The 70916-nt window shown below is 47.0% G+C and overlaps 5 protein-coding genes and 2 long non-coding RNA genes across 12 annotated transcripts in view; 2 read left to right on the forward strand and 5 right to left on the reverse strand.

The window, feature by feature from the left end:
- Positions 1–3665, forward strand: part of LOC120730689 (dachshund homolog 2-like) — a 34895-nt gene extending 31230 nt beyond the window's left edge. Inside the window, exon 11 of the mRNA XM_040027151.1 lies at positions 1801–3665. Within this exon, the coding sequence (XP_039883085.1) occupies positions 1801–2069 (269 nt within the window). The 3' untranslated portion in view covers positions 2070–3665. The remainder of the gene's footprint in view (positions 1–1800) is intronic.
- Positions 3666–6942: 3277 nt separating this feature from the next.
- Positions 6943–9505, reverse strand: LOC120730661. Its single transcript, XR_005695167.1, has 2 exons — positions 8847–9505; positions 6943–7400 (listed from the first exon to the last, which is right to left on the reverse strand). It is a non-coding gene; the product is annotated as an uncharacterized LOC120730661 (long non-coding RNA).
- A 4408-nt stretch (positions 9506–13913) lies between these two features.
- Positions 13914–21682, reverse strand: ik (IK cytokine). The gene is made up of 20 exons (XM_040027112.1): positions 21356–21682; positions 20684–20750; positions 20495–20587; positions 20358–20417; positions 19814–19981; positions 18596–18710; positions 18448–18518; positions 17926–17972; positions 17545–17708; positions 17313–17421; positions 17015–17054; positions 16761–16914; positions 16669–16687; positions 16502–16586; positions 15262–15348; positions 15088–15145; positions 14927–15015; positions 14722–14830; positions 14241–14275; positions 13914–14128 (listed from the first exon to the last, which is right to left on the reverse strand). The coding sequence occupies exons 1-20, from the start codon at positions 21363–21365 to the stop codon at positions 14101–14103; spliced, it is 1608 nt and encodes a 535-aa protein (XP_039883046.1). The 5' UTR covers positions 21366–21682; the 3' UTR covers positions 13914–14100.
- Positions 17979–18467, forward strand: LOC120730665. 2 transcript variants are annotated; one of them, XR_005695168.1, is made up of 3 exons: positions 17979–18121; positions 18184–18241; positions 18357–18467. It is a non-coding gene; the product is annotated as an uncharacterized LOC120730665 (long non-coding RNA). The 2 variants fall into 2 exon arrangements; XR_005695169.1 differs by having other exon boundaries at positions 17980–18093; positions 18150–18241.
- Positions 21683–22428: 746 nt separating the features above from the next.
- Positions 22429–24018, reverse strand: ndufa2 (NADH:ubiquinone oxidoreductase subunit A2). The gene is made up of 3 exons (XM_040027113.1): positions 23873–24018; positions 22740–22846; positions 22429–22653 (listed from the first exon to the last, which is right to left on the reverse strand). The coding sequence occupies exons 1-3, from the start codon at positions 23974–23976 to the stop codon at positions 22562–22564; spliced, it is 303 nt and encodes a 100-aa protein (XP_039883047.1). The 5' UTR covers positions 23977–24018; the 3' UTR covers positions 22429–22561.
- A 1955-nt stretch (positions 24019–25973) lies between these two features.
- On the reverse strand, positions 25974–58663 carry LOC120730666 (A disintegrin and metalloproteinase with thrombospondin motifs 2-like). Of its 2 annotated transcripts, XM_040027114.1 has the most exons (25): positions 58462–58663; positions 56477–56925; positions 49352–49532; positions 41621–41712; positions 41453–41536; positions 40630–40713; positions 40208–40361; positions 39905–40010; positions 37331–37474; positions 37090–37222; positions 35218–35331; positions 34601–34746; positions 34436–34525; positions 34271–34353; positions 33363–33496; positions 33105–33228; positions 32463–32543; positions 32210–32379; positions 31959–32118; positions 29044–29176; positions 28755–28965; positions 28546–28675; positions 28381–28455; positions 27349–27532; positions 25974–27098 (listed from the first exon to the last, which is right to left on the reverse strand). In XM_040027114.1, exons 1-25 carry the CDS (start codon positions 58547–58549, stop codon positions 26348–26350), a joined length of 4101 nt encoding a protein of 1366 aa, XP_039883048.1. In that variant the 5' UTR covers positions 58550–58663; the 3' UTR covers positions 25974–26347. The 2 variants fall into 2 exon arrangements, with proteins under 2 accessions (XP_039883048.1, XP_039883050.1); XM_040027116.1 differs by lacking the exon at positions 58462–58663 and having other exon boundaries at positions 56512–56624.
- Positions 58664–69170: 10507 nt separating this feature from the next.
- LOC120730667 overlaps positions 69171–70916 on the reverse strand; it is a 65962-nt gene continuing 64216 nt past the window's right edge. For all 4 annotated transcript variants that reach the window (XM_040027120.1, XM_040027117.1, XM_040027119.1 and 1 more), the window contains 4 exons: positions 70447–70679; positions 70062–70346; positions 69882–69988; positions 69171–69518 (listed from right to left, as the gene is read on the reverse strand). In XM_040027120.1, coding sequence (XP_039883054.1) covers positions 69274–69518; positions 69882–69988; positions 70062–70346; positions 70447–70679 — 870 coding nt within the window. In that variant the 3' untranslated portion in view covers positions 69171–69273. The remainder of the gene's footprint in view (positions 69519–69881; positions 69989–70061; positions 70347–70446; positions 70680–70916) is intronic.

Raw genomic sequence — 70916 nt, forward strand, 5'->3', positions numbered from 1 at the left:
GTAGCTGTATAAACTTCAAATATCTGCTCGGTATATCAAGACGTCCAACGTTTTCGGAGACGTCTGTTACCCACCAGCTCGACAGCGAGCCGGGAGGTCGCGGGTCACTGAAGCCGAGAACGGCACAACTCCCGGCACATCACTTTCAGATCACCGCGGACTTTCACTACTCAGGTTAAACATGATATATAAAACACTTAGACAACCTAAAACGTTATTGTTGGGCTTTTTGTTTTATTTGTTCGTGAGTAAATCGGTTTGGCTGAGATCAGTGTTATTAGATTAGGTTAGATTAGATTAAACTTTATTAATCCCCCGGGTGGTTTTACACAGCTGAATAAACGTCAAACAGAAAACTGATTAAACAGATGGTCGAGTTTACTCCAGTGTCCTGTTACATTTTAGACAGCAAGGAGCAGACGGACGAGTTTATTAAACTCCACCGAGACAGCGCTGACGCAGATCTGAAGGTGAGACCGTCCAGTTTCAGAGCTGTTTACTTCCGGCCTTCTCGGTCTTCAAAGGACCCCGCCCACGTAGACCGCGAAGGCGGATGCAGCCCAAGAATTTGGACACCCCTCTTGACTTCATGTCCTTTTTTTTTTTTTTTGCCTGTCCCGTTTGGCTCTTTTGCATCAGAATTGTTGTCTAAAGGCAAAGAAAGATGCCCAACGGATTTACTTTACCAAATTGACCATCCCAGCCTTGCCATAATGGTCCATTTGATTCACCTTTTATTGTTTATTTTATTTTCACTTGCTGAATACGGGACAGACTTGACTGGAGGAAAGAAAGAGGGAAAGAGAAACAGCTGAGAAGAGGGACGGGGGAGAAGGGCAAAAAACAAAAACCAACAGAATGGGCAGAAAAAAAAAGAAAAAAAATGCATCTATCGATCACCTGGATCACCTGCTGAGAAAGAAAAAAGAAGAGAAGAAGAGAACAAGAGTAATAGAATAAACAACATCACAATGATATATGGGAATATGACAGGAAATACTAAATATTAAACATTATTGTGCAGCACATAAGATCAACAGCACACAGTGTGCTTTGAGGTAGGAGCCAAAAAGGGTGTAGTTTGTGGGTGTGATCACCCGTGTGTACACCTGTGAGCATGGACGCGCTTGTTTTTAAAAGGTTCCTTCATGTAATGATCTGCTAGAGGGTGTGGGGGGGCCACAGCCCCGTCCTCCAGGGCATGAAGCAGGTATGGAGGAGATCAAAACTCCAGACATCCAGAGGCCCCCAGAACACAAGAGACCAAGGAAGACCAACAGAGGGGCAGCCGCGCCACTGTCCCAGAAAGAGCTGAGGAGAGTCCCAGATGAGGGCTCACTCAGCAGCCGCGGAGCAGAAGCCAGGGGGAGTTGCAGTGACGCGCCCGTGAGCTCCGCCGGCAGCCAGCCGTGCCTGAGTGACCGAGCCCCAGGCCGAGAGGCCGGGGGCACCCCACCTCCGAAGTGGCCCGAGCGAGCCCCAGGCTCCAGGCCCCGATAAGCGGCCGCCAAGGAGTGAGCCGGTGTGTACCTGGACGCCCATCCCCAGACACAAAGAACCACCAACGCACCGATGTCTGAGGGAGTCCGCCACTGGCAGGGGAAGTGGTGGTGGGGGGAGATAGGCCTCCAAACCTTGGAGGGCCTGAGATGTCCCCAGAGAGGTGGCGCCTGACACCCAACCTGACATATAGACACAGACATACAGGCACACACAGACACAAACATCCATTCCCACCCTCATGCTCTCATATGCACTTACTCCATGTCTTCATGTCCTTGACTTCCTGTTGGTTTTCAGATGCTGTGACTCCGGAAAGCGAGCTGGAGAACACCCATCGGGAGAACGCTGCAGCTCACGGTAACGAAGCGCGTCACAGACGCCGCGCCAGCTTCCTCCACACAAACGCCATAATAACACAGCTCAGAGACAGGACGACACTCGGTACTGCAGTACATGCAGTGCTGAGTGTGTTAGTGACCACAGGTGTATCAGCAGAGCATCACACTCGTCGCTTCCTCATCTCTGAAATATTTGAATGTTGGAGTTTTTCTCCCTCTGCTGTTTAAACTCAGCTGTTGGTGTTTTAGACTCTGTGACAGAAACAGACGAATGTTTACAAGCTTCAGTGCATTTAGGTCAGTTAGGGTGAAGCCGTGATCAGACCACTGCAGACGCTGATGCTCGTGCCTGCAGCTCTGACCTCACCTGGTCAGTGTAAACAGGAAGTGTCACACCGAAGCTGTCTGACACTTCCTGTTTTTTCTTCTTCTCTGTTTTTTTGCAGAGCACCGAGTGTTCACCAAACCCCCGCTGCTCTTCTGAGACGCTCGCTGTGACAGAGGAGGAGAAAACGACTCCCATCAGCCACCTGTCTGCTAATGGACAGAGCACAGAGGACACCGTGAAAGGGGCGGGGTTTCAGTGTGATGTCAATAGGTGAAATGTGACCTCACAAGGAAGCTCTGCCCCACGGGATCTGCTCCTGTGACTAATGTGAAAGTGGGTGTGAACTGTTACCTGAAGGGGGCGGAGTCACAGCTGGACGTGTTTGATGTTTAGAAAACTGCATTTGACGGTGACACAGGTGCGCTCCTGTCTTAACGAGCTTAACGAGGCGGCCGTCCCACAATGCTCTGATTTACTCGACTGTATTTTGTTTACTGTCGTTTGTTTTTGTTTTTTATTAGTAAAAAAACGAGAACGAATCAGTGACGAGTTGAGTTCAGAGCCAGGAACTCTGCTTTTGTCACTCACTGCAGGAAGCTTCTTCTCTTGGCTCTTGACGGAGGCCGTCGCACTTTCTCCTTCTCCCTCTCTCTTATCTTTCCTGTTTGGCTTCTCGTTTGTTTAGTCTTGCTTATTCTCTAACGCTCAGAGAGTCTCCCAGACTTGTTCTCTGAAAACCTAAAGAAGAATTATGGATTTGATCAACTGGTCCCTTAATGAAACTCCTGGGCTTGAGAGAGACGTTTGCTGCCAGATACTCGATGGTCGGTTGCATCGTGTGTCTGGCAACAATCTATCAGTTCGGAACCACGATAACAGAGTTCAGGCTGATTGGAGCCGGCTCGGTTTATCGAAGAACAAGAAGCGGCTACAGCTGTTCAAAATCCCACAAGGCTGTCCGACATGATAGACGATGGGCAGGGCTGTGAGGAAGACTGTGTTTATTGAACGCAATATGGATACGATCGTGGAGAAGAACAACGGGAATTGAGAGACTTGGTGTCCTGTGACGGACATCAGACCAACTAACACTAACCAAAACAGCTACCATCTCCATCTCATGCGCCAGCTGGATGCTCAAGACAGCAGCTGACGGGAATAACAAAACTCTCCGTTAGATAACAAAACTGTGTTGTGACTCCCCCCCCCCCCATTCAAGTCCACTCACATCAACTGAAGATTGTTGACTTTTGCTTAACCGGGCGAAAGGACACTTTCTCACACACACAAACACACACAAACACACACATATGCATACTGACACAGACCTCCACTCACCCCCCACCCCCCCAAACGCCTTCCAAGCTCATGTCTTTATGTTGGGAGATGTGCTGATTCGTGTGCTGAGGTGTTTTTCTGTTCTCTGTTGCAGCTCAGTCTGGGGGGAGTTCTTTTTCTCCTCGTCTTTCCTCGTGTGGTGCATTTTCCAGTGTTATACCTCTGACCTGTCTTCCCCATGTGATGTTTGTCTAATGTATGTATGGTCGGAGGGTAAGATGGCGCTGGCAAAGGTCGGCAGCCTTAACCCAACAAATTTCCCACGCGTGGGACTAATAAACGTTATCTTATCAATTTTGTTCCTGCTGTGGCTGAAACACAGCCCGGTTCAGCACTGACAGGCTCGTGGGTCCAAATGATGCTCCACAGAGAGCTGATGATGATGAAGGTCAGAGGGAGGATGATGAAGGAACACACTCAAACAGCTCGCTGACCTGTGAACCAGTAACATGGTTAAACTAACTCTTATAGTGACCTTTGACCCTTGATTACCTCAGCTGCTGAACATGACCCGTGTTTCTTGTTTTCCTGTTACACACAAACCACGCTGCTTTTACAAACTCAGCATTTCCTGTTTGTTTCAAAGTAAAGGACCGCCATTTCAATTGAATAAAAGCCTTTAACCCTTTAAAGCCGGTCGGAGCGGGCACGCTCTGTTTTGCGTAACTATTTTTAAATCCCGGTAGCTCTGCAACCACTAAGCTAGCGCAATAATTTTTTTTGCATATGAAACCGGAGGAGTTGTACTTACATCTCATGCCATCAGCTTGTCCTCGGTCACGGTTTCCTTCCACATATAGCTTTGCAAAAACTGCATCAAAGCGCTTGCAGCAACAAAAACATAATATTCCAGAAACACGCTTTGCCGATCCGATCAGCTGTTTGTAACACTTCCTACGTCCATCAGCGCAAACTATCGCATGTCCGCCATGACCTGTCCGAAACCGGAAGTGACGTAATTTTGCGGAAATGTAGTTTTTTACCATCAGGGCCTTATGAGCCTATACTTGTGTTTTTAAAAGTCATGTTTGACTTTATGACTTTCTGTGTCGTTTCTGGGATGCTGAGGACTCATATTGCACTGCTGGAAATAGTTTATTTTGATGCAGATGCTGTTTTTTTGCAAATTTGCATTATGATATTTATATTTGTTTTTCCTGCAGTGTATAAAAATTGGTATATTTGAAAAATAAAACTATGAAGACACTTAAAATAAATTTCCTGTTGTTGTAAACTATTTTGTGCAACTTTTTTGTATTTACAGTTTTGAGGGATAAGCCTCTTAAATTTCTCTAACTAGAAATACATGTTAAAAAAACAAAAACGATTTTCAATTTTTTTGTAGTTTATTGCACTTTGTTGCAATTTATGTAATTACTATGCACTTAATGCAGACATATTATTACAATCTGGGCTATAATGGTTGTATTGATGTATAGCAACTTGAAATGCTCCCAAAAATGGCTCCACGGCATGTAAAAATATAATATAAGCTCTGGCGGACTTGGTTCTATGGTAGGTCTTAAAGGGTTAAACCTTGCAGAGCTTTTATTTTGAAACATCTTTATGTCACCTGTAGTTACCTGTTGACATAAAGATGATACCTGGATGATTACAGATCTTCCTCCACCTGAATCTACCTGTGACCTCTGGAGCCCATCCAGCAAAGAGCCGAGGTCCAACCCGCGTTCTCCTTCATCCCGATGGAAGCACGGCGCTCCTGTCGGGTCAGGGTCAAACTACCATAACGCTTGAACAACTGGCACAGTTGAAACTTCCAACAGTTCCTGAAAGCATCGGCTCTGTGCTTTTCACTGTTATTAGGGTCATTACGGTAACCAGGCAGGAAACACCTCCGAACCTTCAAATACAACAGAAACACCGTAAAAATCACAAATGTGTAATGAAAGGTGTGTTTCCTGTAGAGCCATCACACTCACGCTCTGTTCTCCGTGCCAGCCTCATGCTGCTGCGACACCATCAGTGTTTATGCACGTGTGTGTAAAACAGTGTTATGTGTGCTCAGATGGTTTCGTCTGTACGTGTGGTTTGATGATGACCATCCAGATCTTTGCTAACCGGACCTCTTTAAGTCTGAGTTGAATGTCTCTGCTGTGAAGGTTAGACTGCACTAACGTCCCCGCGGTGAGTGGCTCTGGCACTTCCTGTGGAAACACATCTTTCAATTCAATTTTATTTACACAGCGCCATATCACAACAACGGTCGCCTCAAGGCGCTTCATATTGTAAGGTAGACCCTACAATAATACATACAGAGAAAAACCCAGCAATCACTGGCCAGATTACTCTTAAAAAGTACATTTTTAATGTCAACAAGATTTTTTTGAACTGGATAAATAAAGGATAAAAGTCACTGCCAAAAACTGACTGCAGCTTCTCCTGTAACAGGAATGTTGCTGGTGGCTCAAAGTGACCTGATGTCATCAATGAGGGAAACATTTGACATGTTTCACGTATCATAGACCAACAAGTTATTCATAGCAGGTTAAATACGAGCAATCAGTGTAGGGCAGAAACCGGAAATCCGTTTTTGGCAGACGAATCTAATCTTTTGTTTTTACACAGCACTTTATCAAACTGTTGTCTGCTACAGAGTTACAAGTATTATACTAATAATATAGCATCCACCATCTCCTGCTTGCATATTTCTGAAAACATCTCAGTGGTGTGGCAGCCACGAGTGAGCCCTGCAAACCCTGTGGATGGACGATGCAGTGGACAGTGGGAGGAAGCATCTTAAAGCTCTTTGCAGACCACCCTGTGTGATTCTCCACTCGCTGACCAGAAAAGACAAACCGCAGGTCTCAGTTGCTGCACCCCATCCACGTCTGATCTTCAGCAACACTGCCAGAGACTTCCTGTAATCTATTACAGTTGTAAAAGAAACGGTCCAGGATCAGGTCACTCAGGTTAATCCTGTGTGAACAACTGTAAATGTTGTTTTTCCATCTTTACTGTGTATTTGAAATATTCTTGTTTAATTGTTATTGTTATTTATTTATTGCTATCAAATAAATATCCATGTAATACTGTTCAAAGTTAGCGTTATGTTCATACATAATAATAGATTGGATTTATATAGCACTTTTCAAGGCACCCAAAGCACTTTACAATGCCACTATTCATTCACTCTCACATTCACACACTGGTGGAGGCAGCTACAGTTGTAGCCACAGCTGCCCTGGGGCAGACTGACAGAAGCGAGGCTGCCATATCGCGCCATCGGCCCCTCTGGCCAACACCAGTAGGCAAGTAGGGTAAAGTGTCTTGCCCAGGGACACAACGACCAGGACAGAGAGCCCAGGGATCGAGCCGGCGACCTTCCGGTTACAGATGCGATTCCCAACCCCCTGAGCCACGGTCGCCCATGTTAAAAATGCCTGTAAATCAAATTAAATTCAGTGACAATTACTGTTTGTTTGAATCAATTTATTAATAACATAAAACCTTTAAACTAATGCAACACATATAACAATGTAACAAATATATTCAAATAAATGCATTTCTCAGTACGTAACTCATTTGGGAACTGATCTTTCTAGAAGTGAAACAGTCGGTCCATCCTCTCCCTGCTCTCTCCTCTCCTCAGCCTCTCTTTGCTGCCTCATGTCCTCTCTGATGAGGTCCAGCAGCTCATCATCTCTTCTCCTCTTCCTCCCTGTCGTAGGTGGCTGAGCCGCTTCGTCATCGCTGTCGTTTTGGTCACCCACTGCTGTGCTTGGCCCTGGAGTGTCCTCAGGGAGAGAGGACATTAGAACAGAGGCTTAGTGGAAGGCATCTGTCCTATCACCTCATCCGTGAGGGCAAACCAGGGCCAAGCACAGCAGTGGGCTTCCACTGACCCCCTCTCCTGAGCCTGGATACTTGCAATCCTAAAGGCAGAGGAAATCAAAAATGACAGCAGGCAAATAAAAACACCACAACAACTCTTAGTAGTTGCACATTTATTAACTTGTGTTCTTAAGAATCATCTTCTTGATAACACACAGACGTACTTTGTATTCTTTAAAGTTATCTCATGTCTTCTGGCCTGCAAGGGGGTGACTTTCCCCTGCGGGCCCATCTTCTCCAGAATTGTCCTGATCACACACAACACATAAGAGAAGAGAGGAAACCATGGCAACTATGTTAATCCCTAAACCCAGCAGAACACCAGAGGAACGCCGTGTGGACATCACAGGTTCTGCACACAGCGGTCCGTGAGTCGTTTGGTACCGGGCCACGAGAGTTGAGGCTCCGCTGTGAAATTTATGGTTTTCAGGGTTTGTATCGTTCCCTGGGTCTTTCCCTTGTTGTAGTTGTGTCTTATTTTGAAAGAAATATTTACACGTTACCATAGCGACCGGGGCGCATTAAGGGGCAGAGAGGAGGATGTTACTCTCAATGTTGGTGCATTTTCAGGAGGAAGCTGCTAATGAAGTTACACAATGACACAGTTAATTCAAGTTTATTATTATATTTACAAAATACCCGTTTTTTCTTGGTCGTATCATTTATTTTGTTGTATTTATCCGCAACACCTTAAAGGCCGCTCCCTGTCTGACATTAAAAAGGTTGGGGACCGCTGCTGTGCAGCATGAGGGTTAATAAAACCGCACTCATATGAATAAACTGTACACTGATTCATTCTTGTACCTCCACGCCACAGGGGCCCAATCCTGCACCCAGTGAAGAGGTGATCGTTCTCTCCTCATTTTAATAAAATGACTGTTTGGTCTTTGTTCCCCACAACATGTCACCATAAAGATTAATTTTAAAAAATCAAAATTAGCTGTATGTAAGCAGCAGTACATGACAAACCGTGGGACCTACCATACAAGCTGGTTTAGGCTTATTAAATAAAAAAAACCCAACATGTCTATGTGTAACAGGTGTATTAAAAAATTATTTATATTTCATCCTGCAGTGTTGTTTTGCTTTGTCAGTATCGATTATGTATATGTGCTTATTTATTTATGTTTATTTTCTGAATTTATATTTTGGGAGCTTTTATTTTGTTTGTGTGACCTTTGACTTCCCATGAAGTCACTTCCTGTGTGCTATTTTCCTCAGTTGCCTAGAGGCCCCGCTGAGGAGAGTCATGCAGAGTCCAGTGAAGTGAAGTCGCTGTACTGTTTTTATTTTAAACAGTTCTGGGAGAATAAATCCGCCCAGCTGGCAAAGTGAGGGCTGACTCCTCGGGTCACTCGCACAACGCAGAGAACTCACAGCAATCAGAGTTTAAGGCCAGACCGGCTACACGTGCAGATGCCCGAAGCTTAACAACACGACCGCTATAACAATTTAACTTTTGTACCACCAGATGTTCACATACTTACATTTGAAAGTGTTTTCCTCTCCCGCTCCGACCACCATCGTTATCAGAAAGTCTCCTGTATGGCACGTAATGAATCCTGGTAGGACGCGAAGGACACATCGGACCCATCCTTCAAATTTGGGGAAAAGTAGGACGCATTTGTCGCCACATTTTGAGCGCTCTTTGAATTCGGACAGCCTTCGTCACTTCACTGTGACATCATTGCCTCCAAACACGTCCTCGGGAGGATCCTTCCCCTGAATTCGGACACAGCTAAAGAAATGATCTGACATCGCCGTGTTGGTGTTGATCCTGGAACAACATTTACTATGTTGATCTGGGAACAACACCAACATGACGATATCAGATCGTGCGCTAAAGACATGCTGTGGAAGAGAACCAGCGATCTGGAGACAGATCTTCATCATCACTCTGAGGACAGTCGTCTGTGAGAGTGCTGAGCTTCAGCTGAGCTTCAGGATCAGAGACCTGAGAGAGCATGATGTAAACATACAAGCCACCCTTCCCGATCTTTCTGGGAGAATCCCAAATTTCAGTGCCCCTCCTGAAATTCTCCCGGAGCCACCATTCACCCAAATTTCCCCTGATTGTCCACCCAGACAACAAAAATGAAAAACCATATCCCAGAATTCATAGCGCAGCCCAGCCAATTCCAGTCAGTGTTGCCAACTTAGCGACTTTGTCGCTATATTTAGCGAGTTTTCAGACCCCCTTAGCGACTTTTTTTTCTAAAAAGCGACTAGCGATAAATCTGGCGGCTTTTTCTGGTGTTATTGGAGACTTATTTATGACGACTTTTTGACGTGAAAGGGCGTGTCGCTCTTACTCTCAACAAGCAGCGGTGCTGCCTTGAGCACCTCACCCGTGCTAAAGCGCTCACAGGCGGAGGATAGACCTCCCCCAGCTGCTATCAGGGCAGGAGACGTTCACACCTGTGCGTCCGAACTGCAAATGAATCGCACATGAGCGAAGCCGCTGCTCCCGCACTGACTGTAACGCAGTCAGTTCTTCTTTTACTCTTATGCTGTTTTGTGGATCACAAGGTTTAAAACTACTTATAAACACACACACACACACAGTAACTCCACCAGAGCGCCTATTTCGGGTCACTTTTGCCGGTCCAGGCCCGGATAAAGGAGCAGGGTTGGAATTGTGACATTAAAAAAAACAATAATTGCTAAAAGAAATTTAATTTGTAGTTCTAAATAAACTCTAAATGCATTTAGGACGTTTTTTACTCACTTTATGTCTCTTCCACGATGTTATTTCTCTCTCCAACAATGTAGGTTACAATTACATTAGCATGACCGATTATGCAAATTAGGTGATGACGTCATTTAGCGACTTCTAGCGACTTTTAGGACAACCAATAGCGATTCTCCTTACTGAGGAGTTGGCAACACTGATTCCAGTTCCCAACAATGGCTACTACTACTGCAGCTACTTAGCTTTAATATTACTCTTATTACTCCTTCTGGGTCGCAAAATAAACTTTTAACATATTTTCAGGCGAGAATGTAACTGTGTGAACTTCAAATACCTGAGCCGGTGAGAACTGCGGACTCCCGGCACATCGTTTTCAAACCCCCGCGATCTTTGGATACTCAGGTTAAACATGATATATAATGTAATTGTTGGGCTTTTTTCAGTGTTTTGTTTGTTCGTGAGTAAATCGTTTGGCTGAGATTAAAGTTATTAGATTAGATTAAACTTTATTAATGTGGTTTTCACACAGCTGAATAAACGTCAAACAGAAAACTGATTAAACAGAAGTGATTTGGTCGAGAGTTTACGCGTCCGGTTATATTTAGATAGCAGGGAGCAGACGGCAGAGTTTCACTCCACCGAGAGAGTGGTGACGTAACTCTGAGGGCTAGACCGTCACAGTCGCTCACTTCCAGCCTACCCGGCTTTCGGAGGACCCGGCCCACTTAGACCACAAAGGTGGGTGCAGCCCGTCTGGACAGCCCCGGCTGGGGGACAGTAATCACGGTCACATTTAACTTACTTTAAATAGATAATTTTAAACAAATAAACACTGTAAAATTGTGTGTGTGTGTGTGTGTGATGGTGGCATGAATTGTGTCATGACATTAACCTGCTGTGATTTGACCCATTTCCACTCGCTAACAGACACACACCTTGTTCCCATAGCGAAATAAATAGTGAATAGTGAAATAAATGAGGACAGTGGGTCAGCTCACTGACACACACACACACACACACACACACACACACACACACACACACACACACACACACACACACACACACACCTGCACATAGAGGGCCTGCACTGTATGAATCACTGTGACTCAGAGCCTGAGCTGCAAACGTGTTTCCTGTGTGGGTCGATTGAGACTCGTCTGTTTACAGTAAACCTCCTGAAGCAGTTAAAGGAACACGCTCGTCCTGATTGGCCGATCAGACGGCAGCTCAGAGGGCGAGGGCTTAATGAGCAGCTGATTGATCGTTAAATTAAAGCTGAATCAAAGTTTGAGATAAACTTGAAATAAAGTCTGAAGTTCTCAGAATAAATCAGGTCATAAAAAAGTTCAATTAAACACAAAGTTCCTCTTTGATGTCCACACAACCATTTCCTGTCAGATCTGCGGGTGGGCGGAGCTGCTAGGCCTCATTAGCACATTAGCACCTGGAGAAGCACGCACATCCATATTCATGAGTCCAGGCGTCCATCACACTCTCTGGGTAATTAGCTGCTCTCGTTAGCCTCTCTGATGCTAATCTGGGGACGAACTCGTCCAAACAAACAACAACAAAGAGTTTGATCTCTTAACGAGTGCTGTGCATAACGAGCTTAACGAGTCCTGTAAAGATGAGGAACGCCTAATGAGATCAACAAAGAAACAAGCTGCTATCACACACACAGCTCAGAGCAGGTCTGACGACTAGTGGTGGGCGGATCGATCCAAATATCGATAGTATCGATCCCAAGTCGGGATCGGATCGATACTAGCCTGGTTAGATCGATTCTTTACTTTGCGTTCTGCTTGTTTGCTGTGCTTTCGGCAAAAACGAAACAGCCAGGCTGGACTCGCCGCTCCTGTGTGCAGGAACACTTTGCTCCCCCCTCTTATGTTTCGGTGTTGCGCTGACACGTCACGTGACTTAGACACTTTGGGGGTTATTAAGTTGTTTACATATTAATTATATATTTTGTTTTTGTTGTTGAGAATTTTAATTGTAATTTGTGTGTTATAGTTTATCAACAGTATTTGTTTTAATTTGTTTACTGGTTTGCGGCAGACCCGACGGCATTTTCATGCTTCGCAGCATCATTTATTCTTAAAATAATCACACGGTTGCTGTAACAGTACATTCAACGGCTGCAGCTCTCCCGCTGGCAGCCGCACACATCACCACCACCAAACCTGCAGCGGCATGGCAGAACACGCCCTGCCACATACCCCCATCGCCCGCTTCACCCCACCCCGCGAGCAGGCGAGGGAATCGGCCCGGACCATCGGCGCCCCCATGCGACAGGGAAGTGTCCACTCTGGCGGTCGCCCGCGCCTCCAGCGGAAGCCCGGGAGCTGGCCTGATGGCCACCCATATGGCAAGCAGCGGCGGTGCAGCAGGAGTGGAAGTGAGCCGGGGCTCAGAGGCAGCTGGGCAGACGGCCGGCACGCAGGACCATGCAGCCTGCGTGCCGCCTTCAGGCGTGGCAGGACCCCCACGCACCTCGACCTCCGTCTCCAGCTTTGCAGGGCCCGCTGGCGCGCCAGCCTCTGGCTCACCCCGAGCCGCGCGCTGTCCACCCTTACAGTGATCACCCGGTTGCTGTAACAGTAGCCTGCATTCAACGGCTGCAGCCCTCCTGCTGCCAACTGTACACATCACCACCAAAAACAACAACAGCACAAGCAGCGCACAGGTTTTAAGCCGGCGAGGCATGATTGTAGATGCAGTGAAGGTGAGTCCATCTCATCTGCAGCAGCATCGCAGTACACGGCCACCACAATAATAAAGCATTTTTTATTTAATTATAAATAAATTATTTCTCCTAATTACGTCCTGGGTTTTAAGTAATTAATAATACAAAAGGAAAAATCACAAAAAACACTTAAGGTCATGAAAATTAATTGCGATCTAGCAATTCAATGAGGCATCCACCCTATTTATTGAAAAGTATCGGTATCGGCGATACTGGCCCGTATTTACTTGGTATCGGATCAATACCAAAATATGCAGTATGGCCAGTGTTGGGGAGTAACGGAATACGTTACAGAATACATTTCGGGGCATGTATTCTGTAATGGAATACATTTTAAAAGTAACCTTCCCAACACTGAGTATGGCACACCACTACTGACGACCTCGCTAACCAGTTCCTGTGGATCTGTGATGTGACCTCTGACACTCAGCAGATGTGGGCGTAAACGTCTGCTGCTCGTCCAGACTCGAGCGAGCACTCGCTGTCTAACATCTACCACAGCCAATCAGTGTTTGTGATGTCATCATTCCAGTTTACTTACTTTAAATGAAAATTAGATTAGCTTCTTAGATTAGCACGTCTAGCGTTAGCACATTTTGTGAGTCTGCCAGCTGTGAGCTCAGAGGACAGATGTGATTTCTATCCTCTGATTGGCTAAAAACAGGTGAAGCTAAAACTACAGTGATGAGTAACAATAACCTGACGACACAGCTTTAAGGACTGTAAGCTTTCTGTGTGACGGCCAGCAGGGGGCGACGCCACTGAGCTTCGTCACTGTAAATATTGTTCATCCATAAGAGCTGACTGGTTAACAGGTTGTGACTGATGAGTTGGTAGCCAATGCGAGAGCAGTGTGAAGTTTACTCTGAGCGGCCATCTTGGTCACTCATGTGGGCGTCTATTTTACTTTAGGCCAGATCTCGAATATCGTAATCTTCCCGTTCACAGACATCAGTGATACAAACTCAGGTTGTGAGGTCACGACGTCACACGTGTTAAAAATGATACTAATCAGTCTGTTCCTGGCCCCGCCCACTGCAGCTCCATGGATACAGCTGATCAGCACACATCCTCCTGATTGGCCGTCTTTATAGAGAAACCGCAATCACAGCAGATGTTTGGATATTTTTATTCTCACAAAACAAACTGATCAATAAGAACAGCTAATCAATAACAATACACACTTATCAGGGTCAGTGACCTCTGACCTCACAGCATCTCTGTACATTTACATGTTTCTAAACTAACATGAAGCCGATCGATACACGATCGATTTAGCTGCTGGGTCTGCGGGGCGTCTTCAGTATTTTGGTCTCTTCACGTCGACCCTGAAAAAATAAAAGTCTTCCATCATTTATGATGTCATACATAAGGTCACTGCTGCCTGATTGGCTGACAAAGTGTTAAACGAGGAGCTGAGAACAAACAGGAAGTAGTTACCCGTCAGCCTCCATCTTCTTCCTCTTCTCGATGATCTGAAACAAAAACAGCTGCTTCAGCGTCGTGTTTGATTGGTTTACAGCGTGTGTGTGTCTGTGTGTGTCTGTGTTCACTCTGCCTGTGTGTGCGTGTCTGTCTCACACGATCTGATATCGTCGTGTTTGTGTTCCCAGATCAACATTGCAAGTGACCAATCAGAATGTTGTGACGTCATACTTTTGGGACTTTGGGAAAAACCGCCGTGAAACAAAAAACTGTACTTAAGCTGCGAGAAACCGCCTCTGTCCGCCGATCAACGGACCCTGACCCTTTAATAAACGCTGAGCAGAACTGATATTGTCCGTGCAACATTGGAATTTCACAAATGCCCGAATGTCTTGGCGCGCCAAAGAATAACGTCACAACAATGTGATTGGTCACTTGCAATGTTGAACCTGGAACAACACCAACACGACGATGTCAGATCATCCGTCTCTCTCACCGCGCTGATCTTCTTCCACTGGCGGTCGAGCTCTGCCTTCTCATTGGTCTCTTTGAAACGTCGTGTCTTCCTGCCTTCAGACATCTTGATGCCGTACTGGAAGGCAGCCCTGTAGACACACACACACACAGAGTGAATACACACACACACAGACACACACACAGGCTGCCTGTCAGTCAGAGCGGAGGGACACAGTAGCACGCACTTGGGCAGCGCCTCCTTGTTGTTCATGTAATCCGAGTACTCCTCCTGAGTGTCGAAGTCCCAGCGGCCCAGAGGACCCTTCTTATTGCCCTGGAACACACAGAAAAGCATCATGTTGCTATGTGAGGATGAGCTGCAGTGCATGCTGGGAGTCAGAGTTACCTGGTCCATCTTACTGTAGTCCACCTCTTCATCACTGTCCACGGCCAGGTCGTCCATCCTACACACACAGATGTAGTCACACACACCTGAAGGTTAACGCACCGTGTGTCTGTGTGTGTCTGTGCGTGCGTCTGTGAGTGTGTCTGTGTGTGTGTCTGTGTGTGTGTGTCTTACGTAGCAGGGTAACACTCTGCGTATGAGTTTGATCCTCCAAAAAAATCTCCCAGCTGCTCCTTACTGGAGTCTCTCCTCTGAGAGCCAGTACACACCAGCTAAGGACAAGTACTGCAGTAACACCACACACACACACACACACACACACAAACACACACACACGCACACACACACAGTACTGGTGTCGGTACCCTGTATCACTATACCACATACATACATGTATCTATATTGTGTATTTTCTTGTGTGTAGTACTACAGTTGTTCAGTATGCTGAGGCGCTACTACTCCAGCTCAGGCGCTACTACTCCGCCCCGCTCAGGCGTTACTACTCCCGCTCAGGCGCTACTACTCCCGCTCAGGCGCTACTACTCCCGCTCAGGCGCTACTACTCCCGCTCAGGCGCTACTACTCCCGCTCAGGCGCTACTACTCCAGCTCAGGCGTTACTACTCCCGCTCAGGCGCTACTACTCCCGCTCAGGCGTTACTACTCCCGCTCAGGCGCTACTACTCCCGCTCAGGCGCTACTACTCCAGCTCAGGCGTTACTACTCCCCCTCAGGCGTTACTACTCCCCCTCAGGCGCTACTACTCCAGCTCAGGCGCTACTACTCCCGCTCAGGCGCTACTACTCCCGCTCAGGCGCTACTACTCCCGCTCAGGCGTTACTACTCCAGCTCAGGCGCTACTACTCCAGCTCAGGCGTTACTACTCCCGCTCAGGCGTTACTACTCCCGCTCAGGCGTTACTACTCCCGCTCAGGCGTTACTACTCCCGCTCAGGCGCTACTACTCCCGCTCAGGCGCTACTACTCCAGCTCAGGCGCTACTACTCCAGCTCAGGCGCTACTACTCCAGCTCAGGCGTTACTACTCCCGCTCAGGCGTTACTACTCCCGCTCAGGCGTTACTACTCCCGCTCAGGCGTTACTACTCCCGCTCAGGCGCTACTACTCCCGCTCAGGCGCTACTACTCCCGCTCAGGCGCTACTACTCCAGCTCAGGCGTTACTACTCCCCCTCAGGCGTTACTACTCCCGATCAGGCGCTATTACTCCCGCTCCATCCCAGCAGCTGTGACATCACCGGAACACCTGAGCCCCATACAGGTGAGCGAGAACATCACCTGTAACACAACATGAGCACAGACTTTACCTGCGCACAGGTAAACCAGCTCAGACAGAAGCTGGTGTGGTACAGTAAGCCCCACCCACTCATACAACAGTCCAATCATAAACAAGGATATGGCTCCTGGCTCTGCCATTGGCTGCCCGCTGCTCCTGCAAACTTCTCATTGATCATCTTGATCTGGTCTCTGACTGATCCTGGACCTGCCACAGACGCAGCATCCATCAGTTATCGATCAGCTGTCATTGGTCAGAACGATCGTGTGAGTCACAGTGAGGAGCTTACCTGTGTCCACCTCCATCACCTGCAGAGACACACACACAGTTAGAACCACACGGGTAAACCAGGCACAAACAAACCCTGCCCCCCAACATCACCTGGTGCTCGTCGCCTCGCGGTTTCTCAAAGTAGGTGTGTCTGCGGCTCTTGGTGTCGTCGTCACGGTCACGCTCCCGGTCTCTGTCCCGGTGACGCTCTTTCTCTTTGGTGGGTTTGGTGGACGGGATATAGTCCCCGATGTCCTCAAAGATACTGAAACACACACACATTATAAACACACACACACTATAAACACACACACACACACTATAAACACACACACTCGTGATGAGGCGATGTGGGGTGAACTGACCTGAGATCAGCCTCTGGAGCTCTCTTATCGTCCAGTTTACCTGAAACACAAACAGGTGAGTGCTTGACTAAGAAAAATGGTCTGTATCTATATATTTATATATATTACTCGTCCCTAAGGACCCCAAAGCGCTTCACACATCCAGTCATCCACCCATTCACACACTGGTGATGGCAGCTACATTGTAGCCACCCTGGGGCGCACTGACAGAGGCGAGGCTGCCGGCCACTGGCGCCACCGGGCCCTCTGGCACACCTGCAGAGCGTCAGGAGAACATCCAGCAGCTGTGCAGACTCACCTTTGTCCTTCTTCTTGATCTTCTTGTGGCGGGTTCCCTGCCTGAGGTAGGACAGGATCTGAGTCAGCTTGGAGATCACGATGTCGTTGGTGGTCAGGGTGGTCTGAGCCTGAGAGACAGAACATGAGAGAACGTGAGGGAACGATCTCAGGGCTCTGCGATATTGAAATCATTCAGCTGGAGAACTCGGATGTTTTGGCGTGGCGATGACGCGGCGAGGACTCGGCCTCACCTCCATGCTGGGACAGTCCGCCTTGCTGCGGATCAGCGTGGTGGGGATGTCGGTGTCGGTGAACTCGTCGTCCAGGTCGACCACGTACGCCATCCTGCCGGGCAGGAAGAGCTCGTTCCTCTCGGCCACGCCGGACCTGAACACCACGCGGTAGATGTTCCTGCCTGAGCGAACACGGAGACACCGGGAACGCCGGGTTCAATATTCACGTTCACATGATTTCTCCACCAAAATATTCACGCTGTTCTAAAAAGATTCCGTTTCATCCGGAGACGATCCTCCTTTATTCCTGAACGCTCCAGACTCACAACAGTCACACCTCCCCTCCCTCACCTCCTCCTCCCCCCACATCCACACCTTCCTCCAGAAAACACGACTCACCCAGACGAGTCTTAAACTCCATCTTCTCCTCGGGCTCCACGTCCTTCCTGACAGACAGGGGAGGGGTCAAAGGTCACACGGAGACAGGCAAGGGATCAAAGGTCACAGGGACGGACAGATTAGAGATTAGAGGTCAAAGGTCATATAGAGATAGATTAGGGGTCAAAGGTCACATAGACGGGTGCGGGGGTCAAAGGTCACATAGACGGGTGCGGGGGTCAAAGGTCACATAGACAAGTAAAAAAGAGGGGGTCAAAGGCCACACAGATGGGTGAGGGTCAAAGGTCACACAGACCGATAGGTGCGGGAGTCAAAGGTCACACAGAGACAGTCAAGGAATCAAAGTTCACAGGGACAGACAGATTAGAGGTCAAAGGTCATATAGAGATAGATTAGGGGTCAAAGGTCACACAGATGGGTGAGGGTCAAAGGTCACACAGACAGACAGGTGAGGGGTCAAAGGTCACAGAGGCAGGTGAGGTTCTGATCGCAGGGCTGCAGCTCTGCTCCGTGGTTCCTTACTTGGCTTCTTTCTGGACCTTCTCCATCATGTCTTCTTCTTCCTTCTCCTTGCTGGTGATCTCAGCTCTCACCTGTAACACACACACAGGTAAACAGCTGAGCAGGTAACACACCCGCACAGGTTATCCCGACGACCGCGACCTCTGACCTTCTGCAGCAGGGCGAAGTCCAGACCTTTCACCAAGTGAGTGTGCTCCATGTCACCTCCCAAGAACTTGGACTCCTGGATCAACTGACGCCGCTTCTCTGCTGCCGACTTATCGCTGACACGCACACACGCACACACAGACACACGCGCACACAGACACACACGCACACAGAGACACACGCACACACACACAGACACACACACACACAGAGACACACGCACACACAGAGACACACGCACACACACAGACACACACACACACACAGACACACACACGCAGACACAGACACACACAGACACAGACACATGCAGACACACGCAGACACACACAGACACACGCAGACACACGCAGACACACACACACGCAGACACACACGCAGACACACACGCAGACACACACACGCAGACACGCGCGCACACACAGACACACACGCAGACACACACAGACACAGACACACACGCAGACACAGACACACGCACGCACACGCGCACACAGACACACACACGCACAGACACACGCACACACAGAGACACACGCACACACAGAGACACATGCACACACACAGACACACACACGCAGACACAGACACACACAGACACAGACACATGCAGACACACGCAGACACACACAGACACACACACGCACACACAGACACACGCGCACACACAGACACACGCGCACACACAGACACACGCGCACACACAGACACACACGCAGACACACACAGACACACGCAGACACAGACACACGCACGCACACACACAGACACACACACGCAGACACAGACACACGCACACGCGCACACACAGACACACGCGCACACACAGACACACACACGCACACACAGACACACACGCACACACAGACACACGCGCACACACAGACACACACGCAGACACACACAGACACACGCAGACACAGACACACGCACACAACAGACGCACACGCGCACACACAGACACACGCGCACACAGACACACACACGCACACACACAGACACACACACGCAGACACAGACACACGCACACGCGCACACACAGACACACGCGCACACACAGACACACACACGCACACACACAGACACACACACGCGCGCACACAGACACACGCGCGCACACAGACGCACACACAGGTGAATGATGAGAGTTTAGTTAGAATGATAATGACCCGTTCTTCTCAGCGCGGCCATGTTGGGGTCATCGATGGCTGGTACTCACGCCTCGGCGGTCGGCCCGACAGCTCGGTAGTTTGCCGTAGTGCTGATGAGCTCGGTCTCCTCGTAGTCCTTGTTGACGCCATCTCGCCGCTCTCTCGCTCGGTCTCGGTACTTCTCGGCGAGCTCGCGCTCACGCTCCATCTCCTGCTGACGCAGCTTCGCATAGTAACTGCAACCAAACCACAGCTGATCAATAATCAATAACGTGCATTTGAGGGTCAGAGCGGCGCCGTCTGAGACCCTGAGTGCTGTGGACTGCTGTATGTGTCGACAAATTTAACGCTCTCGTGCACATCACAGGTGAAAACGTCTGTCCAGGCTTTTTATTATTAATAATAAAAACTGTTAAATGTCGTGAACATTCATTTCTTTCCTTCCAGAATATTCCCGTGTTTCCACAATCCCGTCATAATCCCGGCTAATGTTAACAGTCCTGTGATGCGCCCAGCTGCCATCTTTCACTCAGCGAGCTATCAGCTCTGTGGAGGCCAGGTGACCTTTGACCTGCAGTTTTCTGATGTAACAAACGTCCAATCGGCACCCACCTCTTCTTCTTTCTCCTCCTCGCTGCGGGGTCCTCATCCTCGTTGTAGTCCCTCGGCATTCTGGGAAATTAAAAACACAGACATGTCAGCTGTGCTGCGAGTAAACACCCGTCTGCTCTCTCCGTGACATCACTCACTCATGATGTCTGGACTTGGAGGGCGGGGCCGAGGAGGGCGTTGCCCGCGGCGTCATCAGCAGCTTCCTGAAGTCATCATTGGTCAGTTTGGACCTGAGGACAGATGGGCACACACACATTAAAACAAAGAAATACACAGTAACACAGCAGTAGCAGCGAGGAGTGTTTATCAGTGTGTGTGTGACTCACTGAGCTGCAGCTCGGTGGTCGTCCATGTCGTGGCCCTCAGGAGCCAGAGGGTTGGAGTACGTCTCAGCTGCAAGACAGGCAGATGTTAGAGCACAGGCAGATGTTAGAGCACAGGCAGATGTTAGAGCACAGGCAGATGTTAGAGCACAGGCAGATGTTAGAGCACAGGCAGATGTTAGAGCACAGGCAGATGTTAGAGCACAGGCAGACAGCAGGGCCGCCTCGTTTAAAAGGACACAGCTGGGAGCTGCTCTGCTCTTTATATGTTCCCTGTTTTACACTGAAACAAATAACTGCAGATTTCATGGAAACTATTTGATTTCGACGTAAACCGGCTTGGCCCATGTGTAGAGGGACTCCTTCCCTGTGCTACAGTTTTACTAACAACCTCTCAACAGACGGAGCAAGGCCGCTTTAAAGCGGCAGAAGTGTGAGCGGAGTCTGGTGTGGCGCAGTGAGAGGAGAAGCTTGGCTAATAGCTGCTGTCAGAGGCTTTTTCTGTTCAACTGTTCGGTCCAGTTCAGCACTCGTGCTCCCAAAGCCGTGTTTATTTCAATAATGTATCGAATAATTGCTGTTTTTATTGCATCTGTTTTTAAGTAAACAAACAGCTAACGGCTAACAGCCCGTAAAATGACTGTTAGCATGCTAACATGCGGAGCTAACGCTTACTTTCAGGCATCTCTGCGGGCAGCTGCTTCTCCTGCGGTCTGAATCTGGCACGGTCCGGTCACAGGGACAAACTAAGGCTCGGTGTTCGGGTTTCTCTGAGCTGCTGCGGGTCTCTTTGCTCCAGCCAAGCTCCGAGTTAGCTGTGAGGAGAGCTACCGTGCTGTGACGTCACGTCCGTTTTAGTTAGAGAAGAGACACAGCACCTCCTGCAGGAGGAGAGGAGACACCGCAGGACAGACAGCGGCGTCAATGAACACCGCGAGATAAAAAACACAACAAAATTGTACAAATCCGGTTAAAATGAGTTGAAAATAGGAAATAAATAAAAAAAATAAAGTTATAATAAAATACAGGCCAAATACTGTCTGTGTTTAAAGATCATTTTCATGTAGTTTAAATAAGGAGTTCTTTGATTTGATGGAGGAAAGGTTTGTTCTGCGTCACTGAGGTTTTTATTCACAGCTCAACTTTGTTCCTCACACACTGAAACACCCGCAGCTCTCCTGCCCGGTCACGTGTTGTTTCTCTGGCTCACAGCGCCCCCCGCAGGTCAGCGGAGCCACAGCTGAAGGTTCTCCAGGACCAGCTGGTGCTCGCTGCTGCGCCACCTTCAGGACTCACACAGCTTCACTCAGAGCTCCTTCAACAAACTCCAAACTCCAGATAACCAGTGTTTGTTTCACTGAGCCTGAACCATCTAAACCAGTCAGACCCAAACAAACCCTCTAAATCCAGTAAAATCACATAAACCTGCCAAGAGGCGATGAAACTGAGTCTGTTCCCATTAAGAAACCTTAAAACCAGTTAAACTACGTGATCCTCCTAAAATATCAGTTCATTTCCTGTACATTTATACACTCAGAGTAAAAATATCTGAAATCCAGTTAAATGCTCCCAGGAAACTCGTTTTAAACCCACTAAGAGCAAATTAAACTTCTTATTGCTAATTTCAACATAAACAGCCTGTGAAATAATCTGACTTTAACTCGGGAAAAACTTTGGATGTGTCAATAAACTCCCAGTAAACCCACAGGAGCCCTGCTGATGGACCCAGTGACCTCACAGTAAACAGAGACCTTCACATGTTCTCTTTATTCACATCAGCACATTTACAGAAACAAAAACAGGTCAGTGAATGGACTGAACCACTGCGGGCTCAGACGGGGGTCAGGGCTTGGACTGAACCACTGCGGGCTCAGACAGGGGTCAGGGCTTGGACTGAGCCAGAGTCTGCAGAGCTTTGGCCACCTGATCAGCTGACATGTTCTCCACGGAGACGCTCGTCTCTTTCCCAAAATCTGAACAGAGACAGGGATCAATAACAGGTCAATACACAGGTGACGCATCTGAGTGTCCCGTGATGCGGAGCGTGAGGGGGGCTCACCGTATCGGGCCCAGAGCCGGGCCTGGACTCCAGAACACTCCCGGATCAGGATGGGGAATTCCGGGTTGGACCTCTTCAGGGTCACGTAGTTCTGCTCCACAAACTCTCTGAAACACAGGGGGGGGGGGGAAGGTCAGCTGACCTGTGACCACAGCAGGAGCCTCACCTGTCTGAGTTTCACCTGAACAACTCTGTTTATTAATCCCACAGGAAGTGATGATGTCACAGAGACATAAACAGTGACAGCATAGATGACACTAATCAACGTACGCCGAGGCGTCCGCTCATCAGACGGCGTCCTCTGCAGGACGTTCAGTCAGAGGGACCCTGAACCTGCAGGTGAACTACAACAAAATGAAAAATAAAGCATGGCCGCTGTTTATTCATCTGCTCATCATTATTCTGTTACTAATGAACGGATTGATCCATAAATCAATACTGTCACGTGTCAGTGTTTTCCTCACACGACCAGATTACCAACAGTCCGCGTGCTCTTATTTTGAAGGGTCAGTCCCTGCTAATGGGCAGCAAGGAGATGAAGGAGCTCCTTAATCTGACCTCCAGCTCCTCGTCTCCTCCATAACCTGACTCCTGCTGCAGGTCAACTCTCTCTCCTCAGCTAATCACAGCGTGACGATGATGAAATCTCCTTCACCTTCATCTGTCTGTGGTCCTGTGGGTTCACACGGGTCACAGCGGTGAGTCATACTGTGATCATGGATCCCGAGTGGCCGGCTCAGGTGTGTGTGTCACTGCGCAGACTCAGAGGTCTCCACCATGAACAAACACCTGGAACATAAACTACATAAGACTCACAGCCGAACATCTGCAGGAGCCAGGGCTTCTGTCCAGATGTGAGTCAAACCTCTGCCTCGGTGTGTTTCCTTTAGCAGCTTTGTTGTTTACTGAGCTGCTGCTCTCATCTCTCTTTATGAGTCTTCACGTGCTCAGACACATTTATCCTGACAGCACTCACAGGGGTCAAACCTGCAAACCTCTCACTGTAAACCTGAGTCCGCGACGCTGTTAGCCGCTAGCTGTTAGCCGCTAGCTGTTAGCTGTCCTTCGCTAATGACCGCTCTGTAAAACCATCACCGGCTCTTCTCGCCTCAGCAGCCCGGCTCTGAGCTCACCTGGCCCCCTTACTGGCCGCGGAGGTCTGGCAGAGATGCAGGCGGATCTCTCGGAGGTTTTTACCCAAAGTGGAGCCCAGATTCCTCACCACGGCGGCCGCCATCTTAGCTTCCTGTCAAGGACGGAGTGTGTCACTGCAGCCCCGAGTTTATCCTGACAGGAGCAACATTCAACCCCGAGTTTATCCTGACAGGAGCAACATTCAACCCCGAGTTTATCCTGAGAGGAGCAACATTCAACCCCGAGTTTATCCTGAGAGGAGCAACATTCAACCCCGAGTTTATCCTGAGAGGAGCAACATCCAACCCCGAGTTTATCCTGAGAGGAGCAACATTCAACCCCGAGTTTATCCTAGGACATTACCGAGTTAGAGCAACATTCAACCCCGAGTTTATCCTGACAGGAGCAACATTCAACCCCGAGTTTATCCTGAGAGGAGCAACATTCAACCCCGAGTTTATCCTGACAGGAGCAACATTCAACCCTGAGTTTATCCTGACAGGCAGACACTGTTTTGAGTGGTTTCTCTGGTCGTTTATTACAAACAGTTAGCTCTTAAATAAATTCACAAAGTATCTCAAATCATATGTCAAATAACTCAATTATGTTTCACAAGATTTTATGATTTTAATGATCCATAATGGTGAAAAACACCTTTAAGCACAGATATATTTTACTTTAAATGAACCTGAGCTGCTGTTTCACTGCAGATTAAAGACTGATGACTGATATCTACACATCAGTCAGCAGGTGTGTGATGTTGCTCTGGCCAGCAGGGGGCGTTGCCAGCTCCCCTCACAGGGAAACTCTCCCAGGTAGTGTCAGTGATTTCCAGTAAGACCGGTGGCTCCAGCGTTCCCCAGACCTCCTGTGAAGGACTCTGATCATCAATCAGTTATCAGTTACAAAGAGATCAGTTAGTAACATCAGCCGTGACATCAGCCGTCTCCCAGAGATGAAGAGGAGAGTCTGCTCCTCCACACTGAGATGACTGTGTCTGACGGAGGATCGGATCAGGACAGGGTGGAGTTCCTGTCTGTGGTTGGGGATGCTCTGGTGGAGGTCTTCTCTCTGCAGAGCTGCCCAGTCTCAGCAGTCTGGGAACCACAGATTCATGTTGGGGATAAACTGGTGAACAGTGGACGGACACGTGACTGCTCTGGTTATGAACGTGACTGGTTCCAGAGTGATTTTTACATTCTGGTAGAAAGAGGAGGGATGTGAACATCTAACTTACTTTTTCTTTTCTGATCTGATAATTCATTTTTTCTGTTTCTGTGTTTCTTTTGTTATATTTGGGTTTGAGGGCTGTTTGTGTCTGACCATCTGTTCCCAGGCTGATGTTCTTCATCGTCCTGAAATGACTCACGCTGCTCTGAGAACACATTTACTCACAGTTTAGTCTCAGGTGGACCCGCGAGCGGGTTTTTATGTTTTGATTGTTTTCTGGAGGAGACGGAGGGACAAACACAGAAAGTCGAACCATGTGTGACGTGTTTTCAAAGCAGTCAGCTTTTTCCACTGAGCGCTCCCAAACACGAAGCAATTCATCTGATCTGGATTCAGTTTGATGTCCCACAGACTGCAGCTGGAGGAGAGTTTACCGGCAGAAAAATATCTGCGACAGCCTGAAGACACGAGACACAAACAGAGATCTGATCCTGATCGTATCCAGCATGAAGCCGCATGCGTCCCACAGGACGATTAGCTTTAACCAGCACCGACATCACCGACAGCATCTCAAACACTGAACAGAACGGTTAGACTCCTGCACACAAAGTCATCTATGGTGCACCTCTGTGAAGGCCCCGTCAATGCTGAACCATATCTGCAGGTGCAGGAGCAACATCTGCTTCCATCCCCAAACAGCACTCCAGCAGCACGGCTCCAGACTGACCTGAGAACAGGCCACACCTTCACTGCAAGCATCTGCAGCCTCATGAAACCAAAATACAACAAAACAGACGCTGAGATCAACACCAAGGAAACATCAGGTTTCAGCTCAGAGGGAACAGCATGAGACGCTGTTTATCAAAATCAATAACACTGATCAGTTTGTTCCTGTGCTCTCGGTTTCTATTAAAGGATTCACTGCTTTTATTTTCATGGTAAAAACAGGGCTGGATTTTATTTTGACTTCACAAACAGAAATCATCAGTCGGGTTTCAGAGAAGACAAAAGCACAAAATGTTCCTGACACCAGAAAGCGTGAACGTGATCCAGATGTTCATGATTCAGAGGCACAGCAGCAGCTGGATGAGACTTTATTCAGAAACAGGATTATTGGTACAAACATCATGATGGTGAAACAGACCCGGGGCCTTCTGAGGATGGAGTCCACGCTCGCGCCTCTCGTGGACGAAGGCCGCTCCGAGCACAGGTGGAGGTTGTTTCAGTCTGTTTCTCATTAGCGTTAGCAGGAAGTGCGACGTCGCACGTGTCGGGACGAGCAAATGGCCAGGGGAAATCTGCGCTCAGTGCTTCCTGTCAGTCCGGCTCGCTCTGATGCGGCTTTGCCGCCGCAAAAGGTCCTGCCGTCGTTTCTCGTTCAGGAGCTGCTGGATGCGTTTGTTATGCGTTCGCTCGTGGACCTGAGGCATCCGCGGCACAAAGTAATTCTGCTGTCCTCGGCTAACGTCGCTGTCAAGTCCGACGATCTGGTACTGGACCTCGTCCACCGAGTTGTTCTCTTTCTTTGATAGCGAGAAGAAGGACGATGAAGGTAGCGCCGGTTCAGCTTCGGTCAGGTTGACTTGACTTTGGAGGCTCCGCCCTCCTGAGGATGTGGTGTTGTCACCAGGATCAGGCGATGATGTGGTGGAGAACTTTGGGATGGCAGAAGTCCAAACCAGCGCTGGCGTTTGGTCTTCAGTGTCAACAGTCTCCATGGTAACTGCAGCAGGGGGCATTGTGCGAGAATTCTTCCTGAACACATGTGTTGGAGCAGTTTGTGTGGTAATAGTATTACTGTCAGTGGTGGTTGGAGTACCCGGAAGCTCATTCAGGCCGGAGGAATCCTCGTAGGAAGAGTACTCGCTGTACTCATCATAATCCACGTAGACAAAGTCATCGGTGCTCCGTCTGGTTGGGGGTGGAGTTACAGTGAAGCTGCGCGTCGGGGTGGTGGTGATGATGTCACGAAAGACATCACTGATGGCACGGTTGTTGTCGGACCAGGTGGAGGTGAGCGCTGACGTCATGATCTCTGTGGTCAACCTCCAAGAACTAAAAAGACAAAAACAGAGTTCAGGTCTATGGCCCCGCCCTAAACCCGCCCCTGCTTCCTGCTTTAGATGAACACTTCAGTGTAAAGCCAATCAGCAGTTTCACGGTCAGCTCACTCCTGCTCTACACTTTTATTTTCAGCTTTGTCTATGTATCACACGTTTGTCTGACTGCAGGTTTTGCTCTGTGTTTGAGACTCGGACTCAGTTATATCTTTCTAAGATTCCTTTTGTTACCCGTCATGTCTGACCTGCTGTTCTCCATCGGTGTGATGGTGCCACTGAAGTTGCTGGAGATTCTGGATTTCGTGGCATTGTTGAAGTTATCCTCACTACAGGACTTGCAGCACATCTGGCGGTATCCGATGATAGAGCAGTACCGACTCAGCACCTCCATTCGACAGAACGCCGAGCGGTCGCCGCGGCACGGCTGCCCTACAGACAGAACAGTAGGACGGTGTGACTCCTGACACGTAAGACCTCAGCTACAAGTTTTACTTCAGTGGTTTGATGGGTTAGTGTGATCCTCAGAGATGTGTTAAGACACAGCAGAAAGACACGAAGCAGAAACTGTGATAGACTATAAACAGTAAAATAGCAAACAGGAGAAATGTAAACAAAAATAAGAGAAGGGGACTGAAAGTGCGAAAGAGCTTTGAAGTGGTGCAAAGAAAGGACTTGGACTGAACTGAATCTGTGAGTGTCCTGAGTGATGAGGGTTACTCATGGCTCACAATGGTGGGTGTGGGCAGGTAGTGTTTGTTAACAGTCTGACTGGTCCAGGTGAAGAAGCTGGTTGGGGCGATCGTGGCTCAAGAGTTGGGAGTTCGCCTTGTAATCGGAAGGTTGCCGGTTCGAGCCCGGCTCCGACAGTCTCGGTCGTTGTGTCCTTGGGCAAGACACTTCACCCGTTGCCTACTGGTGGTGGTCAGAGGGCCCGGTGGCGCCAGTGTCCGGCATCCTCGCCTCTGTCAGTGCGCCCCAGGGTGGCTGTGGCTACAATGTAGCTTGCCATCACCAGTGTGTGAATGGGTGGATGAACGTGTGGATGAATGGATGTGTAAAGCGCTTTGGGACTAGTAAAGCTATACAGATACAGGCCATTTACCAGGCCATTTGAGTCTGGAGGTGTGCGACCTGACTGACCTGAGACACCGACCAGAGCATTGATTCTTAGCAAACAACAGGACAGAAACCCTCAGACCACAACGTTCAGGAAGCAAGAGAAGAAGACGAGGACGTAAAGACAGACGGCAGACAGAGCAGGAGTCAGAGCGCTTTACTTGAAGAGATCTTTGGAGCCGGGAAGCTGGGGTTGGACCTGGACAGCCACTGAATGATGGCATTCTTCTGGTCACCTGCAGGGAGAGCAGCAGCACTTTAATTCCCAGCATCCATCCTTTTCCTCATTGCAACAAATGTACGGTACATGACTGGTCAGTGCCTACCACCGCAGGGCGGAGCCAGGCAGGTGCGTGTCGTGATTGGCCGAGGCTCGCTGCAGTTTCCAGCTGAACTCTCGGGATTGGAGCACGCGACCTGACGCTCCTGAGTCCCGTTCCCACACGAGACCGAACACTGCGTACACAGAGGGATCGATCAGACTGATCAGGTATTGATCTGTGGACATGTGCAACTGATAAACTGATCTTCATACCGGAGTCCAGGGCCCGGCTCTCCACACAGCGGGGCAGGGGAAGCGGTTACAGGGTTGTTTAGTCTCTGGTCGGTCATCGCCGCAGAGCCTGCTATGCACAGAGCGCCGCTGCTGCCCCCTGGAGGAGTTCTGCAGGCAGCTCACCCAGCGACGCTGCCACCCAGTCTGACCGCAGGAGGAGCTGCAGTCCTCCCAGTCTCCGGTCACCCAGCTGAGGGGAAGACATGCATCAAAAGAAGAAAAATGACTGGGTGACTGTGGGTGTGTCACGTGACCTGTAGCATGTTACCGTGCCGGGCTGCAGGCCTCGGGGTTACAGCTGCGGCTGATGGCTCTCGGTTTGCTGATATTGGAGCAGAACATCCTCTGAACCATTTTCCCATCAGCCTTCCTCCTGCAGCCGAACCTGGTGTACTGTTTTCCTGAAAACAAGGAAACATGACAGTCAGTGGTGGTCCTAGGCTGTTTGGCGCCCCGGGCGAACACTCCCTCTGCCCCCCCACCCCACACACATGCATAAAACATATTAAGGATTGTACATTAACATAAATCTGTTGTCGAAATTCACCAGAGAAACACACACATGAAGAGAGGGAGAGTATGCATAGTATGCAAACAGCTGCCAAACAGCCATCATAATTCATCACACAATGAGAACAGGACGAATCAACAACTGACAATTAATATTAAAATCTGTAACATGTTGTTTGGAGTTTAGTCTGTTACTGTTGCTATTTTTACCATTTCTTCTTGGAGCAACTGTAACCCACATCATTTCCTCAGGGATTAACAAAGTATCCTGATTCTGATTGGTTCAGGATGACCTGCCATTATCCAATCACACATCTGCTTACCTGCATCTGTTGCTAGTTTCTCCTCCTCTTTTCTCTTTTTTCTAAACTGAGCACCTGATGGCTTTGAACTTTTCTTGTCCATCTTCCACTGGTTTTAATTTTGCACTCCAGTATGAACACAAATCCCCCAACGAGGATCAGCACAACATAACCTAACAGACCTACACCTTAGTTCATAGATTCACTTTGTCTGGGTTTATTTCTGGGATTTCACACAACCCAGGATTCAAATCATGAATACATGATGGGCTTGGATTTACATCATTATGAATGAAATGTGCTCTATTTGGAAGCAGCCGCCCCCTCCCCTTTCCACGGGTTGTGTGTGAGACTTTAAATCATCAAACTGTAAATTATAAATTTTAAATTGTTATTGATCCTTTACCCCGAGTCCTAAAGTGTATATTTATTTTCTTACTCTTCTTATATTTATTGTTTGTTTACTTGCACTGCTGTAACTGGAGCCTCGTCGTCTCGTCTCTCTACTGGACTGTCTGTAGCGGAGATGACAATAAAGTTTACTTTGAATTCAGCAGCGCGCAGGCGCACCGAGCAAATTATAAGTCTGTATCATGATGTCTGGTGTTTTCCTGTTTGTTGTTTTGTTTTTATTTTGTTTTATTTTGCGAGTTGGTTATTAGATGCTGCTCCAGCCAGCCTGAGAATCCCCCGCCCCCCCGCCCTCTCCTTCCTGTGCTGCAAGCAGCAGGCGCACCTCGCAAGCGGAGGGCGCCCTTACTCCCAGCAAATGGGCGGCAGGAAACCGATTGGTGCCTGTCACTACCCGATCCGTACTGGAAACCCAATCGGTACCTTGCATGTGCAAATCTTACGTCACTTCCTCTCTTTGCCAACATTGCGACATTCAATATATTTGAATGATACGGTTAGCACCCAGTTAGCTCCTAGCATTTCTCAACAGCTCTGCCTCCTTTTCGACTACCGGGACATTTAAACAATGGATAATCCGTATACAAACAAATTCATGCTTTTCTCCTAAACAGAGAGCGTCCCCCGATTGAACAACAGCGCCGTAAAATAAGAAGAATGGCGCCGAATTACAGAGTTAATAATACAGACTTTGTAATATGTCACGTGAAGATTCAGCAGCCAGATGAAGTGTTTACTGACAACTGACAGTGATAGCGGACATCATCATCACTATTCCAACCAATCCTCTCCACACAGACAAGCATAAACACACTCGACTATCACTAAATCAAATTTAACACACGTTTGTAATGACGCTAATTCAATTTACAATAGGGTTCATTCGCTCAGTCAGCAGGTGGCAGTATCCTCGTACACAGGGGAGTAAACTGCCATTAAACGAACAGAAGAAGAAGAAAACCCTGCACATGCGCGGTACGGATCGGGGAGTCCTGATCCGTAACTATCTTTTTATTTTTCGTTTTTGTCTACATTATATTGAAATGTTTCATCATTTAAGAGATACTTGTTATTCTTAACATCTTAACAGATACTCTGACCTGTAACTATCGTAAAACGCTTCGACCGGAAGTAGACACCTTTGGCGCATGCGGAGTACCGATCAGGTTTCCGGTACGGATCGGGTAGTGACAGGGCCTGTGACATTCCCAGTATGTGCTGGCGGATGTCGGGGCAGCATGAGTACGAGCAATTTATTTATTTTTTGCCGATGCCCGTGATGCCGCCCCCCACCAAGATGCCGCCCCGAGCAACCGTCCATGTCGCCCGTATCAAAAACCGCTACTGATGACAGTTAACTGAAGTACGCCACAGCTGTTAGCCGTTAGCTGTAAGCTATTAGCTGTTAGCTGAGCTGTGTACCTCAGAGACAAGAGAGCCGATTCATGACACTGAGATATCTTAGGCTTGGCTCATACTGGCAGGAAGGCCTGGACCTACATCAGCAGTTGGTCCAGTTGAGAAGCCCATGTAGTTAAAACAATGGGAGGCACACACATTTCACCTCTGACGACAGACTCAGACCTTTGACCTTTAAAGGGGAATGCTGGGAAATCACACGGAGTACCATTTTTTCTGGTGTAGTCAGGAAGTCTGTAAAGCGTAACAGATATCCGGACTTCTTGGCTGTTAGTAAAATAAATCTTGTTCTTTGCTCACAGATTATAGATATGTAGAAACATGTTTATAGAGGAATACGCCTCAGTGAGCAGGAAAGAACTGAACTCAAGGCCTAAAATCATTATTTATCCCTCTTTCTGCAAAAAAGTCCAAGTATTCCCAAATTAAGACGACATAATAAAGCAGAACAGAAGAGCTGGGCTGACTCAGAGAAGGTGTAGAAGATGGATGATGGAGTATCGAGGAGTTGAAGTTCTAATGTTTGGAGATTCTCAGGTACCTCCTCCACAGGGTTTGGAGCAGTGCGACCACTTCTTCAGGGCCCACTCGTAGAAGATGGCGTCCTCCTGCACCAAGTTGGACTCCAGCGAGGACCGCAGGCGATCCTGGATGATGTACTTATAGGACACCGTCACCTTTGAGTCGCCATGAGAACGGACCTGACGGACAGGAGACAGCGGGGTGTTGGTAGTTCTGGTTTGTGTTAGACACACCGTGGACACTCTGGGCTTCACACACCGATGGACTTACCATGAGCACGACTCCATACTTCAGCGGCCCGGTGGTTTGGATAGACTCCTCCTCTTCCTCTTCAGTGTTCCTGTACTCCCAGGCCACGCCCTTTTCAATCACCACTCTGGATTCTGGGAGCTCGTGTTCGTCATTGAGGAAGAGATGACCTGTGTCCTGGTTCTTCATGGCTGTAGCAGGAAACAGAAAGACAGGGTGTTTCAAGAAGACCAAAGAAAAATAGGAAATCCTTATGCGTGTTCTTGATTCTTACCCAGGATGTGAGGAGTCCCCTTGAACTCCTGGATCAGCAGGTGTCGAGCTCCTTTGGGGATCTCCAGGATCTTCAGGTAACCTGGAAACAATAATCATCCAATAATGAACCGTCCAATAAAGGATCAGGATTCATGCAGCAGGAAACATCAGGAGGGTGTGAACAAACATCTGAACCACCAGCCTGGTCCAGATAAACTTTCAACCTACCTGCAGTTCCTCTGGTGTCCAGCAGAGGCAGCGGTGAGTCAGTCCTCATAGACTCCCATGTTAAAATAAACATGTTTACAGCCGGATACACGGACTGTTCTGTTCTACACGGATAACTTAAACCTGTTTATAGCTCACCTGTTTAAATTATTTTAAGGCTTAAAGTCTGCATTATTGTGGGCGTGGCCTCTTTGACTGACAGGTGGATGGTGACACAGATGGCTGCAGCTGCTAGTTGTCTGTAAGATTGACCTGAACTGGACCTCTGGACCAGCCTCTGGGCTGTTGGAGCCCTTTGGAGCATTTTTAATGACATCATGTGACCAATAACGTTGCTGCTGTGACGTCACTGTACTAACAGAAGCTGAGCTGCAGGTTTGAGTGAATTTAAAGTGGAGGCTTAAAACCAGAACTCAGTCTCAGCTCGGTTCACCTTGTTTCTTGGTGCTGCGGGTGAAGTTTCCTTTGACGATCTTACAGCTGGAGTTATCTCCTCCACACACTCCACATCGGTCCTCCTGCTTGTCTGAAGCAATCTGACCATCGCAGCCAACGTGCTGCAGGAGACGAGGAGAAGAGGAGAGGAGGAATGAGTCAGGACCACATTAAATAAAAGTTCACTGAAACAGTAAAACGTGACACAGTTCTTCAGTCAGAGGTCAACACACAGAAACTGAGACACAATAAAGACCTCACACTCTCCTCGGACGCAGACACTGTAGACGTCGTCATAGGAACATGGCGTCCCATCATGCACCATTCTTTTCATTGACACTGCGGCCGCCGTCTCCTTCGACTGACAGTACAGACGGCAGCGCTCGTCAGCTGTGACACACAAACGAGTCAGTGCAGGAGCTTCACATCATTCTGGAAACATCTGCTGACATCTGCTAACGTCTGCTCGACACTAAAGAGTTAAAGGAGGAGAGTTTTCCTCCAGCAGCAGATTCCTCACTGATGACTTTTACATGTGCGCACGCACACACACAAACACACACACGTTTCTATGTCTCTGTGAGGACCCTCAGTTACATAACGTATTTCCGAGACTATAAATCTGAAGCTGGAAACCTCGTCTGAATCTCCAAACAGGCCTTTAAAGGTTTGTCCTGAAGCGTCCTCACAGAGCACAAATCTGTCCACCAACGTCCTCTGAAACAGAAACGTCCTCACTGTAGTGCAGCGGTCCCCAACCCCCGGGCCTCGGACCGGTACCGGTCTGTGAGTCGTTTGGTACCGGGCCGCGAGAGTTGAGGCTCAGGTGTGAAATGTCTGGTTTTCAGGGTTTTTATCGGTTTTCAGCGTTATTTTGTTATCGTTTTTATCGGTCTGTTCACGTGTGTTATGAATAAATCTTCTTTTTTTCAGTACCGGTACTAGTTTTATTTTGTTGTATTTATCCGTGACACCTTAAAGGCCGGTCCATGAAAATATTGTCGGGCATAAACCGGTCCGTGGCGCAAAAAAGGTTGGGGACCACTGATGTAGTGGAGAGAGGAACCATCCTGCTGCTCTATGTGGACAGGAGCCAGAAGAGCTGCGCGTGTGTGTGTCTTTATCTGTGTGTGTGAGTGTGTGTGTGTGTGTGTGCGCGCTCACGGTCAGGGTGTTGGTACGGCAGCCAGTGGTGTTTCCGCCCCTCGTGTTCAAAAACAGGGTTCCAGACTTTGCACTGATCCTCCCTGAAACACAATCAGAACATCACAGCTGCTCACTTGACCTCTGTGAGGAAGGGGGAGGGGCCGGGCAGGTAACAGCACTCACCTGAAGTCTGTCAGTGGGGGGCAGTTCTCTTGGCTGCACAGCTGGAACTCGTAGGTGTTTCCGAAGCAGGTGCGCCCCCCGTTGGCCGGACTGAGAACAGCGACGGGTTAGTCTTACTGATTGCGCACCTGACGTGTGACATCACATAACTGACAGCTCACTCACATTGGGTTGTCACAATGTCGGGTCCGAAACCTGACCCCGCCCCCACATGTCCGGGAGCAGCTGCCATATGGACTCCACGACCCCCAGCCGCCATCTTGTCTCAGAAGGTTAGGGGTCAGCTTCATGCAGTAACCTCTGAAACAATGCTGCAACAGGAAGTTAGCGTTAGCGTAAAGACAGGAAGTACAGGAAACTGTAGGCTTTCTCCTGCAGCTTTAACCAAACCAGCCGTACTTGTTCAGTCCATCTCTACCTGCCCTGTCATGAACTTTGACCTCTAACTGAGGCCCGTCTTTGATGGAGCCGTTTGGTTTTTTGCTTGGTGTGACTTACTGGGACGTGCACTCCTGAGAACACCTGTGAATAATGTTTCTCACTGCAGAATGAAGGAAATGATCTTATTCAGGTTCCCAGGCTGATGGGAGGCAGCAGTTGCTTCTCTGAGATCACTGGAGATGTTTTTCCTCTTTAGCATTGTGCTAACAGACACCAGAACACTGCAGACCTGCAAACTGCCCAAACTTATGATCAGGTGTGTTTGAACTGCAACACCTGGCTGCTACTTACCTTTTCATGTCCTATAGAAGCAGTAAGACTCAGCCTAAATCTGTCCTCACCTTCCCCGGCCCACACTTGGTCCCGTCGAGGGGCGGGCCTTTCTTGGTCTTACAGTAGAACGGGTTGTTGTAGTCGCTGCACCACAGCTGTTTGCAGGGGTCAGTGTTCGTGTACTGCAGACACATGATGAGAAGGTCATTGGCTGCTGATGTCAGAGGAAGCATGAACGTCATCACTGCTTCAGCCTTCAGAAACACTTCTCTCTGTTCCACATCAGAACACATTTAATCTTATTTCCTGAACATCAGGTCACATGACCATCTGGGAATCCATTGGCTATCAGCTACTCTGAGGATGAGCGCCAGTATCTCAGAGACTTCCTGTTCTCATCAGCAGACACTGTTTATGAAAGCAGACAGTTTAAAAAAAGATAAAAGCACGATAAGCATTTCACTGCATATCGTACTGTGTATGACTGTGTACGTGACAAATAAAATTTGAATTTGATTTTGAATTTAAAAGTGAATAAAGTAAACTTGTGGTCAGACAATGGCGGTTTGTCTGGGGTACTTCCTGTTTATCGCCTGCACCCAAAGCCCCACAAGCACCACAGAACCAGACATCTCATGTGTGGAGGTTATTACCGTGATAAAGAGAGGAAACTGACACATTCTCAGGCAGCGCGTGATGACGAGGGAAAGATAAAACCTCGTGTTGGCACCCTGCTAAGATTTCTCAGAACAGGAAATGTGGCGAACACGGCGGCGTGAAGAAACAACCAGCAGGTAAACATCAGCTCGGGGAAGCCTTCAATGAAGCAGGACTGTAAAGTTTTCTATGAGATGTCCAGATGTGACCTGAGGCCAGCAGCAACATCTGCTGAGGATGTTAGCTAGGAGGTGACGTTACCGTGGAAACCGCTCTGGAGAGTGTTTAAAAGAAGCCGTCAGACGGATCAGCTGAGCTGAAGACTCGAGGTTTCCATCAGGACGCTGCAGTGAAGCAGCTTCCTTCAGTTCAGCTCTGATTGTTTTCCTGCTGGATCACATTTCCTCTCAGGATTTAAAACAGATTTTCCACCAGCCTCCAGCCCCTGTTTCCTCTGGCTGCTCCAGTTTGTTTTCCTCACAGAACACAAATGTTTACATCACTTCATCAAAGCCGGCTTCAGTTTCTCTTTTGGCTCGTGGGGAGCAAACTCTTTCATTAACGACTGTTAAACTGTTTTCTCTGCACTTACACTGACAACTTTGTTTTTTCTGCTTAAAAAACAACTTTCTGATAAGGAGACATCGTGTCAGTGCAACAACAGCCATCAATCATCTCCTGAGGTCTAATGTTCAGCTGGAAACTTTGGGTCCTGGCTTTCATCTGTAAGTACCACCCAGCTAAACACTGCTGGAAACCCAACAGTAACTGCTGATGGCAGCAGCCTCGGCCAGCAGAACAGTGGGACCCAGCATCAGCTCCAGTACAAACCCCGCCTTCCACCACGCTGATGCTCATGGTAAAAAATAAAAACAGTCGCTTATGAAACCTGCTGAAGCATGGGCTGGTTCTCAGATGGGACCGAGGTAGAACATGTCCCACAACATGTGGAAAACTTGAAAGAGTGCAGATCCCAGCCGGATCGAGCACTGTATCAGAACAAGTCCGTTCCTCACGACCCAAATCCCCCAAACCCCCACAGCCACGGCTCAGAGCTGATTTAAAGAGACCTGCACAATATCAGGGAGACGTTTTTAGTGTTGGACCTGACTGTCACACTGTTCAATCAAGTTAAAAACCTAAATGAAAGTTATTGGAAAGATTAAGTATTTTCCTGTACCTGGTGTTTATGTGAGTTTTATATTGTTTCTCTTTTCTCTGAAATGTTTTCACATAATTTTATAAAGTTAATGCAAATATTTAGTACAGACAGATGGACGTACTGCGGTACAGAGACTGTATCCTGGTCCAAAGTCGAAGCGGCACTGTTGGTCCATGGAGTACTGGAAGCCCGGCAGCTGAGGCTGAGCCGGCCAGTTGTGGTTGAACGGGTCGTCACGCAGACAGTCGTACGTGCTGCAGGCACACAAACCGAGCTCAGTGCATCAGGTTAAGACTTTAGTATTTCTGCTTTGTACATCAGCAACACTTAGTAGACGTTGTAGTATTATTCACAGTACTCACTGCAGGTACTTGTGCAGCTCCCTCCAGCTGCACCTCGACCAGTGGTAACGGTGGAAGGTGGCCTGAACCTGCGGAGACATGATGCTGCCCAAAGGCACGTCGTCACCGCAGTCATTCGCCTCGCCGTCGTGTTGCATACCCAATCTGCATGGACGGAGAGAGACAGAGACTGAAGACAAACAGCAGGACGCTCACTGCAGTCAGTAACTACTGAATGTTGCACAAAGGCGTCTCTCCACACAGACGCCTGAGCACTGCGTGTGTTTCTGAAAACACAACACAGTGAACACGGAAACTGTCTCTGGTTTCCAGAAATGAGAACATGCGTCACGTTCGTGCGTCATGTTTGTGTCATGTCCGTGCGTCATGTTTGTGCGTCACGTTCGTCCATGTTCGTGTGTCACGTTCGTGCATCACGTTCGTCCATGTCCGTGCGTCACGTTCGTGCGTCATGTTTGTGTGTCATGGTCGTGCATGTCCATGCGTCACGTTCTTGCGTCACGTTCGTGTGTCACGTTCGTGCGTCACGTTCATGCGTCACGTTCGTGTGTCATGGTCGTGCATGTCCATGCGTCACGTTCGTGCATGTTCGTGCGTCACGTTCGTCCATGTCCGTGCGTCACGTTCGTGCGTCACGTTTGTGTGTCATGGTCGTGCATGTCCATGCGTCACGTTCTTGCGTCACGTTCGTGTGTCACGTTCGTGTGTCACGTTCGTGCGTCACGTTCATGCGTCACGTTCGTGTGTCATGGTCGTGCATGTCCATGCGTCACGTTCGTGCATGTTCGTGCGTCACGTTCGTGCGTCACGTTCATGCGTCACGTTCATGCGTCACGTTCGTGTGTCATGGTCGTGCATGTCCATGCGTCACGTTCGTGCATGTTCGTGCGTCACGTTCGTCCATGTCCGTGCGTCACGTTCGTGCGTCACGTTTGTGTGTCATGGTCGTGCATGTCCATGCGTCACGTTCTTGCGTCACGTTCGTGTGTCACGTTCGTGTGTCACGTTCGTGCGTCACGTTCATGCGTCACGTTCGTGTGTCATGGTCGTGCATGTCCATGCGTCACGTTCGTGCATGTTCGTGTGTCATGGTCGTGCATGTCCATGCGTCACGTTCGTCCATGTCCGTGCGTCACGTTCGTGCGTCACGTTTGTGTGTCATGGTCGTGCATGTCCATGCGTCACGTTCTTGCGTCACGTTCGTGTGTCACGTTCGTGCGTCACGTTCATGCGTCACGTTCTTGCGTCACGTTTGTGTGTCACGGTCGTGCGTCACGTTCGTGCGTCACGTTCGTGCGTCACGTTCGTGCATGTTCATGCGTCACGTTTGTGCGTCACGTTTGTGCGTCACGGTCGTGCGTCACGTTCGTGCGTCACGTTCGTGCGTCACGTTTATGTGTCATGGTCGTGCGTCACGTTCGTGCGTCACGTTTGTGTGTCATTGTCGTGCGTCACGTTCGTGCATCACGTTCGTGCATCACGTTTATGTGTCATCGTCATGCGTCACGTTCGTGCGTCACGTTTGTGTGTCACGGTCGTGCGTCAGGTTCGTGCGTCACGTTCATGCGTCACGTTCGTGCGTCACGTTCGTGCGTCACGTTTATGTGTCATGGTCGTGCGTCACGTTCGTGCGTCACGTTTGTGTGTCATTGTCGTGCGTCACGTTCGTGCATCACGTTCGTGCATCACGTTTATGTGTCATCGTCATGCGTCACGTTCGTGCGTCACGTTTGTGTGTCACGGTCGTGCGTCAGGTTCGTGCGTCACGTTCATGCGTCACGTTTGTGTGTCATGGTCGTGCGTCACGTTCGTGCGTCACGTTTGTGTGTCATGGTCGTGCGTCACGTTCGTGCATCACGTTCGTGCGTCACGTTTATGTGTCATGGTCGTGCGTCACGTTCGTGCGTCACGTTTGTGTGTCACGTTTATGCGTCACGGTCGTGCGTCAGATTCGTGCGTCACGTTCATGCGTCACGTTTATGTGTCATGGTCGTGCGTCACGTTCATGCGTCACGTTATTGTCATGTCGTGCGTCACGTTATGCGTCACGTTGTGCGTCACGTTCGTGCATGTTCGTGCGTCACGTTCGTGCGGCACGTTTGTGCGTCACGTTCGTGCATGTTCGTGCGTCACGTTCGTGCGGCACGTTCGTGCTTCACGTTTGTGCGTCACGTTTATGTGTCATGGTCGTGCGTCACGTTCGTGCGTCACGTTCGTGCGTCACGTTCATGCGTCACGTTTATGTGTCATGGTCGTGCGTCACGTTCGTGCGTCACGTTCGTGCGTCACGTTTGTGTGTCACGGTCGTGCGTCAGATTCGTGTGTCACGTTCATGCGTCACGTTTATGTGTCATGGTCGTGCGTCACGTTCGTGCGTCACGTTCGTGCGTCACGTTCGTGCGTCACGTTTGTGCGTCACGTTCGTGCATGTTCGTGCGTCACGTTCATGCGGCACGTTCGTGCTTCACGTTTGTGCGTCACGTTTGTGCGTCACGTTCGTGCGTCACGTTCGTGCGTCACGTTCGTGCGTCACCTTTGTGCGTCATGTTTATCCTTAATGTTTGTGTGTCTCACAGATGTCCTGTTTCGTGTGCAGCTACAAAGGCCGAAGAAAATCCGTCCTCCAAGACGAGAACACAGCTTCGATGCAGCTGGCATATGCCCGTAACTGGAGCGTAACCTGCAGACACACATGACAGGGTCAGAGGTCAAGGGTCATTTGCCATCTGGTACCATTGTTAATTCTACACCTGGCAATCAGTGTGGTCGGTTTTTGTAGTATCCTGCTTCAGACTTCAGTGGCCTGGATAACTGAGCACCTACACGGACATTGTGGTAGTAGTACTTCTAGCAGTATCAGTGGTAGTGGGGTATTACCCTGCATGCCGGTGGGGCCGAACTCCTGCCTGGTCAGGTAGATAGTGTGGTCGTGCTGCTCAGCGAGACTCTGCTCTCTGTGCTGGAGATACGACCATCCACATACGTTCTCCAAACTCTTCTGAGGATTCCCCACAGAGATCAGCTCCTGGGACTGATGAAACAGGACGGTGCTTGTTATTATTCCCACACATGCACCTCCTAACAGACAGGTAACCTCTCAAAGCCTGAGGGAAGAACACTGAACTGATTCAGCTGCTCAGACTGCCTCAGGCCTGAATTTAAAAGACCCACAAAGTAGCACTTATTTATGATTTCTGCCCTGAAGACATCTTAAAACACGTTTTTCCTGAACAACTGGAACCCTTCATACAAAGGGCTCTGACCCGGTAGGTTAAGGGGTAGGACTCAGAGTTTGGTACCTTGGTTGGTGACAGCAGGGCGATTCTGACCAGGACAACGTTGATGTTGGCACCCAGTGAGTGGTCTCGATAGATTTCATTAACCTGGAGCAGACAAACATAGCTTTAAAGGAATCCTTACTGTGGTGGAGGCTTTCCTGATTTATGGTACAGTCACCATTTAAACTGGTGAGAGAGCAGAGAAGCATGGTTCACCATCGGCATGAATCAGAGCCCCTCCTGAATCCAAGCGTGACTTTACATTCAAGTAAACTCAGCCTTTATGCACTGCTGTTGTGTAATCTGACTCTAAATACACCATTAAACAGCTAATTATTACTTAGCTTAGCTAACAGTCATGTTAGCTGTTCAGTTAGCTGAATATGTGTCTAAGCTCTTACCTCAAACGTTTGACTGTAGACATTTCAGCTGTTTACAGTATGCATACTATGAGTTACCAGGCAGACTTTCAGCTGATCATTTCTCACATTTTTAACTAGCTACAACTATAACCCATGTTTCATGAGACATTCAATAATCTCTCACTCCTCCCTTTGATCAATGACCGGTCCTTTAAACATTCCTTTTAGCTCTTTCACCAAAATTAACTTGATAAAATAATCTTGATTCTTTAAATAAAATATATTTTCTGTTGTTTTTCCACTTTAGGTAGCTGAATCCATCCACGCCCTCCCAGCTGCTGCAGATGTGACGTAAACAGCGATGTTGACACATCCTTGATTAAACTGGTTCTGCTCAGGACTGGTTTCCCTGGGCTTCTCTCCACTGTGTCCTCTCTATGGTTGACTTTATCCCTGAGCTGAGAATCTGTGTTTCCACTTACTATGTTCATCAGTGTCAGGAGATATTTCTGAATGTGGTCTCGGCCGTGGAAAAGAAGAACAGAATAATCCACCGCCAAGAAGACCTAGGGAGAGGAAAACAGAGCAAGAGTTAAAACGTTGAGTAAGCTCTGCCATCAGCAGCATATCATCTCTCACAGTCCACTAACCTCGATGTGAAACAGCTCCGCCTCCTCGATGTAGCGTCTCCTTCGAGCGGATCCTGAGGCCACGTTCAGGTTCAGGGAACCGAAGAGAGGACCTGGAGACAAACGAATGAACCATTACACCCCTGAAAACCTCTCCATCAGTTTCTAAGAGTTCAAACACTCAGCGCTGGTTTAAATTTCTGTTGTTTTATATAAATGTTGGAACCAACAGAGCTGAACTCTCTGCTGAGAGTGTGTGTGTCTGTGTGTGTCTGTGTGTGTCTGTGTGTGTCTGTGTGTGTGTGTCTGTGTGTGTCTGTCTGTGTGTCTGTGTGTCTGTCTGTGTGTGTGTGTGTGTGTGTCCTGCCATGTTTCCTGGGACAGCTCCAGTTTCCTCTCTGATTCTTTCCTCAGACCTCTCCATGGAGGTTATCGTGGTGATGACACGCTGCAGAAATCCACAGATGGCTCCGCCCACAGCTGGCTCCTCCCCCTGCACAGACTCAGTGCAGCGTCCCTGCCTCCACGTGAGCAGCTCTTCAGCTCAGAGGTGGAGTTAGGACTGCAGCGGTGCTGAGGTTTGGGAGCTCATTCTTTGCCTTCATTCCTTCGGCTGCTCACAGCCTGGAGGTTTCCTTTGGAAACTGGACAGAGTCCAGGGATTTGGGATTTTTCCATTAAGTTTCCCGCAGTTACTCCCAGCATTCCCAAACACAGAGCGCTGTGACGATAAGTCCAGTTTAGCACGAGTGCTTCAGAACTCACCTCAGGCTTTATGATGCTCGCAGCCTCTGGGTTGTTTCTCTGGTGGTTTCATGGTTTGTTCATCGTGTTTATTTAAAGCATGAAGTTAGAAACACTCAGAGCTCACAGGTGAAACACTCACCTGGTCTCCTGCAGGTAAACAAAGCAGATCTACACCAACAAACTCAGCTTAGAGTCCCCGTCCCCAGACATGTGACCTAACAGCAGTCGGAGACCTCTCAGTCCTCAAGGTACTCATATGTACCTGAACTCAGCATGTGCCATCTCGATGCACACTCAGGCATCCAGGTAAGTGAAGCTCCAAAAGTTGATTCTGTTCATCTGGATGTTTTCAGTGGGAGAAACGTTTCGTCATCATCAGGTGACGTCTTCAGTCTCAGCTGACTGCAGGTCTCCAGCCTCATAAACAGGACATTTGCATAATGACTGAAACCAGCTTCAGAATTATGCAAATTCTCATGACCATTGCTCAACGACCATCGATCAACAACCACTGATCAACAACCACTGATCAACAACCATTGATCAACAACAATTGATCAACAACCACTGATCAACAACAATTGATCAACAACCACTGATCAACAACCACTGATCAACAACCATTGATCAACGACCATCGATCAACAACCACTGATCAACAACCACTGATCAACAACCACTGATCAACAACAATTGATGAACAACCACTGATCAACAACAATTGATCAACAACCACTGATCAACAACCACTGATCAACAACAATTGATCAACAACCACTGATCAACAACCACTGATCAACAACCATCGATCAACAACCACTGATCAACAACCACTGATCAACAACCACTGATCAACAACAATTGATCAACAACCACTGATCAACAACAATTGATCAACAACCACTGATCAACAACCACTGATCAACAACAATTGATCAACAACCACTGTTCAACAACCACTGATCAACAACCATCGATCAACAACCACTGATCAACGACCATCGATCAACGACCATCGATCAACAACCACTGATCAACAACCAATGTTCAACAACCACTGATCAACAACAATTGATCAACAACAATTGATCAACAACCATCGATCAACGACCATCGATCAACGACCATCGATCAACAACCACTGATCAACAACCACTATTCAACAACCACTGATCAATAACAATTGATCAACAACCACTGTTCAACAACCACTGATCAACAACCATCGATCAACGACCATCGATCAACGACCATCGATCAACAACACTGATCAACAACCACTGATCAACAACCACTGTTCAACAACCACTGATCAACAACAATTGATCAACAACCACTGATCAACAACCACTGATCAACAACCACTGTTCAACAACCACTGATCAACAACAATTGATCAACAACCACTGATCAACAACCACTGTTCAACAACCACTGATCAACAACAATTGATCAACAACCACTGATCAACAACCACTGTTCAACAACCACTGATCAACAACAATTGATCAACAACCACTGATCAACAACCACTGATCAACAACAATTGATCAACAACCACTGATCAACAACCACTGTTCAACAACCATCGATCAACGACCATCAATCAACAACCACTGATCAACAACCACTGTTCAACAACCACTGATCAACAACAATTGATCAACAACCACTGATCAACAACCATCGATCAACAACAATTGATCAACAACCACTGATCAACAACCATCGATCAACAACCACTGATCAACAACCACTGTTCAACAACCATTGATCAACAACAATTGATCAACAACCACTGATCAACAACCACTGATCAACAACAATTGATCAACAACCACTGATCAACAACCACTGTTCAACAACCATCGATCAACGACCATCAATCAACAACCACTGATCAACAACCACTGTTCAACAACCACTGATCAACAACCACTGATCAACAACCACTGTTCAACAACCATCGATCAACAACAATTGATCAACAACCACTGATCAACAACCATCGATCAACAACCACTGATCAACAACCACTGTTCAACAACCATTGATCAACAACAATTGATAAACAACCACTGATCAACAACCACTGATCAACAACAATTGATCAACAACAATCGATCAACAACCATCGATCAACGACCATCGATCAACGACCATCGATCAACAACCACTGATCAACAACCACTGTTCAACAACCACTGATCAACAACAATTGATCAACAACCACTGTTCAACAACCACTGATCAACAACCATCGATCAACGACCATCGATCAACGACCATCGATCAACAACCACTGATCAACAACCACTGATCAACAACCACTGTTCAACAACCACTGATCAACAACAATTGATCAACAACCACTGATCAACAACCACTGATCAACAACCACTGATCAACAACCACTGATCAACAACAATTGATCAACAACCACTGATCAACAACCACTGTTCAACAACCACTGATCAACAACAATTGATCAACAACCACTGATCAACAACCACTGATCAACAACCACTGATCAACAACCACTGTTCAACAACCACTGATCAACAACAATTGATCAACAACCACTGATCAACAACCACTGATCAACAACAATTGATCAACAACCACTGATCAACAACCACTGTTCAACAACCATCGATCAACGACCATCAATCAACAACCACTGATCAACAACCACTGTTCAACAACCACTGATCAACAACCACTGTTCAACAACCACTGATCAACAACCACTGATCAACAACCATTGATCAACAACCATTGATCAACAACCACTGATCAACAACCACTGTTCAACAACCACTGATCAACAACCATCGATCAACAACCACTGATCAACAACCACTGATCAACAACCACTGATCAACAACCACTGATCAACAACCACTGTTCAACAACAATTGATCAACAACCACTGATCAACAACCACTGTTCAACAACCATCGATCAACAACAATTGATCAACAACCACTGATCAACAACCATCGATCAACAACCACTGATCAACAACCACTGTTCAACAACCATTGATCAACAACAATTGATAAACAACCACTGATCAACAACCACTGTTCAACAACAATTGATCAACAACCACTGATCAACGACCATTGATCAACAACCATTGATCAACAACCACTGATCAACAACAATTGATCAACAACCACTGATCAACAACCATTGATCAACAACCATTGATCAACAACCACTGATCAACAACCATTGATCAACAACCACTGATCAACAACAATTGATCAACAACCACTGATCAACAACCATCGATCAACAACCACTGATCAACAACCACTGATCAACAACCACTGTTCAACAACCACTGATCAACAACAATTGATAAACAACCACTGATCAACAACCATCGATCAACAACCACTGATCAACAACAATTGATCAACAACCACTGTTCAACAACCACTGATCAACAACCATCGATCAACAACCACTGATCAACAACAATTGATCAACAACCACTGATCAACGACCATTGATCAACAACCATTGATCAACAACCACTGATCAACAACAATTGATCAACAACCACTGTTCAACAACCACTGTTCAACAACCATCGATCAACAACCACTGATCAACGACCACTGATCAACAACCATCGATCAACGACCATCGATCAACGACCATCGATCAACAACCACTGTTCAACAACCACTGATCAACAACAATTGATCAACAACCACTGATCAACGACCATTGATCAACAACCACTGATCAACGACCACTGATCAACGACCATTGATCAACAACAATTGATCAACAACCACTGTTCAACAACCATCGATCAACAACCACTGATCAACGACCATTGATCAACAACCACTGATCAACAACCACTGATCAACAACCACTGATCAACGACCACTGATCAACGACCATTGATCAACAACAATTGATCAACAACCACTGATCAACGACCATTGATCAACAACCATTGATCAACAACCACTGATCAACAACCACTGATCAACAACCATTGATCAACAACAATTGATCAACAACCACTGTTCAACAACCATCGATCAACAACCACTGATCAACAACCACTGATCAACAACCACTGATCAACGACCATCGATCAACGACCATCGATCAACAACCACTGTTCAACAACCACTGATCAACAACCATTGATCAATAACCACTGATCAACAACCACTGATCAACAACCACTGTTCAACAACCACTGATCAACAACCACTGATCAACAACCATTGATCAACAACCATTGATCAACAACCACTGATCAACAACCACTGTTCAACAACCACTGATCAACAACCATCGATCAACAACCACTGTTCAACAACCACTGTTCAACAACAATTGATCAACAACCACTGTTCAACAACCACTGATCAACAACCACTGATCAACAACCACTGTTCAACAACCACTGATCAACAACCACTGATCAACAACCACTGATCAACAACCATTGATCAACAACCACTGATCAACAACCACTGTTCAACAACCACTGATCAACAACCATCGATCAACAACCATTGATCAACAACCACTGATCAACAACCACTGATCAACAACCACTGATCAACAACCACTGTTCAACAACCACTGATCAACAACCACTGATCAACAACCATTGATCAACAACCATTGATCAACAACCACTGATCAACAACCACTGTTCAACAACCACTGATCAACAACCATCGATCAACAACCACTGTTCAACAACCACTGTTCAACAACAATTGATCAACAACCACTGTTCAACAACCATCGATCAACAACCACTGATCAACGACCACTGATCAACAACCACTGATCAACGACCACTGATCAACAACCATCGATCAACGACCATCGATCAACGACCATCGATCAACAACCACTGATCAACAACCACTGATCAACAACCATTGATCAACAACCACTGATCAACAACCACTGATCAACAACCACTGATCAACAACCACTGATCAACAACCACTGATCAACAACCATTGATCAACAACCATTGATCAACAACCACTGATCAACAACCACTGTTCAACAACCACTGATCAACAACCATTGATCAACAACCATTGATCAACAACCACTGATCAACAACCACTGATCAACAACCACTGATCAACGACCACTGATCAACAACCATCGATCAACGACCACTGATCAACAACCATCGATCAACGACCATCGATCAACGACCATCGATCAACAACCACTGATCAACAACCACTGATCAACAACCACTGTTCAACAACCACTGATCAACAACCACTGTTCAACAACCACTGATCAACAACCACTGATCAACAACCATTGATCAACAACCACTGATCAACAACCACTGTTCAACAACCACTGTTCAACAACCACTGATCAACAACCACTGATCAACAACCACTGATCAACAACCATTGATCAACAACCACTGATCAACAACCACTGTTCAACAACCACTATCTTTACTTGAGTAGCTGTTTTTCTGACCACTTCGTGCTCACATTGTCAGAACAAGCTCGGTAGCGTCATGTGTCTCACTCACTCTCAGGTAAAACTAAAGTCAAATGAAGCTTCATTACTGAATTCCTGATTACAAAAACCAAGAAAGACACAAGAAACCCAACCTGAGAGAGCAGAGAGGAAACCCCGGGAACACAGCCCGACATCATCTAACTCAGTGGTTCCCAGACTTTTTTGCTAGCCCCCCCTTTGTTTTACAAGAAAAATGTTTACCTTTTTTGCGTCACGCAAAAGATATGTGCCTTTTTTCACGTCACACTGTGCGCCACGTTATTGTTTACATGAGATGAATTGCAGATTCTGTCTCTGTTTTTCCTGTGTAATAATATTCAACATTGATATCAATACACTTTTCAAAAAACGCCTTTCTGTGCAAAATGGGTTTAAAAACATAAACAGCTGTGGGATCCTGTTAGTCTGTGATTTGAACCGGGGGAACAAATCGTGGCAGGATCAGCCTGATGTTATTTGTATCCCGCTGTAACTTTACTGTATAAAGAGCTCACATCTCCAACATGTCAGGAGTAGTTAGTCATTACAACAAGTGTTTATGAACTAAAAATCAAGAATGTGGGATCCTGTTTGTCCGTGATTTGAAGAGCCCAGCGCTGCTCCCGACGCAGGGAAAACCAATCCTGCAGGGAGACCTACCTCTGCACCTGTGCAGGTGAAGCCAAAGGGAAGATTTGCTTCACCATATTTTCTAGTCTTTGGCTTAGAATGAAGTTGGTTTGGAAACATATTCAGCGATGCTTCATCTCCTGCTTTGCGTTTGTGGAGGCGCCGTGCTAGCAGTGTCCAAGCCTTGCTTTTTCTTTTTTTGCCTTCTCATACCGCGCCCCCCCCCCCCCCCCCCCCCCTGCCATGGCTCTGTGCCCCCCCCGAGGGGGCGGGCTCCACACTTTGGGAAGGTCTGATCTAATTGAACATGATGCACACAGGACAAGTGACTGTCAAAATAAAACAGGAAGTGACAAACACACCGATACACATGTACTTGAGAGGCCAAAGTAACAATAGAGACAAAGCTGACTACACACAAGCGATAACACAGAAACCAGACATGGGAGAGACCAGAGGCCAGGAAAAACGAACAAGATCAAAACATATGCAGGCAAAGATCCAACCTGACAACTACAACATCAAACAGAAAACACTGACTATAAAACCCAGGATCATGACACTTTTGGTTTAACAGACTTCATTTTACGTCACTTCAAACATCAAACACATAACAGGCTGTTTGTGTGTTAATCACACGGGGGCGTGGCATGGAAACAGACCTGAGTGTTTGCCTGCTTCTCTGTGGGACTCTGTTTTTATCTGTTTTGTTTTTGCCACAGAACGACAGCAGTGTGCGTCAGCATCGAGCTCGCTCTACAGAAGAGGAGCGAGCATGAAGCGAGGAACGCTTTTAAGTGTCAGCTAATCTGAAATGCAGCGTTTCAGTCTGAGTCTCACCTTGGACGAAGTCATCAGCTGTGTGATTGACAGCTGAGTTCTTCTTCACGGCCGAGGAGCGATAAATGATGTGCCGCCGCCCCTCCTCCTCCACCTCCTCTTCCTCTCCTCCTCCTCCCAGCCTCCATCGATCCAGCGGCTCGATGAAAAACTCCTCCTCGCCGGTGCGGACCATCCCTGCCTGGGAGACACGAGAGCGTTAATCTGAGCCAGCATTAATCAGTCTGAACGATTATTATTACAACATCAGTCAGCAATACTTCAGCATTTTTACAGTATCATTGTTCCAGAGACCGATGCAGTGAACAGTGAGGGTCAGATTACTGCCTTTCCCAAAGGAAACACCTGAAGAGGAACAGGTGATACCAGTAAAACCAATTAAACACCTGGAATGAAACAGGTGAGCCAACAAGTGCCAGGAAGGAACACCTGGAGGACTCAAAGGAGCTTGGAAAGAAAAGCGTCTGGACTTCTTTAAGTTGCTTGAAGACGTTTCACCTCTCATCCGAGAAGCTTCTTCAGTTCTTGGGTCAAATGGTGGAGAGTCCCAGATTTAAGCCCTGTGGGAGTTCCCCCCCCCCCCCCCCCCCCCCTCAAAGGGGGACAAAAGGACCCCTGATGATCCTTTACCTTCACAGACATCTGGAGGAATCAGATGATAAAACTGAAGAGCAGAGCTCACAGCTGTGTTTATCAGTGAAAGTAAGAACGTGTCCATCAGATAAAGACTCCGTGGGTCTGTCCCACTGCACAGTCACGTCTTTTATTCGTCAGGTTTGGTCCACTGAAGGTGTGTTTTTGTAACGCCAGGTGACGTCTTATTTTTGACGTCTAGCGTCGTCTCTATGACCTCAGTGTGTGTGGCCTATTTAGAGTCCAGATGTGGTCGTGGTGGATGTCTTTTCAACGACAAACTTAGACTAATTGTAGATGTCGTGCTTCTACGTGTGCAGGCTCTGTAGTCCTGTGTTTCCAGAGGGAGGAGGACTTGTTGCTGTAGAGCATGGCTGTTCAACTAAGAAGTTAGTTGGGCCAGATTTTCAAACCGAGGAATTTATCTGGGCCAGATATTTTTTTGCAGCCAGTAAGCAGCAGATCATGATCAATTTCAAACCCACACAACTGTATTGAAAAACAAGTAATTTTTTTTATTCCTTTTTCCCCTGTAAATCTGGTGACCTCTCACAAATGCACACCAAAAGGTCCATTTAAAAAAGGGGAGCTATAACTAAACTATTTTTTTGCACATTTGAAATAATAATATTAAAAAAAAACATTTTGATAATTCCCTTTCAAATTAAAATAAATATTTTGCTGACCACTCACTTTTCCTGCCATGGATGGAGCCCCATCTGTCACAAGTATACAGACACGCTTCATATCCATTTTCCTCAAAAAGAGCTGAAATCTTCTCAAACATTATTTTGCCAGCTGTGTGTCCCTCTAATGCAGGGCTCTAGAGTGCGACCAATTTGGTCGCAAATGCGACCAAATTTTTCAGTGGTGCGACTAAAAAAAATATTTGGTTGCACCTGTGCGACCAACTGTTCGGGGTCCAGTTGAAAGTGCAGGTGGAAGTGGGAGGTGAGTAGCTTGAATAAAGCGATATCAATTCATTAAATCCTGAATCGGCTTTTAAATAGGGATGGGTATCGTTTAGGTTTTATCCGATACCAGTACCAAGCCGGTACTTTTGAAACGGTGCCGGTGCTCAAACGGTGCTCAAACCGGTGCTTAAAGAATGGAGAACACAAAATTGGTCCAAAAACCTCTCATGTTCAGCTGGTTTTTTGTAAAAAGATAACAATGTTAGCCTTTTCTGCAGCTATGGGGCATATATGGTATCACTCTTGGCTGGAAGCAGTGCTTAAACAATGGAAAAAACAAAAACTTTGTCCTAAACCTCTCATGTTTAACTGTTTTCCACTTTTTCTTTGGTCATTTTAGCCTTTTTGGCCAGGGTGAAGGGAGCATCTGCCATCAAACAAGAAGACAGCCGCATGTAGCTAAGATGATGTTTGCTAGTTCACCTTACCTGCATTAATGTAATAACGTGGTTAGCCTACTCAACGTAAATTACACACGAACAACATTAAGCTACTCACGCAGAGAAGAACGGCTGCTGCTGCATCATCATCCTCATCATTTCTGCTACACTGGCAGGGCTAGGGGCCAGGACTCTCCTCTTCGGGTTTTTGGGGATGTTGCTAACTCCGGGTCTGATAACAGGCACCACACCCGCAGTAGATGTGCTCGGTGTGAGGTCTCGCAGCAAGCTATCAAATATGGCGCATTTCTGGGCTTTTAAAAAAAACGCTATGCGTCGCCAGGTGTTTCATCAGAGTCGAGGTGTTACCTCCTTTGACAGTATCACAGTATCAGCTTAAAGCACTTGTTGCAGGCTGCTGAGTTTGCATCTTTTGCTGTGAAGTACAGCCAGACTTTTGACCGCTTCGCCTTGGACATTTTTAATCTGTAGCTCTGCTCTAAAAGAACGTACGTACCTGTGTCCGCCTACTATCCTCGGAAACGTAAAATGATTGGCTAGAAGTGTATCACAGCTCAGGAAAAAAAAGCACCGAAATAAAGCACCGAAATGTGCGCTGCTTTTCGGTCTGGTTACTACCGTTTATGTCAGAACCGGTGCCGGACACCGGTACCCATCCCTACTTTTAAATATAACTGTGTTTTGCCAGAAACGCCAGATTCTCAGATTAAAGCTCACAAAACCATTTCAACAACAACCAAACAGCAGATGAGAGCAGGTACACGGACTCCACACAAAGACGTAAACACAGACCCGACGCATCAGAATCAACTTTGTCTTTCTCGGCTTTCTCACCCGACGGCCCGTAGACGGACACGCTGTCGGAGCTTAGCGATTCTGATGCGTCCGGTCCGCGCTGTGTTTACGTCTTTTTGCGCTGATTCTGAGCTGCAGGTTTTGTTTCTCTCCAACCAAAATTCACCGAGCCAGCAGCAAAAGAAGCAGCAAACTGCGCTTCACATTTGATCAATGTCGTCATGAATTTTGCTGTTTTGCTTCCACGACTATTAAAATCACACTCCATGCACAGCTAGCTCTCTCTCTCTCTCTCTGTACTTCAAGAACAGTTTCCCGTCTCCAATCTCTGTTTTCTGTATTATTCATTCGCTTATTACCCACCAGTCTACCGTTGTTTACAGCACTGTGGCTGCTGTCTTTTTCTTTTCTTTTTTCACTTAAATGACCTCGGACAACTATTTTTTCTGTTGTTCAATACTGAAGGAATTTAAACTTTATATGCAGAACATTGCAGAATATTTTTAAGGTTATCTGCTATAAAAAGCCCGACCAGGAAAATCTCCTTCATGTTTTTCTGTTTTATTCTCAGTTACTTTCACACAAAGGCATCTGCTGTGATGTTCACAATTCTGATGAAGTCAGTACTGATAAATGATCAGAATTATAATATTTCTGACTGTCTGAGGCTAAGTTGAATCGAATCGGGACTTTGAAAACCGGAATCGAATGGATTATAGAAATTAGTGATGATACCCAGCCCTAGTGAGCAGCCTAGGCACGACAGAAGTGGATGTAGCTGTAATAGGAAAAGAACTATTGCTAACTTTTCTGTTAAGTTAAGGCCTGATCCGCTGCTGACCGACATCGATGGAGATCACTAGCTGCCCGATGCGCCGCCCGGCGTAGGAGGAACTAAGTCTAAGTCTCCTGAGATTGCTCTGGAAAGTTTGTGTAGAAAATCTGGTGTTTGTCATTGTGGTGCCTTCGTAAGTACAGCAACACACTCACTGCAAATTAAACACATTGGTTTGGCATTTGGATTTGGCGGTAAAATGAATAAGTATTTGTCAGTCCAGGCAGGGTTCATTGTCAATTTTGCGCTTTTGGAGTGAGAAAGACATGCTGTTGTCGCATCATATATTACGATGATTGTTTAATATGTTTACATCTCGGTGCATTGTGGGTTAAATATTGCTAGGCTACTAGGAGTGTTGCATTGAAAGTCTACACTACGCTGTAGGAATTTTTAATTTTTTAAATTTTTAAAAATTAATGAATTAATTTTTTGCGTTTTCTCTGTGTTTCTGCCAGGACCACAGGCAGGGCCACTCGCAGGTTGCTTCTGGGCCGCATTTGGCCCGCGGGCCGCCATTTGAATAGGCTTGCTGTAGAGAAACATCATGTGTGAAGGACTACAGAGAGATCATTGGACGTCTCCAAGATGGCGTGAGCTCTTTAGCTAAAACAGTGAGCAGCTGCTCTGTGGATGTGTCACAGAACTGTCACAGACAGTTTCAAAATGTGAGCATCAACAAAGACCGAGCAGATAGTCCGGTTCACACAGACCACCGCAAACTTCCTCTTACAAAGCTTTTCACAATAAAACAGGATAAAGATAGATTGTCAGGTTTCCCAGCTCGCTGACCCAGGGTTTGTGTTTATGGTGATTCGGACTCTTGTTTATTTATCATCATGTTCTCTGTGTTTATATTTCCTAGTACACTCTGGGGTTATTTCATTATTCCTAGTTCAGGTTGTTTCCTTAGTCTCTGGTCCTCTTCATGTCTCTGTCCTTCCCTCAGCGTTTCCCCAGGTAAGTCAGGTTCGTCTTCATGTTGCCAAGTTTTCTGTTTCACAGTCTCCCTCGCCCTATCTCGCCCCTCACCCTCTCTCTCCTCCCTCTGCTCCTGGTTTGGTCAGCCTGTGTCTCTGTGTGTTCTCCCAGTACTTCCTGTTTTACTTTGATAGTCTCGTGTCCGGTGTCTCGTGACAGTTCCACCATCAGGTCTTTTTGTGTGGAGTTTGCATGTTCTCCCCGTGTTTGCGTGGGTTCCCTCCGGGTACTCCGGCTTCCTCCCACCATCTAAAGACATGCAGTTAGTGGGGATAGGTTAACTGATTAATCCAAATTGCCCATAGGTGTGAATGTGGGCGCGAATGGTTGTCTGTCTCTCTGTCTCTCTGTCCAGGGTGTACCCCGCCTCTCGCCCTATGACAGCTGGGATAGGCTCAGAAGAAAGCACTTCAAGGGGTTATTAACAGCACCCAAAAGGTCTGATCTGCACGTCTATCAGACATCCAATGTTTAGCAGGGTGGGTCTGTGGGTCTGTGCATCTGTGGGTCTGTGCATCTGTGGGTCTGTGCATCTGTGGATCTGTGGGTCTGTGGATCCATCATCATTAGCAGCTCTGAGTGAGAAGCGTCAGCTCTAAAGCCTCAGTCGTGCTCTGAGTCAGCAGTAAACATGCTGGAGCTGGAAATATAAAATCATAAACTGAGTAAGACTTTTCCCATCATGCACTGCTCCTGCAGTAAACTCCATCAGAGCTTCAGTGCTGAAGTGTTCCTGTTATTGTGTCCACCTCGGTGAGTCTGCAGTTTGTTCCCTGCAGCTTCCTCATTCCTCCTCCTACGCCTCACATCTGTCCTCCACATCTGGCTTCACTCAGTGACTCGGCCCACGCTGTACGAAGCGAAGGTCTCAGTGCGCCACGTTTTACAGCGTCCTCTCTGTTTCTGTCTGACTCCCTGCTGAACTTAAAAGCTTTTATTTTGAAAGTTTTGTGAGCCACATTCGTGACTTTTATTGTTTAAAAATCTTTTTTGTAGATGTTTGGATCAGACGCTCCTCCTGCCTCAAACTGAAGCTTTCAGCTGCAATATGTGGAAAATCAGGAGGCTCCACACACATCGACAGCTGTGGAAACATCTGCATCCATCAGCAGCTGCAGCTTCCTCGCTCAGGACAACGACGATGATGACGATGACGACGATGACGACGATGTTGTTACATCCTTAAATCGTCTCAGAGAGGACAAAAGAAATAAAACTCTCCTGCCTGACTCGGGGACACGTTCCTCTGGGGCTGATATGTTTCCTCCTAACAGTCTTTGTCACTTTGAAACCAAAGTCTGCGTTTTACCTGTCCATGTCTCGAGTCACCTGACAGGTGGGATCACAGAAGCCTGTTAGGTGACTCAGGTGAGTCACTGGTTGATGTCACCCAGGAAACGCCTGATGCTTTGGCTCATGTGATGTCTCAGGTTAGTGACAGATGTTTATGTTTGGACTGAAACCTGAGACGGTCGCCTGATTTGCTCATTAAAGTCCTGCAGACGTTCCTGTGGGCGGGCTTTAGTGTGCTTTAGTGTGTATGAAGCACTGCTCCATCGCCACGCTGACAAGTCTCATCACTGTTTAACAATCGTGTGATATTTATTCATGAAAGCCTGAGTCACAGAGCACTTTAGTAACAGCAGTCCATGACTGCAGACACGCCTCGCTCAGCTCACCACCATCAGCATCAGAGGACCGTGATGAACAGGACGTGAGCGTCTGACTTAGAGAGCGGTGATGGTGAGGCGAGCGCTGTCCGCACAACAGAACGCCACAAACACGTTCAAACCTTTACTGCAAAAGAGCTGTAGAAAGAACACACCTGAGAAGCTGTTTGATACACTGCTGAAGCTATTCACTCATTTACTTTTTCTATTTTTTTCTATTTCTTTTCTACTGGTGCTGAAGTGAGTTTCTGTGGGATAATTAAATAAATCTGTTTCTTTACAGTGAGCTGTAGAAAGAACCACCTGCATGTCTACAGCCTGCTGTGCTGATGATTCTCTACGGCATAACGACCAGGCGATAGCTAAACGTTAGCTAAACATTAGCTAAACGTTAGCTAAACGTTAGCTAAAACAACAAACCCGCAGAGAGCTGAAGGATGGTGTCAGGAGAAACATCTGTGAATGTGATCACTGAACGAGCCGATCATTGACTTTGTTTCAGCTCCTCGGAGACACGAGGAGGACGTCCACAGTCCCATCTCCTCTGAACTCGTCAGGGTGGAGGTCACGCCGTTAACTCCACCCTGGTGATGGTGTTGGCAGGTCAGCTGAGGATGCTCAGTGACCTGTGGACCCTTCCGCAGCTCTGACACTACCGCTCACTTAAGTCACAGTGCAGGAACCGTGTTAGAGTTTCTTCACAGGAACTTCAGGCACTGATTACATGGGACCCTGTGACTAAGTTCACATGACTCAGGATTGGTCCACGACCTGGAGATTGGGAACCTTTGCTCTGATCAAACAGCTGTAAGACGATTGGGTCATGTGATACATACCAGTCCATCACAGTTGCTGATGGCGACTGACGTACCCTCCATGTTGGACACAGTTCCCGTGTAGAAGCAGCCGGTGTCTTCTATTGGCTGAGAGTGGTGCTGTCCTGACTCCTCCCACTCCATGGTGGCGGTGGGGGCGACGAGGCGAGAGTTGGGATGCAGGTGTAGGTGCAATTCCTGCCCGAAGGCAGTTACATTATAGAAAAGCTCCGCCTCCTCTGTCATGTGACTCTGCCCCCACCAACCGTGACTGGGCGGAGCCTGTTGTGAAAAGGGTGTGTCCATATGTCTGTCATTAAAGTCGGTGGGTGTGTCCTCTGATGAGGGGGCGTGCCTTTTCCTGCGATGTAGCTGGCGAGCTGAGATGGAACCTGACAGGAAGCGCCCCTCTGAGTCTGTCCTGATTGGACGAATGATGGCGAACTCCGACAGAACCTGATGGAGAGAATCTGCAGAAGAAGAAGAAGAGTCAGTCACTCCTGCAGCGTCTGTTTCAGGACTGAAGACAATAAAACCTTCAGTTATTTAAACAAACACGTTACTGTTGAACATTCAGACCGACAACACCTGAACCTCACACCTGCAGTTCCTCTGACGTCCAGCAGGAGCAGCACTGAGTCAGTCCCATAGACTCCCATGTTAAAATAAACATGTTTAGAGTCTCTAGTGATAATTCAAACCTGTTTAGATTTGATTAAGGCTTAATGTTTGCATTATTGGGGGCGTGGCCTCTGACAGGTGGTCTTCTAGCTTCACCTGAGCTGGGCCTCTAGACGTGTTTATGCTGTTGGAGCCTTTATAATGACATCATGTGACCGATAACATGGCTCCTGTTAGGTCACTGTACCAACAGAGCATATGAGGAGGCGGAGCCAAAGACTGAGAGCATCCTGTGGTTGGACTCTGACTGGACGCCTCTCACAGAGCGTGTAGATGAGTTTATGACCTGAAACACTTCTGTGCTGTGTTTTGTTTTTACACGGCCACGTCTTTAACATACTCAGACAAAGACATTTTAAATAAAATATATTTTTAATTTTTGTTATCAGAGGATTATTTAATGGTGATCATGAAACCAGTGGGCAGGTACACAGCTGACTGTGGTTTCTGTGTTTTACTTCAAAGACATTACTAATCATTTATAACATGACTCCAGCTGTTTCATCCAGATGTTATAATAAATAAATAAACACTAAAACCTCTGATCCTCCCACACAGGACAGTTTCTACAGGATTACATCAGCTCAGGCTGGACACAGTCTTACTCTGAGAGCAACTCTGTGAGGACGTCTCTGTCCTGGTGGAGATTAGAGAGCAGGACGAGGGTCCTCACACGTATAGAAAGACAAGCTGTACCTACACTGATGAAGAGGAAGGATGAGTGGGCTCTGTCTGAGGTCATGGAGGTCACGCACACACACACACACACACACACACACACACACACACACACTCTCACACACACACGCACACACACACACACACACGCACACACACACACACAAACTGAGTGTCCTCATGAGGACTCAAATAACACTTCACTCCTGAACCTCACTGCATGTGAAGGTCCCCAATTTGTAGAAGTGTCCCCACTGTGATGTGTAAAGGCTTGGTCCTCATGTAGCAGGAATGTGAGCACAAACACACACACAGTGAGGATTTGATGAAATATGATCTGGATGGCTCACATTCCCCAAACGTCTGAAACACGTAAACACTGAGATTTACTGGGAAAACGTGCAGAGGAGGGGCCTCACACCGAGAGCCGCTCTGTGATTGGTCAGTGTGCTGATGGACTGTTTGACTTTGACCTTGACTGCACAGTTCAAAGGTCAGCACGCAGAGCACTGAATGGAAACCACCACAGAAGAAGAGCAGGAGTGTTACTGCATCAGTGCAGCTGCTGTGTAACTGGTGTGCAGATAGAATCAACAGTACTGCAATGTCAGTATTGCAGCATGAGAAGTATTAGAGGAGAGTCTCACCTGTGCTCTGGGTGATGTAAACTGAGTGCAAACAGTGGACGTGCAGCAGAAAGGTGATGATCAATAATCCACAGCGACGCTCCTCCATGCTGACAGTGAGGCAGACACACTGAGACTAACTGCTGAGCAGACTGAGCCTCGGACAGACACTCCTCCACTCCGTCATTATCTCCTCCCTCTGACTGCCGTGTGCAGCACGGTCCTTCCCCTCCAAGCTTTCTGAAGGTCCTGGATCTGGTTTCACACCAACAGTACGGGACAACAGCTGACCCACACACACACAAACACATGAACTTGTTCTTCTATCCTTGTGAGGACCCCAAAAACCTGAACCTGTGCGGATCAGGGACCTGACTTTGTTTCGGTCTGTCAGGCATTTTTATATTGATGAAAGATTTTGATTGGTTGAAGAAATGCAAATGTCACAAGCGCTGCATGGTTTTTTAGTTATTAACCTCATCAAAGTGCTCCCTAAAACAGTGTTTATTACTTTTTAAACAACAATATTCAAGTTTGTCTGAAGCAGTGGCTCCACCTGCTGATGAGCAGCTGCACTTACACTCAGAACAGTAACATGAACTCCATGAAGCTTGCGTTGTAAAAACAAAAGTGTTAGTAAGTGGACTGTTAGAGCTGTATCACATTATAACATGAAACCTTTATCGTTCTAACATATGGTTTCATGTTTGTACATATTATCATGTTATTACAATATTGTAATAACATGATAATATGTTGTACGAACATCCGTTATAATAATGTTTTTTATTGTGAGAGCTGATGTCAGAGCTTCCTGCTGATGGAGCAGCAGCTGCTCTCAGCACTGAGTGATCTTTGGTCTGCACAGGGGTGTCCAACATCAGGCCTGGGGGCCACAACTGGCTTGTCAAAGACCCCCACCCGGCCCACTGGACATCTTTGGAAAATGTAAATGAGGCCAAACATTTAGGAACTTTCACAGGATTTTATTATTTTACAGCTTTTCTGTTATAAACCCCACCGACCGACGCTCAGCACCAGTAGGAACAGGCGAGGTCCGAGGAACCAAAGGACGTCCCCACAGAGCCTTCTCGGCTGATACCCCAACCCTAAAACTCCCGGCGTGTCCACCACTCGGATCAGTTTCCCAAACACTCGTCCCGTTTCCTCGCTGATTCCTGTCGTCACCGCTTTGAAGGAAGTCTTTGACCCGAACGCTGCTCGTCCTAAAATAGTGTTCGCTGAAGCACTTTTACCCACTCCGGTTCTACCGAGGAGGACGATGGTGAGATCTGGATCCATGACCTGAGAACACACACACACGTTTCTGCTGTCATTTGAGTTTCTCTCTGTGTGTCTGTGGAAAGTCTCCTGTGACAAAGTGAACTGAAACCAGCTCTATCTGTGCATGAAGCCAGATAACACACACCAATGAGTTAAACTGCAGGAATGTCTTAAAGACATAAAGACCTGGATGGCCGCTAACTTTCTGCTTCTTAATTCAGATCAAACTGAGGTTATTGTACTCGGCCCTGAAAAGCTTAGAAATATGGTATCTAAGCAGATTCTTACTCTGGATGGCATTACCTTGGCCTCCAGTAACGCTGTGAGGAACCTTGGAGTCATTTTTGACCAGGACATGTCCTTCAATGCACATATTAAACAAATATGTAAGACTGCTTTCTTCCATTTGTGCAACATCTCTAAAGTTAGAAATATCCTGTCTCAGAGTGACGCTGAAAAACTAGTTCATGCATTTATTACTTCCAGGCTGGACGACTGTAATTCATTATTATCAGGATGTCCAAAAAACTCCCTGAAAAGCCTTCAGCTAATCCAAAATGCTGCAGCAAGAGTCCTGACAGGGACTAGAAAGAGAGAGCAGATTTCTCCTGTTTTGGCTTCCTGTTAAATCCAGAATTCAAAATCCTGCTCCTCACATACAAGGTCTTAAATAATCAGGCCCCATCTTATCTTAATGACCTTGTAGTACCATATCACCCTATTAGAGCACTTCGCTCTCGCTCTGCAGGCCTACTTGTTGTTCCTAGAGTATTTAAAAGTAGAATGGGAGGCAGAGCCTTCAGTTTTCAGGCCCCTCTTCTGTGGAACCAGCTTCCAGTTTGGATTCAGGAGACAGACACTATCTCTACTTTCAAGATTAGGCTTCAAACTTTCCTTTTTGCTAAAGCATATAGTTAGGGCTGGACCAGGTGACCCTGCTAAAATATTGTACTTGAGTAGGTGAATCACCCCTATTTCGACAAATAAACTTGGGATTATGCCGGTGTCACAGAAGAAAGTCAGTCAAGGGGGGAACAAAACTCTCCAAGCTAAATTGTCGGACTTTACGAAGTCGAGGGCTAGCAAGGATTCATCAGCTAGCAGTGAGGCCATGGACTCCGGCGAGGCTAACGCCAGCGGGACTCCAGAGGTTAATGCACCGGACAGAAGCAAGGATATGGCGGCGGGAGAGTCCTGCCCCACGTTGGCCATGATCCTGACCACTATCAACAACATAAAAACAGAGTTTTCCACCAGGTTTAATGGCATATTGTCCGCTATTGATAGTGTGAGGAAAGACATTACTGACTGCGTAGAGCGCGTCACAGAAGCAGAAACTAGGATTCCGAGATTCTTGAGATACCCATTTCTGTCTTCTAATTTAAAATAAATTTAAATAAATAAATAAATAAAATACAAAAAAAACAAAAAAGATTAAGAGGCCGAACGTATTTCTGCAACAATTGGTCAACTTCAAGTAAGTGGGGCTCAATCAAACCAACAGACCACTTCTGATTAGTGTTGCTTAGAAATCTGATTTGAAATGTGAAATGTGATTTCACCTATGGCAAAGAGGGGTGTTTATGAATAGATAAGAATTTAATATCTAACCTTGGTGGCACAGGAGGGTATGGTTAGTGTTATAGTTAACAGTTGGATTGTTTGGTTTTACTAGTTCAGCTATACGGTGTCATCCTTGGGTGGGACTATTAATTGCTACCTGGAAACTTTAAACATCTGGGGAAGGAAATCCAGGTTAAAAGACCTGGATATGGGTGACAGTGAGGGTATTTGGGCAGTTTCTCTTGTTAGCAGTAGTATTTATGTTAGCTTTCTGTCTTTTTCTTTTTGTAATTTTTTTTACATATATTTTCACTTGTTTGGGGAATATAACTACATAATCTACAAGAAATGTCTACTGAGATAAAAATCTAAATCACATCATGGAACTGCAGAGGGTTACGAAATCTGAGGAAAGTCAAACAAGTCATGAATAGGGATGGGTACCGGTATCGGTTCTGACATAAACGGTAGTAACCAGACCGAAAAGCAGCGCACATTTCGGTGCCTTTTTTTCCCTGAGATGTCACACACCTTGGATTCTAGCCAATCATTTTACCTTTGCAAACGTAGTAGGCGGGGCCCAGGTACGTACGTTCTTTTAGAGCAGATCTACAGATTAAAAATGCCCAAGGCGAAGCGGTCAAAAGTCTGGCTGTACTTCACAGCAAAATATGCAAACTCAGCAGCCTGCAACAAGTGCTTTAAGCTGATACTGTGATACTGTCAAAGGAGGTAACACCTCGAGTCTGATGAAACACCTGGCGATGTATAGCATTTTGTTAAAAGCTGAGAAATGCACCATATTTGATAGCTTGCTGCGAGACCTCACACCGAGCACATCTACTGCGGGTGTGGTGCCTGTTATCGGACCCGGAGTTAGCAACATCCCCCAAAAACCCGAAGAGGAGAGTCCTGGCCCCTAGCCCTGCCAGTGTAGCAGAAATGATGAGGATGATGATGCAGCAGCAGCCGTTCTTCTCTGCGTGAGTAACTTAATGTTGTTCGTGTGTAATTTACGTCGAGTAGGCTAATCACGTTATTACATTAATGCATGTAAGGTGAACTAGCAAACATCATCATAGCTACATGTGGCTGTCTTCTTGTTTGATGGCAGATGCTCCCTTCACCCTGGCCAAAAAGGCTAAAATGACCAAAGAAAAAGTGGAAAACAGTTAAACATGAGAGGTTTTTGGACAAAGTTTGTGTTTTTTCCATTGTTTAAGCACTGCTTCCAGCCAAGAGTGATACCATATATGCCCCATAGCTGCAGAAAAGGCTAACATTGTTATCTTTTTACATAAAAGCAGTTAAACATGAGAGATTTTTGGACAAAGTGTGTGTTCTCCATTCTTTAAGCACCGGTTGGAGCACCGGCACCGTTTCAAAAGTAAAACTGGTATCAGATAAAACCTAATTGATACCCATCCCTAGTCATGAACAGAATAGGAGGAGAGCTTAAATGCCCAAACCCACTTTGGTACTACTGTGCGGCGCAACTGAGAACACTAACATTTTACTATGTAGAAGAGAATGTGCCACTGTGCGGAGAGATGGAAGAGCATGCGCTGAAGTTGCCATTTCCCATTTATCTGTACTCGGCTAATCTTAAGAAACTAAAAAGAAACAGCAATGATCCCATGGTCAGAAACATGATTGTGGTGTGGCATCAAGTTAAGACTCACCTCAATGTAGTTGATTCACTCTCAGTATTCACCCCGTCCTGGGGGGAAATGATCATTTCCCCCCAGGACGGGGTGAAGGGGGATTTAAAATATGGGCTGAAAGGGGTTACAAATAGGAGATCTTTGCAATCCAGATAATAAACACTTACTGTCCTTTGACGAAATTGTTGTCAAGCATGACATAGTCCGCAGCCAGTTCTTTAGATATTTACAGCTGAGAGATTTTATTAGAGCACAGCAAAACCGGCCCTTGTCCATTCCTGGCCTATCAACACTTGAAGAAATGATGGTGAAAGATTGCTGGGGAAGGGGCTTGATTTCCAAAACCTATAATGAACTGGTGGCTGCCTCTACAGAAACGTCCGTAAAGAAGCTTGAATCCTGGAGAGAAGACTTACAGGAGAACATCTCCCTTGAAGAGAGGGAGAGGGCTTGCGCCAGGGCACAATCACAAACAGTGAACACTCGTTTAAATCTCTTGCAGTACAGCTGGTTAATGCATACGTATATGACTCCAGTCAAACTTAATGCTTTCTACAGTACCATCCCGGATGTTTGTATAAAAATGCAACGAGGAAAAGGGCACACTTCTCCATTGTTTGTGGCAGTGTCCTGAAATTAGGAAATTCTGGGAAGAAGTGAAACAATGAAATATTAGAAATATTAGAAATATTATTTCTGAAGAAATATTAGAAATAAAAATGCATTTAGATCCAAAACTTTTTCTGCTGGGCATCTGTCCAGCTAACTGTAATATAACAAGGAAACATCGCTTATTTTTAGACACAGGGCTGCTGATGGCTGAGAGAGTGATTGCCATTACTTCGAAAGAGGTGGATAGACCGAGAAGAAGTAAATGGATTTCAGAGTTAACATCTACTCTGCCCTTAGAAAAGATCACCTACGCAATCAGGGGCAAGCAATGATGCTTTGATAGCATCTGGGGCCCCTTCAAAAGCTTCCTTGCTAATAAAAACTTGCCCCAAATTTTTGGGGAGGATCCATAGGTGGCCCTCTGCAGTCCATTTGGGAATATGTTTATTGCTTGACATTGAACAACTACTTTCTAATTTACATTTAACGTATACCTGTGAGGATGCATAATTTATGGGAGATGCACACAGTTATTCCCCCCTTTTTTTCTCCTTGTTTGTTTGTTTTGCTTTTGTGTGTTGTTTTTCTTGTTTTGTCGTTGCTGTTTTTTTCTCATCCTCTCCTATATGTTGTTATGTGTATAAAGGCAGTGTGTGTAGCTTGTAGTTTATGTAAGTTTAGCTACTTGTTTTGTTACGCTTCATAGATGTGTACACTGCTATGTTCAAAATGAATAAAGACGCTGTTGAAAAAAAATGTATTTAATTAAATATTTGAGTTTAGGGTTTAGTGGTTTTGGTTTTCTCCTTTGCTGATTGGTGTGTTAACAAACTGGAATGAACTGCATCATTTTGTGGTTTATGACTGTGTTGTGTTTAGTTACCCTGGTTGTGTCATAGTGGTCTGACCAGCCATTATATATACCTCTGCGTGTCATTTCCTGTTTAGGTCAGTTATGTTTCTTTGGGCAGTCGTTTGGTTTGTTCAGTTCTTTGCCTGACTTTAGTTTTGTTTCTTTGACCTCTTTTATGAGCTCAGCATCTTTTGGTTTGTAAAGATAATTTTGGGGGGGGATCAAATAAATGAAAACCCTCATTTTTCTGATAATTCCTGTGACGACTCCAGCTTTTTCAGCTCGGCCCATCACAGTCAGCTTCACCATGATGGTGGTTTGTAGTTGTGACCAGGAGAACACAAACTGGGAGTAATCAGGACCCTACAACATCGGGCAGAAAGCCCTCCCTCTAACCCTGAAGGGAAAGAAAAAAGAGCACACGCGTAAAGGAAGCTCTTAAAACATGTGGTTATCATCAAATCAGCAAAGATGCAGAGAAAAGAAGATCGGACACCAACGAGTGAGGATCATGGCATCATCATCCCTGATGTAGCAGGTTTATCAGAGACACGCAGGAGAGTCTTCTCCAAGCACAACATCCCAGTGTCCTTCAGAACCACCAACACAGTCAGACACAGACTAAACAGTGCAGCTGTGCAGTGCAGCGAGGAGAGCTGAGAGCTCTGGCAGAGCAACACCAGCTCATTCAGGTGTGCTGTTTGGGCAGCAGGGGGCGGTGTTTCCTCACACGTCCACTGTGGGCCTCATCTGTTTGTACCTGAAGGCTGTGAACTCCCACTGAGGATGTGCACTCAGAGTGTGAGGAGCCTGTCACGGGACTCAGACCACTGCAATAAAAGCAGCACTCACCCTGCCACAATAAGAGCCCGGCACTGACTTTGATGTGCAGACGTGAAACTGTGGGCGCTTTCTTCCTCACTCTGTCACTGCGCTGCTGTCTGACCTTCACACTGATCCTCTGCAGCTCACCTGCTCTTTGACACCCTCTGACTCTCACAGGTAGGACCTCCATCATCTCTTCTTCTTCTTCATGTGCTCCTGTGGCTGTTTGGAGGAGTTGGGCATGTTCTCAGAGAGGCTCAGAGTCTGTGTGAGGAAACGATCCTCACGACTAACACCAGCCTCCACGCCACCGTCAGCACACTCAGACACTTCAGACAGAAACCAGAGTTTAGGAAACTGGAATCATTTGGAGTTTTTACAGAAGGAACTACAATCTAATAAGATCTAATAGCAGGAGCCTGTGATGAAGTGTGACAGCACTGTGAGTCTGAGCTGAGTCAACTTCATCTGTCTGACAAACGGACGTCCACATGACCGACAGCGTTTATTAATTCTGCTTTGGACTAAACGCCCTGTACATGGTTATAAAGAAGAGTCAGACTTTATTATGTCAACTAATAAATAATTAAATGCAAACATTTCAACTGAAACAGTCAACTAGAAACTGGACTGACAAACTATGAATCAATAAAAGTATAAACTTAAGTATTGTCATTGTGCAGTTGCTTTCACGGCGAAATTAGGTAGCAAAACAACAAAGATGCAAAAGTGTAGAAACCAAAATAAGAAGTTTGAGTTACAGGAAACACTGTGGGGCTGTGTACAAGGGCACCATGATAAAATATAATGAACAAGGCTGGAAGTGCTGTGGTCACTGAGGAGAAAGAGACTACAGAGCTAGAAACTAAAGAAAGAAAGTAACGTAGATGAAACGTGAACACGACGTCAGGGAGCTTCTTCTTCTTCTCTTCCTGAACATTAACCCTTTGCCGAAGTCCTTCAGGGTGTCTTTAACTGCTTCCTGTCTGGATCCGCCTCTGTGCTGGTTTCCTGCAGGGATCACTGATGCTGTGATGACACGATGTCTCATTTGTTCTGCGTTCTTTAAAGAACCTTTAGAACCCGCCGGTAACATCAGTGTGGCCGACTCTCTGCTCTCAGTTTGACATGAGTTCAGGTTTCCACGGTTACAGGGATGAAGGAGACGTGTCTCAGAGACAGTCGTCATCAGCAGCTCTGCAGCTGGACCTGATCGAACAGCAGAGCCCAGATGTTCCAGATGTTGGGCTGAGCTGTGAGGGATCCGGAGAAGGTCGTCCCATCATCACTGCAGTGCTTTTACTATCAACACATTTCAAACACACACAGATCCAGCTGTGTTCAAACCTCAGTCTCGATCAGCTGATTCCCATAAATCCACAGAGCTGATAGCATGATGCTAACTCTGACCTCCGACCCTGAAGACAGAGCACAGCTGTGCACAGATGTTTGTGACTGTGAGACACGGACGCAGCGTGGAGACGTTCCTGTCACAGGGCTGATGCTGCCGAGCAGCGCTGACCACACGCTCCACTCTCACTTCCCCTCATGTCTGAGAGAGAGGCTGTGGTTTATTAATACACACTGAGGTGTGGGGGCAGTCATCGAACAGGGGCATTGAGACCCCTCTGCAGTCTCACAGCACGGTGAGGGGGGGGGGGGGGGGGGCAGTCTCTACACCTTCACCTGAATAGACTGAAGCCAGCGAGGGCTCAGCAGCAGCCTCACTGAGCATGCTCCGTGCATGCTGCAGGGCTCACTTCCTGTTCATGTGTCAGAGTGACACCGCAGGCCCACAGGCCCCATTTCAGTCTCAGCGTGAGTTTATTTCCCCTCTGACCGCAGCGAGCTTCATCTTATGCCTCTCACCAACTGCAGGGCGGACCCTCCACACACAAGCAGCCCACACTGTGCACAACTTCAACTTCTATGTTACATTATATTACATTTACATCATGGCTATATTTATATTATGATTATGTTTGTCACTGCTGGCTTTTTGTCACTCTGAGGTGCTGTTGCCATGGCACCCAGACTCAGCTTTCATACTGGTTTTATCCCCATGGATGATCTCCGAGCCACCACAGCTCACTGCTGAGACCCCCTCTCAGGACTGGCACCAGGACCCGACCCGGGTTCACCCTCCTATGAGGAGAGATTATTAATCTTACCTGAGAGTGTCCAGAGGATAGACGAACAGAGGGAAGGAAGGATGGATGGATGGATGAAGGATGGATGGATGGATGGATGGATGGATGGATGAAGGATGGATGGATGAAGGATGGATGGATGGATGGATGGATGGATGAAGGATGGATGGATTGATTGATTGATTGATGGAAGGATGGATGAAGGATGGATGGATGGATGGATGGATGGATGGATGGATGGATGGATGGATGAAGGATGGATGGATGGATGGATGAAGGATGGATGGATGGATGGATGGATGGATGAAGGATGGATGGATGGATGAAAGATGGATCGATGGAAGGATGGATGAAGGATGGATGCATGTCTCTGAAAGATTTCAATCCGAGAAGCAGCTCAGAGACAGATGTGTAATCACAGGAGCTGTTGTGTGTTCTGTGTGTAACACACGACAGTGATGTGTAATCACAGGAGCTGTTGTGTGTTCTGTGTGTAACACACGACAGTGATGTGTAATCACAGGAGCTGTTGTGTGTTCTGTGTGTAACGCCTGTCACAGGGACCTGCCTCTGCTTACAGCACAACATATGAATCATGACATGACTTGTGTAAATGAACCACAACACAACCACACCTCACTGATTCCACGTCAGAAAACAAAGTGTGTGTGTGAGGTCACACTGGTGTTTGGGGTCAGAGGTCACACTGGTGATCATCTTGCTAAGTTCACCCGGTTTTTTGCTCCCACCATAAAAATGAAGAAATAAAGTTGTGTGTAAAACTCTGTCTTATTAATGATTTACACACACACACTTTTGGTTTATGACGTGAATCAGTGAGGTGTGGTTGTGTTGTGGTTCATTTACACAGGACATGTCATGATTTCATATGTTGTGCTGTACAGCATAGTGCAGGGTCCCTGTGGACAGGCGTTACACACAGAACATCCACAAAAGCCTCCTGTGATTACACATCCACTGTAGTGTGTTACACACCAGAACACTACAACAGCTTCATGTGATTTACACCATCACTGTCGTGTGTTACACACAGAACACACAACAGCTCCTGTGATTACACATCTGTCTCTGAGCTGCTTCTCGGATTGAAATCTTTCAGAGAAACTCTTTTCCTTTGTTTTCTCATAAAAGAGGAAAAGAGGATGATGATGAAACGGTCAGAGAGGAAACAAAATGTGATAGGTTTGTAGCTTGAACCTATCCGCTGGAACGTTGAAGACAATATAATTACACAGAAAGCAAGACACGAAGTAGGCAAAGTTCTTCATGTTTCTCGTGCACGGGAGAGAACCGGAGAAACGCCGTTCCTTCGCTTGACCCCAGTCGCTCTCGTCCGTTCCCCCGTAACACTGCTCTTTTATTGAGGTTACATGAATATGCATAGGTTCATTCACATATGACGTCTACATACACACAAAGAGTACCATGTGTATGTGTGTGTGTGTGTGTGTGTGTGTGTGTGTGTGTGGTGTGATTTGTGTGAGGTCAAGATGTGACCCTGTGAAGACTCCCCAAAGCTGGTGCCAGGAGTCTAGCGGGTCCATCTGAACAAAAGGCTCTTATACTTGAAGAGATATGCGTGTGTTTGCTATACCATATATCAACAAAGAGAAGATAGGACCTCTCTGATGTTCCCAGGCTGTGGGTGTGCATTCTAGTGTGGAATGCACACCAAGCCTTTGCAGCCTGCTAAAGATCACAGTCCTATCACTACACAATTGATTATACACCTCTAAGCATATGGTTAAATATTTCTAAGCATAAATGACAATCAACAATACAAAACCTAACAAGATATATAAATGATAAATGATCTGATACGTTCAGTTGAACACACACACGTCTCTCACAGGCGCTGTTGTTATCTTCCACTGTTGTTGTTGTGTTTCTGTATCTTGGCTCTCAGCTCGCGGCACATCTCTTTGTACTCTGACGTGTTCTTTGAGTACAGGTTTCCGCTCTTCAGCCAGCCCATGATGCTGTGCCTCTCCTCCTCGTTCAGGACTCCTTTCTTGTAGTAACCTTCCACCAGCAGCTTGTCTCCAGCATCGTGGTAGCGCTTCGTTGCGTCTCTGGACATATTTGAGATGTTCAGCGGGAGGATTCCTGCAGAGTTCACACAGCGAGCAGGGAGAGGCGGGGTTTACTCACTGAACAGGAAACGGTGTCTCTGACAGCATCGCACTATATCTGTTACTGTGACCACTGAGGCGAGGACTCATTAATGTGATCGTTGGTGCTTCACGTGTTCCTGTACTAATAATTAACCTGTGTGTGGCTGTGAAACCAGTGTAACCAGCACTCTGTGACTCTGTGCATTAAACTGCTGAAAGACTGTTTCATCATTTTTGCAGACAGATGTTTCTTTGTGTCGTTTCTATGGTGACGAACATCTTTGCTCATTGTCTCATCAGTAACCTGGTAACAGCACATAGTACTTCTATCTCTACAGGCTTGTTTGTAGCCTACCTGCATCCTCTCTGAGAGAATTGGATGTGACCGGATTGGCTGCCAGCAGCGACATCTTCACCAGTTTTTCCCCGTCTCCAGAAATAAGAGTCTCCTCAAGCTTCTCGCTGGAACAGAAGCACGTTAGCTATCCAAAGAAAACTCTGAGTTTAGCTCCAGGACGAACAGATTCGTTCTCACCTGATTATACGAGACTCTTTTCTGTTGCGCCAGGTCAGGCCTGCCTCGTGGTGCGGCTTCAGAACCTCTCTGCACAGCCCGCGGTCTCCGTTTTTATCCAACAGAGCAAAGAGGTTGGGGCTTTTGTTTTTCAGGTCCTCTCTTAACTTTACGTTCTCAGGGTCCTGCAACGTTTTAAGGGCATTCTGAAAGACACATTTAGGTGGGACGTGGTCGGCTTCCACCGCCAACCTGTTTTCACCACATTCTCTTTGGTTTGAGGTTTGCACCCGGATCTTGTACACACTGTTGGCAAGAAACACATTCAGAATACGATTTAATGTGTGTTACCATTAAATGTGAAGTTCGATCTGCTGGTCGTCGTGGTCACACATTAAATACTTACTCAGCGTGCGCTCCAACCAAACCCAGACGTCGTTCTTCGATATCTCGTAATTCCTCTGGACTCAAACCTTTCTTGCTCATGTCGCCCAAGATGGCGTTGAAATCGTCTACGGCTTTTCTTCGCGCCTTTCGATCTCCTCCACATATGTAATATCTTCCAGGAGAGTTAAAGGTTTCTTCATATCCTTTCTGCAGCTTCAGAGCTCCTGCGTATTTGGGTAGGTTTTGCTGAAGCTGAGTGGAGATAAAACATGACATAAGATGAGTTACCTAATTGCTTCCTATCTCCTGTGCAGACTCTGAATAACACAAAGGCTACACCTCCTGTAAAAAGGTAAAACACTGATTGGGTCCATAATTGCACAGACCTCCAGAGGCCAAGTCAGGGTGGGCTAAGCCTGTAGAGGCGGCCACAGAGATCGTGTTTGATGAGTCCAAGACGGCTCAAGATGAGTTAGAGTTTCCCAGTTT

This window comes from Simochromis diagramma, unplaced genomic scaffold, assembly GCF_900408965.1.
Source record: "Simochromis diagramma unplaced genomic scaffold, fSimDia1.1 OVJJ01000773.1, whole genome shotgun sequence".
In the NCBI taxonomy this organism is placed as follows: Eukaryota; Metazoa; Chordata; class Actinopteri; order Cichliformes; family Cichlidae; genus Simochromis; species Simochromis diagramma.

What these genes read in the sequence shown, in the direction of transcription:
- ik (XM_040027112.1), bottom strand. An exon ending in TCCAAGTCCAGACATCATGA is followed by an intron (nt 20,418 to 20,494) that starts GTGAGTGATGTC and finishes TTAATTTCCCAG; the next exon opens with AATGCCGAGGGACTACAACG. An exon ending in AAGGTCCAGAAAGAAGCCAA is followed by an intron (nt 17,973 to 18,447) that starts GTAAGGAACCAC and finishes CCTGTCTGTCAG; the next exon opens with GAAGGACGTGGAGCCCGAGG.
- ndufa2 (XM_040027113.1), bottom strand. Translation starts at nt 23,976, where the DNA reads ATGGCGGCCGCCGTGGTGAGGAATCTGGGCTCCACTTTGGGTAAAAAC. An exon ending in GCGGCCAGTAAGGGGGCCAG is followed by an intron (nt 22,847 to 23,872) that starts GTGAGCTCAGAG and finishes CCTGTGTTTCAG; the next exon opens with AGAGTTTGTGGAGCAGAACT. An exon ending in CCGGCTCTGGGCCCGATACG is followed by an intron (nt 22,654 to 22,739) that starts GTGAGCCCCCCT and finishes GTCTCTGTTCAG; the next exon opens with ATTTTGGGAAAGAGACGAGC.
- LOC120730666 (XM_040027114.1), bottom strand. Translation starts at nt 58,549, where the DNA reads ATGGAGGAGCGTCGCTGTGGATTATTGATCATCACCTTTCTGCTGCAC. An exon ending in GCACACGAAACAGGACATCT is followed by an intron (nt 37,475 to 39,904) that starts GTGAGACACACA and finishes CCGTCCATGCAG; the next exon opens with ATTGGGTATGCAACACGACG. An exon ending in GGGGACTCCTCACATCCTGG is followed by an intron (nt 32,380 to 32,462) that starts GTAAGAATCAAG and finishes TTCCTGCTACAG; the next exon opens with CCATGAAGAACCAGGACACA.